General features: G+C 25.6%; 2 protein-coding genes across 3 annotated transcripts; both read left to right on the forward strand.

The window, feature by feature from the left end:
* The first annotated feature begins 1,597 nt into the window (after positions 1–1,597).
* LOC122512383 lies at positions 1,598–30,806 on the forward strand. Of its 2 annotated transcripts, none has more exons than XM_043628173.1 (2): positions 1,598–1,728; positions 28,730–30,806. In XM_043628173.1, the coding sequence occupies exon 2, from the start codon at positions 28,741–28,743 to the stop codon at positions 30,754–30,756; it is 2,016 nt and encodes a 671-aa protein (XP_043484108.1). In that variant the 5' UTR covers positions 1,598–1,728; positions 28,730–28,740; the 3' UTR covers positions 30,757–30,806. The 2 variants fall into 2 exon arrangements, with proteins under 2 accessions (XP_043484108.1, XP_043484107.1); XM_043628172.1 differs by lacking the exon at positions 1,598–1,728 and adding an exon at positions 27,186–27,667.
* A 952-nt stretch (positions 30,807–31,758) lies between these two features.
* LOC122512384 lies at positions 31,759–37,742 on the forward strand. The gene is made up of 8 exons (XM_043628174.1): positions 31,759–32,178; positions 32,510–32,789; positions 32,902–33,408; positions 34,171–34,257; positions 35,449–35,547; positions 35,644–35,867; positions 36,972–37,140; positions 37,266–37,742. The coding sequence occupies exons 2-8, from the start codon at positions 32,519–32,521 to the stop codon at positions 37,412–37,414; spliced, it is 1,506 nt and encodes a 501-aa protein (XP_043484109.1). The 5' UTR covers positions 31,759–32,178; positions 32,510–32,518; the 3' UTR covers positions 37,415–37,742.
* Positions 37,743–72,089: the final 34,347 nt, after the last annotated feature.

Here is a 72,089-nt window from a genome sequence, read left to right on the forward strand (position 1 = left end):
AATCACTAATAGTTTCGAACAGTAACAATTTTAATCAGAAGAAGCTTCAATCACAGTAGTTTGAATCCGTTATAGTTTCAATCAGTAGTAATATCAATTAATTTTAGGTTCAATCCGTTACAGTTACAATCAGTAGTAATTTCAATCAATTGCAGGTTCAATCCATTATTTTTTCAATCAGTAGCAATTTCAATTAATTGCAGGTTCAATCCGTTATTTTTTCAATCAGCAGTACTTCCAATCACTATTACGTTAAATCCCTATTAGTGTCAATCAGTAGTAGTTTCAATCCATTATTCTTACAATCAGTAGTATTTTTAATCATAATAGTTTCGATCCCTAATGGTCTTAATAAGAAGAAGTTTCAATCACCAGCACTTACAATCCGTTGCAGTTTCAATCAGTAGTAATTTCAATCAATTGCAGTTTCAATCCGTTATTTTTTCAATCAGCATTACTTCTAATCACTATTAGGTTAAATCCTTATTAGTGTCAATCAGTAAAAATTTCAATCATCAGTAGTTTTAATCCATTATTCTTGCAATTAGTACTAGTTTCAATTTGTTATAATTCAATCCCTAATAGTTTAAAGTCAGTTGCAGTTTCAATCCCTAAAAATTTAAAGTCAGTAGTAGTTTTAATATCTAATAGTTTTAATCAGTAATACTTTGAATCCGTATATTTTCAATCAGTAATAGTTTTTATCAGAAAAAATATCAATCACAGTAGTTTCAATCCGTAATAGTTTCAATCACTAGTAGTTACAATCCGTACTAGTTTCAATCACTAATAGTTTGAATCAGTAATAATTTGAATCAGAAGAAGCTTTCATCACAGTAGTTTCAATCCGTAGCAGGTTCAATCAGTAGTAATTTCAATCAATTGCAGGTTCAATCCGTTATTTTTTCAATCAGCAGTAATTCTAATCACTATTAGGTTAAATCCCTATTAGTGTCAATCAGTAGAAATTTCAATCAGTAGTAGTTTCAATCTGTTATAGTTCAATCCCTGATAGTCTAAAGTCAGTTGTAGTTTCAATCCCTAAATGTTTAAAGTCAGTAGTAATGTTAATCCAAAACCCTGATGTGGATTCTCAAAAAAGTACCAAATTTGAAAAAAAAATAAAATAAAAGTTACTGTTTAACAAAAAAAACATAAATTCCCCCTGCGTGAGTTGTTTACATTTCACTTATTTACAGATTCCACAAATGTAATTTAATACACCATACGATAGATGTTATATAGAATATAAGAATGTAATTATCCTATATATTCTTTTTCTCCTCTTCATTTTGAAAAGTTAATGTTGCAAGAGAGAACAAAATAGCCGATGGCATATACACTTGAAGGTGAATTTTTTTTTTTTATTTATTTATTTTTCTTTCTTTCTTTTTTTTAAGCGCTGCGCGTATTATTTCCGTGGCTCGCACACGGGATGTTGCCATACATTTCGAACATTCGCGGTGATTTTCCCAAGCTGCGAAACTTGTAGGATTTAACACCTCTCTCACAAACACATTTATATATATAAACACACTTACATTCAAGGAGTTAATGACGTTTCTTTCTCTCTTTCTGTTTCAGGTACGTGAGTAATATATACGATCACTTTCCGCAAAGGCTAAAATTGTTTCAAAGATCCTCCACGTCTGTGTAAAAAAGGCATAAACCTCCGCGAGAGAGAAGTATATAATACAGTGCGATGGATTCCAAACTGGACTTTACTGTGTAAGACAATATATATATATATATATTTCTCTCCATATTTTTGCACAGCGAGTAAACAATTGTTTTGTCATTCAGAACGACATTGAGAGAAAAATGTTTTTTCCAAATTTTTTCGGCGCAATTAAATTTTATTTGCAAAACAAAATAATTAGTTTTTTTTTTTTAAATTAAAAAAAAAAAATAAAATAAAATTAGAAAACAAAAAATAAGGATAATTTTCGTTTTAAAAAAAATGGAAAAACTGTCAAAATGTCAATATTTAAATGAAGTCCTTTTGAGAATCATGTTCGTCGATCGCGTATAAATCGTGAAAGGAGTGATAGCCATCGAGTGACCTCTAGACAACTTCAAGGTCACAAAGGAGCAAGAGCTTTCGATATATATGTATATTCGTTTCAGGAAGAAACAGTAAACAGGAAGCATTGCAATCGGTATAGAGAGTGGGTTCGGAAACGAGTAGTTTGAAGAGATGAAAAGAGTTGACTGCAAAAGAAGTTCTTGCGAAATAGATATATCTCTCTTGAATCGTGGGAGTTTTGTTGAACGATTTATAGTTCGACGAGCCACCATACAAAAGATCAACATTTCCCGCCTTTTATACATATAGAGATCCCATCATATCATGCATACCTGATATTTTACAAATCTACAAAGCGAAAGTCTTTATTGAATCAAGAAATGTCTTTTGAATTAAATTTTTTTGTTTTTTTTTTTGTTTTTGTGTATGCTTTTGTTTTTTTTTTCTTTAAAAAATATTGTTTTGACAATTCGAAAATAAGGTATTTTTTCATGATTGTATTTTTCGATAGAGATTGAGTGAGAAAAAAAGAGGTGGGAGGTTAGAGAAAAGGAGTGGGGAGCGGAAGTATAATCTAACGTGCATTTGGCACGAAGTGCGAGAAATAACAACACTGTATGAGTAACGATCAGTGACTGGTCCACGAATGCTGGTGGTGTTAATGCGATACTCTGAGTTTCAAATTTCCATGGGTATTCGAAGGACGAGAGTCCGAGAGAATGAAGAATTGAGAATTTATGGAACGATGGATCCCAAAGGTACGAACGCACGCCGGATAATGTACCTCATTACTCGCGCATAACAATAATTCCCAACTCACTCTGTAATTCCTATATATACTTTTTCTTCGTTGTCGTCGTCTTGGTCTTGGTCTGTTTCGTCGTATAGTCGTTTTCTTATTTCACTGACAGGTGTCCGACGTGAACACATCGTTTCTCGCACCAAAATTGCAAATGCAACATTGCTAAGCTAATTATTAAGTTCCCTTCTTTCCAGTTTATCCCAACGGTAAATCTTTTGTGTTGCTATACATTTTCAAAATTCTTCTCCTTTCGTTATCTCACGTTCTTTTGAAAAGGTGGTCCAACCTTGACTATTTCGAATATAATTAGAATAATTTCTAATTATATTCGAAATAGTTTTTAATTTAGATTAGAATTTAGTTTTAGATTCAAAATCTTAGATTCATTCGAAACTAACAGCAAAAAGTGAATTTGTCAAAATTTACAGTACACACACTTGAAAATTATCAAAAAAAGAGCGACACAATTTTATGACAGGGTGCGCGGGACCTATTCAGATTTATTACACCGCACTCGTCTTCGTCGCGAGAGGGTATATAAGAATTAAGCAAGAAGAAAAAAAAAGAAAGAAAAGAAAAAAAAAACGTCCACGACTATGTGTGTTTGTTATGGCTATATAAAATGGAAGGCGTGCTCTCCTTTCGATTTTAATGGGCGCACCCTACTTGAGACTTGCGTTCATGAAACTTTGAAAAGCTCTGTAAAGCAAGCACACGACGTGAACCCTAAATTTGCGAGAGAGGGGGAGATTTCTTTTTCTTCTTTTTTTTCTCCTCTTCTTTCTTTTTTCTCTCTTCACCCAAAGGTCACACAAGTGTTTTCCCTTCAAATGAAAAAAACACTTCTTGCCTAACTACCGCCAAGACCAAATTAGAGAGAAATTATGATTTCTTGAATACACTGTGAAAGCTAATCATAAAGAGCACTTTAAACCACTTCACAACTACCTCATTATTTCGTCACTGTGATTTATTGTCTGACGGGAGGAGACTGCTCTATATTTAAATTTTTTTTAAAGAGAGAGAGAGAGAGGAAATTAACAATATTTGTTATGCATTTATTTACCTTTGAGCAATTTATTACAAAATTGTTTCTCATGATACGTAGAGATACTATTAATAACAAATTTTTTTAATTGATTAAAACTACTACTGACTGCAATAGTTACGAATTAAAACTACTAGTATTGAAGCTTCTTCTGGTTAAAATGACTTTGAAAGGGTTGGCTTTTTCCGCCATAATAGATCCACCATTTTAAATTTTGAAAATCTGACGAATAATTTTGCAATTAAAGAAAATTGGTCAATAAATGTAAAAGAACATTTTTTTGAGTAAACTTTTTTCCTTTATTTTCTAAAAATTCAAAAATTTTCATTTTTAATTCAAACAATATTTTTTAAAGAAAAAAAAAACAAAAGCATCCAATATGAATTGGAATATGTAGTTTTAATATTATTATAATTATAATAATCATATATTCTGATATAGGGATTTCTGGGAAAAGTTATGAATTTTTATTAAAAGTGCTGAAAAAAAATAAATTTTTAGAAGTCATAAGAAAATTCTAAATTTTTGTGCCTTTTTTGTTTGGTTAAACTATAAAATTACCACGAATACTAATACAAAACCTTCAATTTTTTCAATTTCTTTTTAAATAACTTAAATCTAATACAATGATTAAAACTTCTTCTTATTGAACTTTTAGTTACTTCTGCATTTTTTTAACATCCTTAAAAAAACTGTCTACTAATTAGCAATTACTGCAGATTTACTTCTCTCTATTTTTACTCTAACATTAAATCGAGTCAATTTTCGAACAAAAAAAAAATGAAAAAATAGAAATAAATGCATAATTAAAAAACAAATATCCCTGTTTAGCTGACTGTTCAGAAATTCAAGCACATTAATGCTCAGAGCATATACACTGGAATCTGGAATATTTTCATCGTTAAGGTGCGTGCATATCGTGTGCTTCCGTAAATTTATGCGCGTATGCATTTTGCCGCATGAAATGTTTATATACATACAGTCAAAGCATATAATGCAAGCGTACAACTTGCGCCTGCAAAAATCAATGTATATGGATGCAATGTGTTCACGGTAACTCGGATCTAAGAGTAGTACGCAGATAAAAAGAAAAGTTGGGTGTGGGGGGAGAAGTGGAAAAAAAACAAAGTTCTTTGGAGAATTGGAGGAAACTGTGCGAAAAAGGGGGGTTTTTGTGAAGTATAGATTTTTTAGACAGGTCATTAGTCGACGTCGGAAAAAAAATCGGGTCAAGTACCCGGATATATACACATATACATATATACACAGTCAATTTTTCTCGAGGAAAAAATTCTTGTGCTGTCAAAAAATACAAGTTCATTCAAGTGAACAAAAATCGTTTCCCTACTTTATTCATAGAATTTTCTTTTTCCTTCCTTCTTTCTATTTTTTTCTCTCTCTCTTCTTTGCTTGCTTGCGCGCATTCCAGCTAAATTATTACATCCAATTTGCCTAGCTGTGGGTCATGAGAATATATTCTCTGGACTCAAACAAGTTTCCTTATTGACCTGCTTTTAAAGTTGTAGGGAAAATTTTTTCAAATTATTGAAAGTTTTGAAAAAATAAAATTCTTTGTTTAAAATTTTTCCAATTAGAAATATTTTTGAAAACATTTTTCTAATTAAAAATATTTTTGAAAATGTTTTTCAAATTAAAAATATTTTTGAAAACATTTTTCAAATTAAAAATATTTTTGAAAAAATTTTTTCGGGAAATACTTTCTTGTTATTCAATTTTTGGGGTAAATTTCTATTATACTTTTAGGGTTCTATCAGGAGGCTAAAAATTAATTTTTTTATAACATTATTTTTACTTCTGTAAAAATATCAAAATAAATTAAGAATTGAAATTAGGAAGAGTTTTAGATCGAAAAAGAATTTGAATAGTGTTTAAAAAATTAGTTGAGAAATTTCATACTGAAAATGTTAAAATGTTATCATAAGGCAATGAACGAACGTGAAGCATCAGAATTTCGACTAATATTTCAGAAGTAAGTAAGATAGTTTGAAAGTCACATTACGGAAACAAGACACCTAACATGACGCTTTTCTCTGATGAATGTTGTCATCACGAGCAAGCAATTGGTCTCACGTCTTACTTAATGCAGTTAATGCACAAAAACACGTGTCACTCATTTGCCACTAATCTCATTTTCACCCATTTTCTTTCCCACGTCAAAAAATTCCATGGAAGTACCCATAAAGTTTCCATGAAAATTCTTTCAGTTTTTTATTTTAAAAATATTTTAACATTTTCAGGGTTTCCACAATTCAGGAAAATCAGGGAATTCAGGAAAAAGTAGAATCGGTCAGGAAAAAGTCAGGGATTTTTTATTAAAGTACTAGAAAAAAATTGAATTTAGAAGAAGTTACAAATGATTGCAGAAATTGAATTATTTTCAAAAGTAATAAAATTCTTTGCAAAATTTTAATTATTTTCAAAAAATTTCCTCAATTCAATCATTTTCAGTATCTACTATTTTAATAAAATTTTTTAAAAGATTTCAATTATTTAAAAAAACGTGTTGGTAAAATTCTAAGCAAACATAAAATTATTTTCATAAATAATTAAAATTTCACAGGTATTGAATTATTTCAAAGTTTAAAACACAATTTTCATAAAATTCTTCTTAAGAATTCAATCACTTATAAAAAAATTTAAATAAAGTTCTTCGTACGAACTCAATTATTTTTATAAATAATAAATAATTCCTCTCAGTGATTCAATTATTTTTAAAAGTAAGAAAATTCTTCGCAACATTTCAATTATTTTCAAAAATTTTTCTCAATTTAATGATTTTTAATATCTACTATTTTAATAAAATTTTTCAAAAGATTTCAATTATTTAAAAAAAGTGTTGATAAAATTTTAAGCACTAAATTATTTAATTAACACTAAATTATTTTCTTGAATAATGAAAATTCACAGGAATTCAACTATTTACAATTATTTTTATAAATTTCTTGTCAATAATTCAATTATTAGCAAAAATAATAAAATTTTTTACCGAGATTCATTTATTTTCATTAATAAAAAAAATCATCACAATTTCAATTATTTTTAATACAATTTTAATCGAATTCCTCGAAAAATGTAATTGAAAATTTTATTAAAATTCGTCGAAAAAATTCAATTATTTAAACATTTGTTGATAAGATTCTTTATGAGGATTAAATTTTGATAAACATTCATTTATTCAAGAAATTATTACATTTTTTTTAGAAAAGAATTGAATTCATTTAAGAAATTTGAATAAAATAGTAGATTTCGAAAATATTTGAATTTCAGCGAAGAATATTTCATTATTTGTGAAATGTAATTGAATTCTTGCAAGTTTTTGAAAATAATTACATTTTTCGAGAAATTTATTTAAAATTGTATTATTAAAAATAATTGAATTCATATGAGAATATGATAATTATTATTTACGAAAATAATTGAATTAGATTAAGACAAAAAAATTTATTTCATTGGTCAAAAAAAAAACAATGGAAAAAATATTTGAAAATTTGTATTTTCAGAACGAAATTTGTAAAAAGGAAATAAAAGAGAAGAAAAATTTACTCGAAATTCATGTAAAATCGTTATCTTACGTTCTTTAGAGTTAATTACACGTTTAAAAGTAAACTCGAAACATTAACAAAACTAAAAAAAAATCTCTAATTTTGTGCTCCATTGACTGTAAGACTTTTTAAAGAACTAAAGTACGGCTCATTTTTTTCACCCTTGAAAAAAGGGATGCAAAATGAGAATAATAAAATACGATAATTAAGAATTGACATTAAAAGTAGTAATAAAAATAATAATAGTTTACTGAAAGTAACAATAATAAAATAATATAAAAAATATAAAAATATTTGTCTCTTAGACAGATATTTATTTTCACTTTCACTTTTTTATTTTAACTTTTATAGGATTATATTTTCGTTTTATGCATTTACTGCCATTTCCACTTTAACAGATTTTTGTATTTTGTTTTTGTTTTCACTTTAATTTATTTTTACTTTTGTTTTCATTTAAAAAAAAATTTGTATTTTCACTTTTATCATTTTCACTTTGATGGAATTTTTTTCAATTCCATTTTTACTCTTATTTCCAATTTCCACTTTGACAGTTTTTTATTTTCTTTTTCTATCATAGGAAAAGCGAAAATAAAAATCTTTCACAGTAATAGAAGGATAAATAGAATAAAAGGAAAATAACATTTTATTAAAGTGAATGTGAAAATAAGTTATGCATTTTTACTTCGATTTTCATTTTCACGTTCACTTTAATAGATTTCTATTTTCACTTTCATTTTTACTGTCCAACAAAAACTTGTTAATGTGAAAATAAAAAACAGCCAAAGTGAAAGAAAGTAAAATGAAAGTAAAAATAAAAATCCACCAAAGTTAAAATTTGTTAAAGTGAAAATGAAAATAAAAATCCACCAAAGTAAAAATCTGTTAAAGTGAAAATGAAAATAAAAATCCACCAAAGTAAATATCTGTTAAAGTGAAAGTGAAAATAAAAATCCACCAAAGTAAAAATCTGTTTAGGTGAAAGTGATAATAAAAATCAATCAACGTGAAAGCGAAAATGTAAGTGAAAGTTAAAATTAAATTATATAATCGACTCCCTGTTCTCTCAGTGAACAAAGAATAAAATGAGATGATTGTAGAAAAATAAATCTTGCCAGTGGGAAAAAAACTATTGCATATTTGTCCCAAATAGGGTGATTTGAAGTTTTCGATAGACCATATAGCAAACAAAGTCAAGTATTCATACATCTTTTTGGGAATGTAGTTAGGTTATCGACTTTCGATTTGGTGGAGAGATTAATGTGGAGTGAACATCGTTATGAAGTAGAAGCTATTTGGATTCTGAGTGCAGTGAGATCGCCATTAGCTGCATTTCGGAGTAATTTCGTGCATACGGCACAAGTTTCCCGCATACTTTGCAGAAATTATACCCCGTCGCAAATAAATGCGCAATACTCTTGCTTATACACATCCTCGTAAAGTTTGTCCCGTTCAATGTCAATGTACATATACACAAACGTACATACGTATATATGTATATATAGAATATTGTGAGTAGAAATGAATACACGTTACGTAATTTGCCTTTCTGAAATCTTAGTAGACCAAACCACTGAATGGAATTTTGTCGTTGAATAGGATTTAAATTCTTGACATATGGTTATATCGACTTTGGTGATTTGGTCATTCTTATCGTTTCATTACAGTGATATAATAAAAGTTTCGCAATATTTTTCGCAAAAGTTTTTGTTAAATTTAAATTTTGCAATTTATAGACAGTTGCGCAGTAGTTTTATTTGACATTCACGATTGCGCAGTTTGGGAATAATTCTCTTTGTTTTTACTTGGGAGTTTTATTACTACTATTTTTGTGAAGATAAGATCAGAGTTGAAACTATAAAATGTTTGATAAATATAGAAACTGAAACTAGCACTATGACAAAAATTAATTCTACAATTTGTTGTAAGACAATTATTACGTATTTCCTACTGATAAAAGTTAATTTTACAATTTCTTTTAAAAGATTACTAGCAACAATTAACTAACTAACTTCTTACTACCTTTTTTAAATAGCAATTTTAAGAATAATAGAATTTAAAAATTTTCTAATTTAAATTTTTGTTGAAAACACTACAAAAAATTCAATTTTGGAGAAATTACAAATAATTTTAAAAATTCAATTATTTTCAAAAAAAATAAAATTCATCTTATAAAATTCAACTATGTTTAAAATTTAAAAAAAATTCTCATAAAAATCCCAATTATCTTTATAAATAACAAAATTCTTCTCCAAAGTTCAATTATTTTCATGAATGTCAAAAAAATTCTTGTCCTAATTTCAATTATTTTCAAAAATAAAATGCATTTTTCTAATTTCAATGATTTTCAATATCTACTATTTTAATAAAATTTCCCAAAAAGAATCCAATTATTTAAAAAAAATTTTTAATAAAATTGTACGCAAAAATTTAATTATTTTCATAAATAATAAAAATTTTAGAGAAATTCAATTATTTTCATAAATAAAATTTTTTCTAAGGAATTCAATTATTGTTTTCATAAAAAATAATTTAAAATTCTAGAAAATAATAATTGAATTAAAATGATGAAAATAATTTTGATGAAGTTACAGTGACAACATTTAACAAAATTTTAGTCTTTTAATCAGGAAAGAAGTAAAAAAAATTCTGATGATTTCCATTTGTCATTACAATTTTGAATTAATTATAAAATAAAAATAATTATAATATAATAATATAATATACAATCTATCTAAAGATAACAATAAACAAAAGTATAAACAAAAGACAACTTCAGAGTGTGAGGAACAAAAAAAGAACATTTAAATTATTATAGTTAATTAGGTTTTTATTATTATAGTTTTGAATAACATTATCAATAGCTATGAAGAAACGGAAAACTAATATTAATTATGTCTGACTAAATTGGGGATTTTCTACTGAAAAACACAATTGTCTGACCAAAAATTGACTTTTCTACTGAAAAACAATTTTTCTTAATTAAAAAGAAATTTCATTAATTTTCATTTTTAATAAATTAGATCAAGGATAATTTTGAATGTCTGACCAATAGATGAATTTTCTACTCAAAAACGAATTAATTCCTATGTCCCTAAAACGTTTGAACTTTCAAATGACCGACGATATTTTTATTTTCAAATTTATTACTTTCTTTAGTTTGAATTTTATTTACAAAATATTTTTTTTCATAACTGCAAAAAAATTGAGTTTTTAACTAAATTAATATTCAATTACAATATTCTTTTATTTAAGATTTCAGTTTAACAATTTTTAGAAATATTGGAGCATAACAAAAAATTTTTCGTTCATTTGAACGTTCAATTTTTGAGAAAAAGTAATTAATTAATTACTAATCAAGGGAGAGGCTACAATAATATTTTTAACGATATCAAGAAAATAATTTAAATATTCCATAAAATTGTTTAATTGTAATTTTTTGAGAGTAATTCAATGGTCGTAAATTATAGGAGAACGGAAAATACTTTGACACTTTTTGAACTTTAATTTTTCATCTTAATAATTGGTAGATTTCTAGTTTTTGAAATACACGCATAATTTTGTCGAAAATATGTTTTTGAATCTAGAAAAAATTGTCAATTTTTACAATTTTTTAAGCAGTTTTTTGAAAAAAAATATTTTTAGGATAAAAATTTTAAAAACTAAAATTGTTGTTCAATTTTTTTATTTGAAAATTCACTTATTTCTCTAACTAATTTCAGATCATAATTTTATAATTTTTGCATTTTTTATTTTTTATACATAAAAATTATGACCTCTGAAATTATTTAGAAAAATAAGTGAATTTTTAAATAAAAAAATTGAATAACAATTTAATAAAAAGAAGTATTTAAAAAAAAATTCTTCAAAATATGTAAAAATTAATTTTCTCATTCAACAATTTTTTTGGTGAACATTAAATAAAAACATATTTTCAACAAAATTATGAACGGATTTCTAAATCTACCAATTTTTAAGAAAAATAAATACTTAAAAAGTATCAAAAAAATTTTTTAAGCAATTTTATTTTATGACCATTGAATTTCTCATAAAAATTACTATATAAACAATTTTATGGAATATTTAAATTACTTTCTTGATAAAATTAAAAATATCAGTCTTTCCTTAATATTCAACTAATTAATTACTAATCAATATTCAAATAATCACTAATTAATATTCAAGTAATTGATTAATTATTAATATTGATTATTAATTAATATTCAAGTAATTAATTATTGATATTGAACTATAATTATAACCACCAATTAATACTCAATTTATTAAAAAATAAATAAAAGTCAACTAAGTAATTAAAAATTAATAATTAACATTTTTATAACTAATTAATAATTAAGCTGTTTTTTTCTCTCTCTTTGTGTTTACAATTATTTCCTCACATTTTTTTGGTGCCATTTTTGTTCTTTTTCTTGTTCCCAACTTTTTCTCCTCACTTTTTTCTTGTTCTTGTTCTTCATCTTCATCTTCTTCTATTTTTTGGTTTAAATTGGAATTTCGCTCGGTAATCAATGAAATGCGGAAAATTACTGTCGATTCAGGGGCAAAAATATATAAAACCCCAATGAAATAGAGCTTGTCTAACTAACTCTCGTTTCTAATTAAAGTGTCTTTCCACCTTCTTAGTTTTAAGGAAATCGAAGTCTGGTGACGAATGATTGCATTTGCAGGAGTTTAATTCCAAGTGTAATTAAACCAGCGACCGATATCGACTATTTTACCGACAACTCTCTCTCTCTCTCTCACTTTAGTCGTTTTTTATATATATATAACTTCCTCTCAATTTCTTCCTCACCGTTGTTCTATTATATAAAGTCACTGTGTTGTCCTTTAATATCAAAACTGGATCAAATTAAATAGAATTAAAAAGAAAAGTGCGCAAGAAAAATAGTTTTCAATCGAAATAGAAAAAACACTCGCAATTAACTCTTGAAACAAGAAAGAAAGGAAGATGGAAAATATTTATTGTAGAGAAAATAGTTATTAGGTTTGGAATAAATTTATAAATAATAAATAGTATATTAAAATAATTTATTATTATAAAAATTATTACAAAAATATTTTATTATTATAAAAATTATTATAAATATTTTTTATTATTATAAAAATTATTATAAATATTTTTTATTATTATAAAAATTATTATAAATATTTTTTATTTAATTATTATTTTCAGTACTTGTAAATAGGAATGAAAGTAAAAACAAAGTAAATATGTAAAAATATACCTATCGTTAATGGAAATAATTTTTTAAAACTAAATTCGAAAAAGAAAAGAAAGTTAACTGTCAACAACAAAGTGAGGCACTCAATACGTAAATGGAAATGGTCATTTTTTGATGGTCCCCAAAGAGAGTTAACGCTTTAGAAAAAGTCTTTTCTTGCATTCACTATTTGGGTATATTTCCGTTGCATTACGGTTGCACGACAAACGTAAATAGAAATGCAAGCCTAGGTAGAGAAGTGGACAAAGGCATTGACGGAGTGAACGAACAAAGCCGACACAGACTTTTATTATAATAATCCGGCATATGCACCTATGTGTATGTGTACATGCGAAAAAAAATATACATATATACATATTTTTTGTATGTATATACATTTCGTATATACACATATATTTTTAAAATACATTCGTGAAGATAGTTTTTGACTATAGTTTACATACTGTGGTCTCACTTTATTCCAAGTGAGACTCACCTTCCCCCACCACTCTTCACTTTTTTGTAAGCCTACCGCATCAAAAAAAAAAAAAAAAAAAAAAAAAAAATCTGTATCATATATATATGAGAATGCAAAAGGTGAAAGCTACGTAACTTGAAACGCGTGCGCTTTTCGAAACAGAATCAGAATGTACATTGTACATAGGATGAGCTTTCGTCGAAAAAGCTTTACTCTTTTACACAATGATTACTTTGATATGCATATGTACAATATAGTGTCAACCTGAGTGTTCTAAATGTCAATATACTTATACTCTAAAAAGTGTAGAATTATTTTATTAATAAAAGTTACTACTGAATTTTTCTTCTTTTTTTTTGACTTTCGAATTACGAAACTTAAAACGTTGAAAAACAAATTTAGTGGTAGAAACACTGAAATAGTAACTAATTAACACTAACAAATTGAAACACTAAAAATTTCCAATTGCGGTGAAATCCCAGCTGAAAAAGTTCTATAGAATTTCACTAGAATCATTCTATATGAATTCTAATGAATATTCTGCAGAATTTCACTAGATTGATTCTATAGAATTTCTACATGAATTCCAGTAAATTTTAGTGATTTCTAATTAGAAAGAATTTAAATTCGTGAAATAATATTTTTCAACTTTATATTCTTGTGTAATTAAATTTTACATTTGATTTCTATGACAAATTTTAGGCAAAAATAGTTTATATTTTACTTTAAAGTTTAAACTATAAACTTTAAAGTTTATTATTTATTTATTAAACTTTAAAATATAAATTAAATTTTTTCATAACTATAAAACATAAAATTATCTTCATTATCATTATTTTTTCATGTTTTATAATAATTAAAGATGGCAAATTGATAAAACCATTAATTTATATTATAGGAATATTTTATTTCTTAAAAATTATTTTCATCATTTCAATTCAACTATTATTTGTAAGAATTTTTTACTAAAATTTTTCTTTAAATCAATTAATTTTCGAAAAAGTTCTTCGACAATTTTCAAAATCCATTTATTTACATTATTCAATTTTACAAATTTCAATTGTTCGTAAATTCTTCAATTAAATAAATATTAGAAAATAAAAACTTTAAATAATATTAAAAGAATTCAATTACACATTTTAAAAAAAATTAATGTCAAAATTTAATTATTTTTAAAAATTCACGCTATAAATTGCTTTTAATATTCAATTATTATCTAAAATTTTAACTGAAATTTATTTTCATATCAATTTTTATTAAAAAATTCTACAAGAATTCAATTATTTAAATAGGTACAAAAATAAATAATTTATTAAATAATTGAATATTTTTTAAAATTCAATTCTCATAAAGAATTTTATCAACATACTTTTGAATAATTGAATTCTTTCGACGATTTTTAATAACATTTTTAAGAATAATTACATTTTCCGAGAAATTTGATTAAAATTCTATTAAAAGTAATTAAAATTCTGCATTGAGTTATATTATTTATAAAAATAATTGAATTCCCAAGAATTTTATTATTTATGAAAATAATTGAATTCCTCAGAAGAATTTTATTACCTATTTTTGAACATATAATTAAATTACTGCGCAGGATTTTATTAATCTTAAAAACAATTGAATTTTTGCAACAATTTGTAACTTCACAAAAATTAATTTTTTTTTTAGTGTTTAATTAAAATTTTACTATAAATCCATTACCTATTTTTAATAATTTAAAAAAAATTTTTTAAAATTTTCTAATTCATTTGTTTTTAACTGAAATTCATTTTATATCAATTTTTATTAGAAAATAGTACTGAATTCAATTATTAAAATACAAAAATAAATAATCTATTGAACAATTGAAGTTTTCTTAAAATTAAATTCTCATAAAGAATTTTATCAACATATTTTTGAATAATTGAATTTTTTCGAAGAATTTTAAATAAAATTTTTAAGAATAATTGAAATTCTGCAATTAGTTCGACTATTTATGAAATTAATTAAATTCCTAAAAAGAATTTTATTATTTAGAAAAATAATTGAATCCCTGTAAAAATTTTATTATTTATAAAAATAATTAAATTATATTGCGAAGAAATTTATAGAAAATTTGTAAATAATTGAATTTCTGTGAAATTTTTATTATTTTATAAAAATAATCAAATGTTTGCGTAGAATTATATTACAATTTTTTTAAACAATTGAATTCTTTTGGAAAATTTTATTAATATAATAGATATTAAAAATAATTGAATCAAAAAATTTTTTTGAAAGTAATTAAAATTTTACGAAGAATTTTATTCTAATTTTTGAAAATAATTGAATTTGGGATAAGAATTTTAATAATTTATAGAATTTATTGAAATTTCGACGAGAATTAAAAAAAATTTTTGAACATAATTAAATTTCTTCGAAGTATTTTATTACTTTTGGAAATAATTAAATTTCTTCAATCATTTGTAATTTCTCTAAAATTCTCCAAATTATATCGTACAATTTACGAACTTTTCGTCCTTTTTTAATCAAATTACGGACTTTACGGACCTTTTTTCAAAAAATCTGACTTTTACTGATTTGAAGCCAAATACCAAAAACATTAGAATCAAAGTACTTGGTAGAAATTCCCAATGACTAGTTATTTCTTTCTAATTTTTATTTTATTATTTTATTGTATTAAAAAAAAAATTTTTTATATTTGAAAACAGAAAATTACTGTTTTTCTGCGACTATCAAATTGAGACAAAAAACAAATCAAAACACTTTTGATTCGTTTTTTGTCTCAATTTAATTAATCAAAATATAAAGAAAATTAATTTTATTTTTATTTATATTAAAATATAAAATAATGAAAAAAAACAAGAAAGAGATAAAAAAAATAGGGGCAAAGGAATAAATTATCAGTATTTATTTTGTAAACTAAAAAACATGTTTAAAAAAAAGTCATTATATTATATATACTTCGTTATCGTGTTTTGTTTCTTCTTTCTCTCTCTCTCTCTCTCTCTCTCTCTCTCTCTCTCTCTCTCTCTCTCTCTCTCTCTCTCTCTCTCTCTCTCTCTCTCTCTCTCAAGCTTTCTGAAAATGGAGATTAGAACTCATTAATAAGTCAGCTTAGAAGACACAGAGTTTTAACAAGAACTGTGCCAAATTAGCGGCACCAGCAAGATTGTAGCGGAATTTCTCCTTTTTACCACGACTGCTTAAGGTATTATCTACTGCTTAGTGAAGTCTCGCTGTATATATGTATACAGTACACTCTGAAGAATACATACGAGCTTTTTTAGACGACAAAACTGTGCATAGACTCGACATTATTATTTCATACAAGTGTTCATTGTTTTACTATTTGTGAATCAATTACATTGTGCTAAATTTCTATTCCCAGTCTTTCTCCTATATTTAACTGTATTTATTTTCACATTTATTTTTCTCATTTTGTTTTAAAAGTTTCTTTAGATTTAACAGTTTAAAAATAAAAAAAAAGATATTTAATTTTTTCCAAAATAAATAAAAAAAGTAAATTTACTTTTAAATTAATTTTAAATAAATAAATAAAAAAATCAATTTATTTTTCTCTTTTCCAGTTTTCTTAGAATTCAATTATTTAAACAATTCTGTAAATCGTTTGAAAAAAAAGTAGTAAAATACAAGTTTGGTCAGACCTGTAATTCTATTTTCCGTTGAAACAGAAAAAAAATTCTTCTTATATTTTTGGAATAAACATCAATATTATAGAAAAGGAAGAAGGAGAGATTCTTGTTTATTGGGAGGCAAAAAAAAAATGATATCCTATATATGGATGCGAGAAACGAGTTGTTGGTTTCTTCGCTTTGAAATCCTAACGTGGTATCAGAAGAAGAGTCGAGAACGACGCCTCAATTGTCGTTGGAAGAAATCAGAGAAATGAAAAGTGCTGCTAGTCCCTAGTCGACTGTCTTTGCAACACGTATTTACAGTCCATTTCGAGCTCAGCAATTTATTCTTTACTAACTTGACAAGTAACTAATTATTCCAACATTTCTACCTTCGGAAAAACAACACTAATATTTCTTAATTATTTCACCTTGTCCTTTCTTTCTCTATGTTTTCTTTCCTCTATTTTATTATGGGAACATTGTCAGGGTTGGACCACCTTTTGATCTCTGTTTATTGTATTTTTTTTCTTCCAAATTAATAAATATATTTTAATTTAAAACAATTTAAAAAAAATCATTTATCCCTCTGTTTTTCATGAAACAAAATAATAATTTCCAACTACTAATTAATTAACTTTCTTTCCATGTCAAAAGTATCCATAAATATAATTAATAACACAAATCATTATGTAATGAGAATGTACTCAGTGACAATAGAAAAAAATTCTTTATCAACGATAAAAAGTCCACACTGTTTGAAAATTATTATTATTAATCTCTTAAAAACTCCTGTTTCCTTGTTTTTAATTTCATTTTTGTATTTTTCATTTATTACCATCCATTATTCATTATTGGAAAGCTCTTTACAAAACAGTGGATATATTTGAATTGTCACATATATATATACATAGTATATAAAATAGGGGTCTCGTGAAATTCATTTAATTTCGTTTATTAAAATACGCGAGTATGAATAATATTGTCACTTTTTTCTCCATTTCCTTTCTTTTTTTGTATAACTGGACGCTAGACAGTAAAACATCAAACAGAGTAGAGAAAGAGGGAGACAAAAAAACAAGCTTTACAGTCGCATATCCAACTCGGGGGTTTTTGTTGTAATTTCGTAATGGCTGGCTACCACAAAAGCGGGACTCGCGGTGAGTAAATTGGAGCAAGTGAAACAATTACCGTGATTGCAAAGCGAATATTAAAATAAGCCTACGATTGTTGGCTTTTAATGTAACCACCACGGTTGTAATATGATGAGATAAAAAAAATTATATTATTTCTGTGTGTCGCCTTTTTGACAAAAAAAAAAAAAAAAGAAAAAGAAAGAAAGAAAAATTGTCATTACCAAGGGCACGTTGACTTATCCCTTTTAATTAAAATTACTCTCGTTTTTACATTTTTTTTGGCATTTTTTCTGTATTCTCTTCAATTAATTTTTTTTGCACTTTTTCTGTTTTTTCTAAAAAAAAAATTTCTTTTTAATTTTATTTGTTTTTTCTATAAAATTTTATAAATTTTACTCATTCTCATTTTCATTTTTAGTTAAACCGAATTTTTTGGCGTTAGTAGAAAAATACTGTATTAGTCAGACTAAATTTTTAAAGTAATTTTTGATTTTTTTATTTCAATTTATTACATTTTTTTTAAATTATATTTTAATAACAGATAATGGCAATTCATGGAAATTTTTTATTTTCAAAACTCATAGAAATTGTTCGCGTCTGATTAAATACGACTTTTACTACTGAAATTTAAGTAACTCCAATTTAGAAGCATTGTCCGACTAAAATGGACTTTTACTACTGAATCTAAAATTTCAGAAATTGTTCGTAAATGATAACTGCAAAACTTGAAGAAATAGAATGTTTCTAGTCTGACTGTAAGTGATTTTTACTACTGAAAAAAAATTGCAAGAATTCAAAAAAATAGTCTGACTTTGGTTGACATTTACTACTTATTTTAAAAAGTAGGTAAAAAAAAAATTTTTTTTTATCGATAAACGATAAAAATGTAAGAAATTGAAAATATCTAGTCTGACTATAACTGTGTTTTACTACTGACAAAGGTAATAGTAATAATTTGAAAAAATAGTCTGACTTTTACTACTAAAAGTAATACGAATTACTACAAAATTAATTTACCACGAGTCGTAGTGGAAGCATCAGCAAAGTAGTACAACAAATTTTAAGTCAGACTGAAATTATTATTAATATTATAAATTACTAATTATTAAAATAGAATTTAATAAAAACCTTTTAAAAAAATTAAAAGTAATTTAAATCTTTTCGTCTGACTATATTCGTCATTCCCTACTAAAAATTCCCCGCCTAAAAATCTGGTTTACCTAAAATTGACCATTACTTCCAGATACAAAAAATATCCCCCATACACAGAGGAAAAAAAAATAAAAGAGAAAAACACCACGAGTATTTAATTAATTAGACAAAAAGTCTCGTATTCCATCTACAAATGTATAAAATCCGCTTTAAAAATTGAGCGGAAAAAAAAATATTGGAATTCTTCTAATGAAAAATTAAAATGATTGAAACATAACGACCTGTTTGTTTGTTATAAAAACGCAGCAGACAGGTCTGACCAAATCACTCTTTTACTACTTGTCAAAAGTCAAAATCCTTTCAAAAGAAATATTTACGTTCTTTTACGATAGAGCGACTGGGCTTTTATGCTTATAATCTGATGATCCATTTTAATCCGCTTTCAAATATGAAATAAAAAAAAATTTTTTCTTTGTTTTTTTAGTAATTATTATTATACTTTGACAGGAAAATTGAAATTAAAAAAGAATTACGAATATATGTGATTGTTTGATATGCGCACCCGTCTGTCTGGCTAAACATTGGTTTTACTACTTGTTAAAATTGTACGATGAAAATTGCATTCATCTTCCCATCAATGTTGGGGTTTTTTTGTTTTTGAATAGTGAAAAAGAATTTTTTTTTTTTGTAAATTCTAGAAATTTTTATATACAGTTCTATGAGTCCTTTGAAATTCTATGAGTTCGCTATAGAACTTTTTGAGTTCTTTGGTAGTCATATCAGTTAATATTTATCAGTTAATTTATCAGTTAATATTTTATGAGTGTTTTAAAAGCTTTAACTTTTTTAAATTCTGTCTTTAAGAGTAGAAAGTTTTATAAAAATTTATGAGTTTAATCTATGAGTTTTTTTAATTCTTTAAGAACTTGAAGAAGTTTAAGTTTCTGAATACTGTAATAATTCTTGTGGATGCTTATGACTTTGGTAAAATATCATCACCATAAATCTTTCTAAATTCTATGAGTTCTTTATGAGTCCTCTGTAATTTTATGAGATTTAAGAAATTTGTTAAATTCGTTGGGATATTCAATTTTTAAAGCAAGATGAGATTTGTAAAGCTTTATGAGTTCTTTAAATTACTACAAAATCTTAAAAATTTTATGAGTTTTGAAAATTCTATGAGTTTTTTAAATTAATATAGTTTTAAGAAATTTTAGGAGTTCTTTGGTTTTTATTAGTTTTACTCTTCATTAATTCTTTAATTTTTTAGGTCTTCGCTCTTTTATGAGATTTTTTTAAATTCTATGAGTTTTCAATATTGTATGAGTCCTTCAAATTAATAAAGTTTTAAGAAACTTTTTGTGAGTTCTTTGGTTTTTATTAGGTTTAGTTTTTTTTAGTCCTTTTTTTATTAGGTCTTTATTTTTATCAGATCTTTTAAATTCTATGAGTTTAATAAAATTACTGACTATGTAATTCAATATTCTCGAGTCTCTTTGAAATTTAAATATTTCTTTCAATAAAATTCTATTATTTTTTAAAATATTTTAAAATATTTTAATTTAAAATTTTTTTTTACAAAATTGGATAATTTTTGTAAAATTTTATAACTTCTGTAAAATTATCATAAATTCTATAAAGTTTTACAGTTTTAAACAATAATTCCACTTGACTTGTAATTTTCTACAAATTCCATTTTTTATAGAAATAAAATATCCGAATAAAAAATCAGCAACTGCAAAGGCAACAAATGTATTCGTATATAATCATATCAAATCAAAATCTGTCCCTAAAATGATCTCTGTTGATTCTTGCCTCATTCAAAAAAAAAAAAAAAATCCCTACACAACGAGTTTTGTTACAAATTCGATTTCAGGTAGCCCGAGTGCGTGGGCTTATATCTTTTAATACCAAAAGGGACAATGTTTGAGGTGCGGTTTTAAAAGCAGAAAAAAAAGGAAAAGAAAAAAACACAACTCAACATCGCCTACGTGCTCTCTCCTCATGCTAAATTTATATATTCAAGTATATTGACTCGGAATGTATCTTCAATGCTCTTCCTCTTAACCTTCCGCCCTCAGACAACCATTCTACCCTTCCTCGTTTAATTCTCGATATGCAGATGTTGCCTATCGATACGGGAAATTGGAAATCCTCGCAGTTGGACGTCCAAACGTTGATGTTGCTTATCCTTTCCCTCATTTTATTTCCTCCACTCAACAAAAAAAAGGAAAAAAATTATCCACTAAACAAAAATTTACCAAATTTCCAATTATTTAAAAACTACTCAAATGCGCCGAGCTACTAATCAGAAATTAATAGTTTAATTTAAAAATTAATAATTTAATTTAAAAATTATTAATTTAATTTAAAAGTTAGTAATTTAATTTAAAAACTAATAATTTAATTTAAAAATTAATAATTTAATTTAAAAATTAATAATTTAATTTAAAAATTAATAATTTAATTTAAAAATTAATAATTTAATTTAAAAATAAAAATAAAAAAAATGATACAATGTTTCGAAAAATGATATGACCTAAATTTGAGAAGCGCGTGAAGCAACTACCCTTGTTATCGAGAAAAAAAATGTAGATTCATTAAGGGTAACTTTTTTAACAATTATTTTTTTCTTTTTGAAAAAGAAAAAGGAGGCGATAAGAAAGTAAGTAATAAAGAGTTCTTATTGCCCAGGGAGCAAGAGAGCATTCCAATAAAGATTACGGAAGTACTTGATATTTTTTCCTGGCCCAGCATGGTTTCCTGGATTGGTGCCAGATCGCTATATCACTCTCATGTTCAACTTCTTTGTGAATTGCTGCAGAATTACTGGGCGTGTAGTCGTTTTGGTTCCTTGTCAGACTAGCCGTGTACAAAATACACTTATATGAGAGAAATATCGGTAATCATACTGAAAAGCATTATAAGCTATATACATTTTTGAATCATATATAGAAGAAGTCATAAAGTAGATGACGATGATGAAGAAAACGCGCAATTTTTCCAGTAGATTTATATTGTATTTCTTGATTTTTTTTTTTTTTACTATTTTTTTATATATTAAAAGAATTAACGAACAATTAGAGAATATATGTTCAAAAAAAAAAAAAAATAATAATAAATGCAGAATTAAAAAAATTTAGAGAAGTACTTAATACATAATAGGAAATTCGAAAAAGGTTTATACAATAATCGAGTCTGGCTATAAATTACTTTTACTACTAATGGAAAAATTTGGATAAATTTAATTGAAAATTATTATTTCTACTGAAACTATTATTAAAGAATAGATAATTGTTAAGTATTAGAATTTAATATAAAAAGACGTAATAAAAAAATTATAAGTTATTTTATAAAATTTTAGGCTGACTAAAACTGTATTTTTCTACTGACGCTAAAAATCAAGTACAACTAAAATTAAGAATTAAAAAATTAGGAAAGTTTCAAGAAAAAAATTCAGAAAAGTACTTAATACGTAGTAGGAAATTCGAAAAAGGTTTATAGAATAATCGAGTCTGGCTATAAATGACTTTTACTACTGAAAAAAAAATTTGGACAAATTTTATTCAAAATTAATATTTTTATTTAAATTAGTATTAAAAAATAAATAATTGTTAAGGGCATTTGAACCTTGATGACGTCACACATGCTTTGCACAAAGTGTAACGTCATCAAGGTTCAAATGCCCTTAAGTATTGAAATTGAATTTAAAAAGACGCTTAAGAAAATTTAAAGTTTTTTTTTTAACTTTAGGCTGACTAAAACTGTATTTTTCTACTGAGGCCAAAAAATCTGGTAAATCTTGTAAAAATAATACAATACAATTATTTTTAACAAAATTTTAATAAAATTTCACAAAAGAATTCTAAAATTTTCTAAAATTTTAATAAATCCTTCTAAACAATTCAATTATTTATAATAAAATTTGGCGAAAGAATTTAATTTTTTTCTTAATTCGTTATAAAAAGTTTCAAAAGAATTAAATTATTTTCTAAAATTTAAATAAATATTTCGCAAAAATTTATTAATTTTTATAAATAGTAAAACCCTCCGCAGGAATTCAATTATTTTCAAAACAATTTTAATTGAATTCCTGGAAAGAATTCAAATATTTTCTAATATTTTCATAAAATTCAATTATTTCCTAAATTTTTAATAAATTCTTCGAAACAATGCAACTAATTTTATAGATACTTAAAATTCTTTGCAGGAATGAAATTATTTTTAATCCAATGTAATTAAAATTATAAGAAAGAATTTAATTAAAATTTTCAAAAATTTCCATAAAATTCAAGTTCAACAAGAATTTAAAATTCTCTAAAAATAATTCAATTATTCTTAAAATTAAAAAAAAATATTCTACATGAAAATTAAATTACTTTCAATGCAATTTTTAAATATATTATTCAAAAAAATTGAAAGAATTCAATTATTATTTTCAAGAACTAATAAAAATTCTTCTGATGAATTCAGTTATTGTAAATATACTTAATTTCAATAAAATTCTTTACAGAAATTCAATTATTTTCGAAAAAAATGTAATTGAATTTCTCGAAAGAATCTAATTATTTTCATAAATAAGAAAATTCTTCAAAGGAATTCAATTCTTCTCTTCAAATTTTTTGTCAAGATTCTTTGCAAGAATTCAATAATGATTTTTAATACATTAATTTTAAAATTAAAAATATTTAAATAGAAAAATTATTTAAAAAAAGTTAGAAAACAAAAAATCAAACAACAACTAATTTCAAACTGCGAACAAATTACCAGAATAGAACGATTATTATTATTATAAATGTTTTTCAAAATTACCAGTACAAATGAAGTGGGAAAAAACTTATTTTTCTATCGAAATCGGTTAATTAATTTTATGAATTAATTCCCTATTATTCTAGTCTCCTTTTCTCTCGATTTTATTAACTTTTGTTAATTCTTCTTTCAAATTTAGAATCATAAAAAAAAGAAATAAAAAATAAAATACATAGAAACTGAGAAAACAATCACAAATTTCGTGAATGTAATTTAATATTAATTAAAAAAGGGACGTTCTATACACATGAGTGACAAAAATATCACAAAACATATCTTTTAAAAGGAACGCGTGTTCAAGAATGTTACCTGTGACATCCTGTTTTTGCATTATCATGATTGCCCCATGCTATATAATAATAATCGCACCGAAGACGTGTCAAGTGACAATTTGCATTATACACATTTAAGCATTTCACGACATACTCACTCACTCACAAATACATAAAAATTAAAGCGCGCGTGAGTGTTTGTGTGTGACATGGTAGCAATAATTACTGCGCAACAATTTTCACCGCCCATCGTTACGCTAATTAGTTAGCATGACTTTCATGCCTCTAAATGAATCAGAAATCGTCCATAATACATGACTCAGTGTTTGTGCATTTGTTAACATGCATATAAGAAAAAGGGCTTCAGTATACGTATACATATATACTTCAGTACATGTATATATTCTTTAGTTTATTTATATATACTTCAGTATATTTATATATACATGTATACTGGAACTATTTTTCTTTTTATATATAAATATATAACTCATGCAAAGTCTTCTGTATAACACACGCGTCTTCATTTTCTCTCCTTCTCTTTCTCATTCTCTAGAGGTTTCAAAATCTACCTGCGTCCTCATCAAGTGAATTTTGTGCCGAGTTATCTATTTTCCATTGATGCATCTCAGTGAAAATGTGCATTGCACGTAATACCATTTCATTGAAGCGTTTCCGACCTGATATTTCGTCAACTATATATATGCATAACATTGGTATATTTATGCGTATGTGTGTGTGTGTGTGTGTGTGTGTGTGTGTGTGTGACTGTCTGTGTGAAAACTCATAGAAGCTAAATTTCGTGCGATATTTCCAGCGAATTGAAACGTTACCACGGTTAAATGCATATCCGCCACCTTGATTTTCAACTGTGGCTTTCGTGAGTTTAAAGCTGCGTCGATGGCATACAGACACATATACATATTATTTTATATATATGTATACATATAAATGCGCTGACACACGTTTTCAATGAATGCGTTTATACGATGTGCATGGAATACACGCTAATAAGGGTTGGAAAATGTACCATCTAAATTACTTTAAATATATTTTATTTTTGCCAGCACGTTAACCTAAACTCTCTTTTTTAATTACTTTTTTTCTCTTTACGTATTTACAAAATGACTCCATTCTCAAAATGAAAAAATTTTTCTATACATAGATAATTTAAAAGAAACATAATATGTTCGAAAAATTATTTTTTAAGAAAGCAAAGAGAAATTATAAAAAAAAATATAAGAAATAATAATTATAGTAATATAATGTAAGAAATTTTTTGTTTTGTTCGGAAATTTGTAGAATTTAAATTCAATTTAAGTAGTAAGGGTCAATTTTTAGTCGGACTGAAAGTAGCAGAATTTTTAGTTTTATAAATTTATTCTAGTTTATAATGCTAAGTTGCCGAAGACAATAATTTTCAGACATAAAGTTTTGCAGTACTTTCGTTTTTTTAGTTTCTGGAATTTTTTCCCTCAGTAGTAAAAGACACTTATAGTCAGACTATGAATAGAGTACATATTTTAGGAAAATTTTAAGTAGTAGCAAAGGAAATTTTATTCAGTTTACCGATTTTCGACTCAGCAGGAAAGATTTAATTTAGTCAGAAGATACATTTACAACTTATTTCAATTTTTTGGTGTTAGTAGTAAAATACTTTTTTAGCCAGACTGTCTGATTAAAAATGATATTTACTACTGAGAAAAAATTTTAGTCATTAATTCACGTACAAAATTACTTTTTGACTAAAATCGTCATTTACTACTGATAAAATATTTTAGTAATTTATTCAAGTGGAAACTACCGTCTGACTAAAACTAATTTTTACTACTGAAATAGAATTTCGATTTTTTCTCAAATTGAAAAACTTCCTTCTTACTAAAATTGACCTTTACTACTGAGATAGAATTCTAATTTTTTCTCAGTAGGTAGTGAAAAAATTATTTCTGTCTGACTAACAATGCCTTTTACTACAGATAAGTTAATTATAAAGCAAAACGAGGGTTTTCTAACTGAAATTAAAAAAAATAATGATAATTTTCTGAGTTTTTTTGTAATTTTGATATAAGTAGTATAAAACAAGTAGAAAATGACATTTTTACTCACTCAGACGATAATTTCTCGGACTATTTCATTTGTTGGTGTCAAATAGTAATGACCAGTTAGCCAGACAAAATTTTTCGACTTGGAGGAAGAACTGAAATTTTCTCTGAGTAGAAAAAATCAATTTATTTCCGACAGAAGTTTTTCACCTTAAAGGAAAAATTAGAACTCTATCTCAGTAGTAAAGTTTAATTTTAGTGAGACAAGTTTTTAAATTTAAGAAAAAATAAAAATTCTATCTCAGTAGTAAAGGGCAATTTTAGTCAGACAAGTTTTTAAATTTAAGGAAAACTAAAAATTCTATTTCAGTAGTAAAAATTAGTTTTAGTCAGACGGTAGTTTTCCACTTTAATGAATTACTAAATAAAATTATCAGTAGTAAATAACGATTTTAGTCAGACAGTAATTTTCCACTTGAATAACTGACTAAAGTTTTCTATCAGTAGTGAAAATAATTTTTAACCAGACGTTAGTTTGTCACTTGATTAAATAGGAAAGCAAACATTCTCAAAGTAGTAAATGTTAATTTTGGTCAGACGGTATTTTTCCAATTTAATGCAATTGTTTGTAGTAAAAAGTAATAAATAATAAAGTAGTAAAAATAAAATTTAGTCAGACTGAAGTTATAGAAGAAATAACTAAAATTTTGGCTCAGCAATAAAAATCAATTTTAGCCAGACATAAATTGTTTCTAGAGAGAAAAAATTTTTCTCAGTAGAAAAAGTCAATTTTAGTCAGACAGTCGGTTTACACTTAGATGAAAATCTAAAATTTTTCTTAATGTCTATTTTGTCCTGACGGCATGTTTTCTAATTACAATGCAATTGTTTGTATCAGTACCCATGTAGAAATTTCCCCATTTCTCCCTACTTTAAGTTGGGCTTTTGTTAGATCCTAGTCAGAAAACTTAGACTAGTAAATACTGATCAGATACAAGTAGGGCTTTGAATAGTTTTACCCTATTTTATATCTAGATAATCTTGATTCTACCTAGTTACTTTCTGATCATAAATTCTACTTAGGGCCTAATCGGATCCCGATTTGGAAATGAACATCAAATTATCCTACTTGAAAACTAGTCAGGTTCTAGTTAGCTTAAACTGTTTTAAGGATTGTGCACATGATTTTGCGCATGCGCCTTTTTATTACTAAAAGTGAAAGTGACGTTTGTATACCTACAATGTTGTTGACAGTATAAAAAGAATAGCTGCTTTTATTGCATTTATATATAAAAATGGATATCAGAGGAAATAAAAGATCTCGTAATCAAGGACGAATACGAGGTAAAAAATTTCGGTCGAGAAAGAAATTATTAAGCGACGAATCCAGAGCAGAGGGTGAATCCAGTGAGCCGACCAATAATCATAGTGATGGAAATGATGAGGTTATGTATGTGTCCGAACAATCTGAAAATGAAAACTTGGACAATTTCAGAGGTAATTATTTAATAATACGTACTAAATTAAGACTGCTTGTTAGAAGTGAAGACTTGCTTTTAGATAATAAATAATTTCTATAGACTGAGAGGTGTTTAAATTTTTGTTCTATGCACTTCAAAAAAAAGTGAACAATTTTTTTTTTTAATAAAAATACATAGTTCTTTAAAGTAAAATGTAACTTTATTTAATTTAATGAAATGTAATTAGAATAGGTATGTAGATTTTATTAAATCAGGGTGGCCACATGTCAGTAAAGTCAGGGAAAAATTGTTTGTCAGGGAAATTTAGAAAACTGAGACTTTTTTCGAATTATTTTAAAAAATTGAAAAATTTTAATTGCAAATTTTAAAAATAATTGAATTTTTAAAAATTCAAGTACATCCAAATAACAATAATTTTTAACATTTTGGAGAAAAAAATCATGATCAACATTTTAATTAAAATTTAATTATTTTCGAAAAATTACATTAAAATATTTTTAAAAACTAATTTTTAGAATTGGTTTTTCATACTTCTTTAAGATTCCTTGTTCTTCGGACAAAGTAAATAGAAATTTATGAAAATTTACTTTTTAAGACTTATTAAAATTTTTGAAAAATCATGGTCATATTTATTATTAAAATTCTTCAAAAATTTGATTATTTTTATTTATATTTCTCAAAAATTCAATTATTTTTAAAAGATTTTACCAAAATTTCAATTGTTTGGAAACTTTTCCATTGTGTATAATTGAATTCAAAAAGGGTTATAATTGTAATTTTTAGAAATTATTAAATTTCATTTTTTTTACGTATCTTTCGTAAACTTTCATATTTTCCTGTAGAATGAATTTTGTCAGGGGAAATTGATAAACTGAAACTTGTGAGAACCCTGTAAATATATCCTGAAATAAATACATGAAATTACAAAACCTGACAAACTCTAGATAAAAGTAAATTTTAATAATAGTAGTGAGTTATAAGTATAAATGATTTTCTTTAATATTTTGGGATTTTGTAATTATATATAATAATTGAAAATTTTTAATTATTTGTTCAATTGATAATTTTATAATTATAGATGTCGAAGAAATGAGTCAAAATAACGAAGCCGAAGAGAGAAGGGAAGAAATCTCGGTAGAAAACGAAGAGTTTATCAGTGATGTTGACGATTATGACCGGAGAAGGGAGGAAATCTCTGTAGAAAGCGAAGAGGTTATTAGTGATGATGACGATTATGACGGCGACAACTTAGCGAGGACTTATTATGCTGTTCATGGTGATACTTCGGACGATTCTTCCAATGATGAATTTGGCGATGATAATTTAGGAAACGTTGAAGAGGAAGAGCATGTACCGGAAAATCCTCCTTCAGTAGTAGAAAGATTGCGTGAGTGGAGTCTACGACTCAATCAAAAGGATCTTGATGATTTACTGAAAATTCTGAGAGATCTGCTTCCAACTCTGCCCAAAACTGCAAAAACATTTCTTCACACAAACGATGCTCGGTATACTATAATTAATATGGAAGACTGTAAAGGAAAGATGGGTCAATTTGTATATTTTAAAATGCAAAATAATTTAGAAATGTGCATAAATCCTGCATTACATATTGATAATTTTATCGAACTTCAAGTCAGTTGTGATGGCTTACCCTTACATAAATCTGGAGATGGTCAGTTTTGGGTAGTATCAGGAAAAGTTCACTTCAACCCTGATGTGTACAAAGTATTTCCGATTTGCATATTTTTTGGGCAAGCTAAACCTAATAGTGTGGAAGATTTCTTAGCTCCATTCGTTGAAGAATTTAATCGATTAAATATTGATGGTATCATGATAGAAGGGCAACATTTCGGAATAAAGTTAAAATGTATAATTTGTGATACACCTGCTCGATCTTTTTTAAAACGCACATTAGGACATGGGGGTATTCAGGCATGTGAAAGGTGTGAAGTTGTTGGCGAAAGAGTTGAACGAAGAACAGTTTATCCGACTACTGATGCAGTAGAGAGAACGAATGAATCGTTCAGAAATTTTCGCCAACCTGAGTATCATCATGGACCTTCACCTTTATTAGACATTATTCCTCACATAGACATGGTGTCTATCTTTATGTTGGATTCGATGCATCTTTTCTTCTGTGGAATCATGAAGAAATTAATGGATTATTGGTTGAATGGCAAATTAAATTGCAAATTAAGTGTCAGAAGCAGAGCTGAATTGTCCAGACGATTAGAATTTCTAAAAACGCAGATTCCAATTGAATTCCAACGAAAAACCAGATCGACTTCTTTTTTCGCAAAGTGGAAAGCTACGGAACTGCGTTTTTTTTTATTATATTGTGGACCAATAATCTTAAAAGACCTTTTGCCGCAAAATTTGTATGATCATTTTCTTCTGTTACATGTTGCTGCCAGGATTTTACATTCAGATTCTTTTTGTCGAACTTATAATGATCATGCAAAACTGTATTTAACAAGTTTTTTTACGGCTATGAAAGATTATTATGGAGCTACGTCCCAAATTCTAAATGCACATCATCTCACCCACGTTGCCGATGACGTTATAACTGCAGACTGTAACCTCAGTTTAATAAGTGCTTTCTCATTCGAAAATTTTCTTGGAAAATTGAAAAAAAAACTTCGCACTCCAAATAAAACCCTGCAACAAGTTTGTCGTAGATTATTTGAAGAACAAACACTCGTTTCTAAGAATAAAACAACAATACCTCCTCCAATTACAATTTTAAAAACAAATAAGGATGGTAGTATTGTACAAGTTAAGTACAAAGAAATGGTAATTTCTTCATTACCTCCTAATAATATTGTTGTTTTGAATAACAATAAAATTGTGAGTATAAAAAAGATTTTCAATGACAATGAAAATGAAAATTTAAAAGTGGAATGTCAAATTTGGAGGAAAGATAAACCATTGTACACATATCCGACGAATTCAGAAATTTTTAATATTTGGAAATTGAATCACCTTCCAATGAGAGACATTAAAATTTATTCAATTGCAGCAATATCTCAAAAAGTTGTAAAGCTGCAATTATCATTCACAGAAAATGGGCCACAAAAAGTGTATGTTGTTCCTTTACTTCATTGAATTCAATAATGCAAAATAAATATACAAATATATTATATTAAACACGCCTTCCGATCTGGATATATTTGTATTTTTCACTTCTTACGGTTGTAATAAATTATTGATGCGTTTAAATTATAAATATTGGTTCATAGAATTGTAGGTTTCTTTTTAAAAATATAATAAATTGTTATTTTGCATTATTATTAAAAATGTATTTAACAAATATTTAAAATCTACAAGGGAATTATACTAAACTAAAACCTCTAAAGTAAATTAAGAAATACTTTCAATTATGGTTAAAAGAATAATTGTATAAACTGCATCAAGGGACAAAAACATCGACGAAAATGTAATTCATAAAATGTATTAGTATTCGTAATTTTGAGTAAGTGCGGTTAAAATTATTGAGTAATAGTTACATTCCTACACAATAATCAGTTAATGAATTCGATTTATAAAATTTTTTATGTTTAGTATATTATCTAAAGTTGAGCACACAATTTTTTAGAAATATTAAATCAAAATATTTGTAATACAGATATTCTTTAAAAAGTGTGATATTTAAAAAAAATCTATTTGAAAAGCAACGTGAAGAGTAAAGAAAATTCTCTGAATAATACCAAATCGTTTGACTTATACGATATAAAATAAGTTTTTACCAACAATTTATAACATAAATGTCAATTTTCCATTTTTTATATCATTTAAAAATACTTTTATTTTTTTTACCATAAATTCGAAAATCGTCATTTTTAAATCATTCTTCTTTTACGAAAAAGGTTTTAATTGAAAAACGATTCGATTGATATAAAGTCATATTTCGCAACATATTTGTAAAATTATTATTATTTGATTTTTAAATATTTAATTTTCCTTTTATTAATTGGTTAATTATAATTGATAGATTTAAAAGTTTTTCTTAAATTTTACCTATATGAGGAAGTGAAATTCTCTATAAAATGAACATAATTTTTAACTTGTTTTTATTTCTCATCATTGTTCTGAACAGTAAAAGCACCTTTAACTTTAAAAAATAAAAATTCAAACTTTTTAATTTTTAATAAATTTGAATCTAAGCGCCATATCACGTGTTCCTTTATTTATTAAAACTGATGCTAAGAATTTGAAAATATTGAACTGCTCATGCGCTTGTCTACTAATGTGATTGGCTGTTATTTCTGTTCCATGCCTTAAATCCAACTCAGTCTTTGTTTTAAGTGTTTCTCTATCCAAGCGTCAGCCATATTTATTTTTTTACGTGTGCATCATTTCTGTGAAACGACGATTAACGAAAATAGATTGCAATTTATAAATATCAATATAAAATTCATTATTATTAAAGTGATCGGGTTTTCTTTAAGAGAAGACAAGTGTAAATATTCATACGAAAAGTATATTAATAGGCCCATAATTGTAGTTTGAAAACTAAAACTCATTGAGGTTAGAATTGTTGAATTTTTAAGATCATAAAGTTCTGAACGTTCAAATGAACGAAATTTATTTATTTCCTCAATAAATTAAATTTTTATTGCAATTATTTTGCGTCTCTATCCAATAAAATTAATTATTAAGTTTCTAAACGTAAAATTTCAGTTTGTAAATTTTTTTGTGTTTAGTAATTCATAAAAATATTTTCAACAAAAAATATTTCGTTCATTTGAACGTTCAAAACTTGAGGATCATACTTTTTTTAAATACAACTAAAAATGTTTTCTAATTCATTTACTTCGTAGTTTATGAATTAACTGAAAATAAATGTTATTATTTGTAGAATTGAAAAATGACACCGAGAAAAGGGAAAATAATCAAAAAATACTTGCTTTTTGAATTCATATATCCTGATAAAAACAGTGTAAATAGTGTTAAGGATATCGACTTCGCATGCAAGGATTGGATTTTCTTCGACGATGAAGAAAATGAGCTTCTGTGCCAATTTATGCCACCACCATATACTAATGAAAATCATAGATTATTGACTGATTTATTGAAGGCTGATGCACCAGCACCTGCAGATTGGCCAGCTTATCCAATCACCTTGAAAGGTCATGCAGGTAAATAATTAATTTTTTTAAATATTGAGTAATTTTTTTAATGTGAGAGTGTGTTTGTTTATTTTATTTGTACAATAATTGACTATTTCTAATAATGGTTAAATTTTTCCAGCAACCTATGAAGAAGCTCTTCAGAAGTTAAGAGTTTTAGAAACAGAAAAATTTGCTTATACTACAGGAGTTGACAGTGCTGGTGAAGAAAAATCTATAGAAATAACTAGACGCATTCGTTCTAAGCAAACTAAAATTTCGACTAAAACAAAAAGTGCACTGGTAGTTCCTAGTTTGGCTGACCCTATTCCCGAGAAAAGATCTAAAACTCAGGAAATTATTGATTCGGATTCGACTACAAAAAAAAGAGCACTGGAAGTTCCTAGTTTGGCAGACCCTATTCCCAAGAAAAGATCTAAAACTCAGGAAATTATTGATTCGGATTCGACTACGAAAAAAAGAGCACTGGAAGTTCCTAGTTTGGCTGACCCTATTCCAGAGAAAAGATCTAAAACTCGGGAAATTATTGATTCAGATAATAGTTCTGATTTCGAGGATGTCCACTTTCGTCAAACGTCAGGATTGAATACTCAATATTATCCAAGTACATCACGCGGCAATATAACTGGTGAGTGTAAATTAAATATTATGTACAATCTGGATTCATAGGGTTAGAAAAAATAAATTTTATACTAAAGCGAATCCTAAGTGAAAAATATTCAAAAATAAGTATTTCTGATGTAATTTTTTTGTCTATTGATTATTATTACTATCATATTATTATCATAATTATTATTCAATTCAAATTTCATAAATCTTGTAAAATGAAAGTAAAGTAAAGTTCGATCAATATTATAAAAATTGTTAGACAATTTTTGAATTGTTATTATTTTTATTGACATTTTTATTATTATTTACATTAATAGAGTTTAATTTAAACTAAAGAAAAAAATGAAAGAAATTTTTTTATAGATTTTGTTACAAATTCACAATATGAATAAAAAAATAAATAAATTCTCCACTACTTCTAATATATTATTTAACTCTTTGATTGTTTGCCAATTATTAATATTTTGTAACGTCTGTTAATAATGCTTTAAAGTTTCTTAAAAAGTAGTTAATAAGTAAAAATCATCAATATTTATCATTTAACACATTTGCTACTTTTATCAAAGCTATTACTCTTTCTTTAATTCATTATTATTTTTATTATCATTATTATTAACATTCAGTTAAAAATATGTCCTAAATTTTAAATTAGAAAATTAATTGTAATTTTTTGCTTTTTAAAAACAGTATTTGTCGAACCTTCTGAAACTATTATAATTTCTTAGCTTTTTATTTATCCTATAAAACTAGAATTACATTCTTTGAAAACATATTTTCACAGCATTGGAATCGAGAGGACAACAAAACTCGATATCTTCAAAACTTTCTCAAAACAAGAATTTGAATAATATTAAAAAAACTACTAATGGTAAGAGTGAAAAATCTAGATAAAATTAGCATTCTGTTTTATTTATTGTTATATTCTAAAAGAATTTCATTGAGTGTTACCAGGGTGTCTAGCGAACCGGGAGAAACCGGGAATTTTTTTTTAAATCCGGGAATTTTTTTTATTAAGTACATTATTATGTTGTTGCAAAAAATAGTTACATTTTTTCAACGCTTAACACCTGTTTTTGGTTTTAAACATAAAATTACTTCGACTCGGAGTTATCGCTTTCTTCATGTTTTATAATAATTAAAACTTGCTACTTTGTTACTGTAACTTCTTCAAAAATTATTTTCATCATTTCGATTATTCATTTCTACAATTTTCAACTAAAATTCTTCTTTAAGTCAATTGTTTTTTAATAATTTTTTAAAAAGTTTTTTGAGAATTTTCAAATCCTTTTGTTTACAATTTAATTTTACGAAATTTCGATTACTCTGACATTCTTCAATTAAATATACCTATAAGAAATTTAAAACTTCAAATATTTACAAAAAATTCAATTAAACTTTAAAAAAAAATTAATTCCGCAGAATTCTTAATTAAAAGTATGAAAAGTTCAAGTTTTCAAAGATTTTAATTCGAAATCTTTTCAAAATTCAATAATCTCTAAAAATTTACGATATGCTTTCAATATTCAATTATAATCTAAAATTTTAACTGAAATTCATTTTTAAATATTTATTAGAAAATTCTACGAGAATTCAATTATTTAAATACAAAAATAAACAATTTATTAAATAAATAATTCTCTTCACAAAATTAAATAATTTTTTTTTAATTTCTTTTTTCGAGAAATTTGATGAAAATAGTATTAAAAATAATTGAAATTCTACCAACGATTTTATTAAAATTTTTGAAAATAATTGAAATTCTACCAACGATTTTATTAAAATTTTTGCAAATAATTGAAATTCTACCAACAATTTTATTAAAATTTTTGAAAATAATTGAATTTCGGAGAAAAATTTGATTATTTATAAAGTAACATTTTAGTTTTCAATTATCCGGGAAAATTATTTACATACCGAGAAAAAACTGGAAAAAACCCGGGAATTTTATATTTCTAAATTACTAGACACTCTGGTTACTTATTACTTACTTTATCAGTATTCAATTATTACTATTTGTAATTATTTTTTATTTTATTTAATTAATTTTGCATGTTTTTAGCGGCACCACAATTGCCGAAGCATCAAACTTTGCCAAGCAGCATACCTTATTCGTACAGGGAGGACAATAATATTTTAACAAGAATCAAAAAGCAGAATGGTATGAACAATCAACTGTTACAATAATATTCATTCAATTCATTGTATCAGTTTATAGAAAAGAATTTTAAATTATTTTAATATTTATTTTTTTCAGATGCGATTTTATCTGGCATTTCCGATATTAAAACTGATGTTCGCGAATCCGCTGAAAATTTCAGGCTTTTACATGCACATTTAAATGTTGGAGGTCAAGTACCCAGTTTATCAAATTTTACATTTATAAACGATAATAAATTGGATGTGCCTTTCAAGGAGCTTGAGGATTTTCAAAAATTTGACAATGATTTAGAAACCAAAGAAGAGTTTAAAAATCAGTTTGTAAGTACAACAAATCTTTTAACAATTTAACATTCTAACACAAGTAAGGCTTTCTTTCGATTAGGATCATTATAAATTAATTTAAATTTAAGTATATTACATTTTCGAAAATTGGCACTACCCAAAATTCTCTAATAGTTTAAATAAAACAATTATTCTCAAAAATGTAAATGTAATTCATAGAGATGATTATAAAAAAATTTAATAAAATTCTTATAAATAATTTTAAAAGAAATTATTTTACATTTCTCAAAAATTCTATTATCTTTATTAATAAGAAAACTTTTTCAATAATTTAATGATTTGAAATACCATTTTCATAATTTCTGAATGAAATTAATTATTTAAAACAATTTTTATAATACTTTTTAAAAAGAGAACAATTATTTTGAACGATTTTGATAAAATTTATTTATAAAAATTAATTTATTTTTTATACAATATAATTGAAATTAAATTAATTGAAAAAATTTTACAAAAATCCTTGCAAAAATTAAATTATTTTCACAAATAATAAAATTCTTCACAGCAATTCAATTATTTGAAACAATTTTAACAATAGTCATTGAAAGATTCAATTATTTTTGTAAATAACAAAATTCTTAGCAGGTTTTTTGTTATTTTTAATTAAATTTTAAATAACTATTTTGAAAAGCAAATTATTCTTAAAAATGTTATAAACTTTTTCGAAAGAATTTAATTATTTTTAAGAATTTTGTAAAAATTCTTTATAAAGGTTCAATTTGAAGAAATAATTAAATAATGCATTTTTTTCAATTTTAGATAATATAATTGAATATTTTGTTACTAACAGGATAAGAAAAATACTCTCTAAATTTGAATCAGCGAAAATTCGCTGATTCATAAGCCCAGAGCATACAAAGTCAGAAAGATAATCAAATTTTTGTAAATTGACTAAAATGAATTTTTTTAGATGCCAAATTTTTTTTTCAATTTTGTAACCATTTTTTGATACTTTTTTAAAATTTGTTATCTGCTAAGTCTGATATAGGAATCACTGTATTAAAAATATTTATTTTTTTTAATTTCTATAGTTTATACATAATTTATAATTAATAGTTAATTTTTATTAATTTATTTTAGATTGCTTCACTACCTCAACTCTTCGATCCCTCTTTAAAAATTCGAAAAACAATTACGAACATTCTTCGTACATATTTATCAAAAAACGTGGCTCTTCAGTACGTTGCCATGAAGAAAACAAAAGATAAATTAATATTCAAGAAAACATCTATGATAACTTGTATTATAGGTAAAAAAGACTTTCATAAAAATTTACTTTTCTATTGAAATGATCAATCAATCTTATTTTTGTTTTATATTATTATTGTGATTTAATAAAATTTATAGTTTAATAATCTTCAAATATCATTACAGCTGCAATGTCAACTTGCCATAAAGATCCTCTATCAGGATTGTTTTTAAATGAACAAACTTTCTTGGCTGAGTTGAAAGCCGTATTGCCAAATGCCAAGGATTGGGAAGGTGGACGCAAGGCTAGGGCAGTAGATGAGACAGATCAGTAAATTCATTTTCATTTCTTATTTCTATGTTAACAAAATTATTTCTAAACTAATAATAACTAATATTACTTTTGTATTACAATTTATAAATAAATATGATTAAAACTAATATAATTGTCATTTAAATGTAGTTTACAATTAATACTAATAAAAATCTAAAAGGGTACGCTTTTTTACACTAGTGGGGTATCAGCTAGTTTTACTTGCTAGTTTCTGACTAGATATACTAGATCAGTACCCGATCTAATGACCGTTATGAAAGTAGTTGGGTTCCAACTATTTTCCCTAATCAGTGCCCCACTACAGATAGGGACTTCTGACTAGAACCCCATCAAACTCCAATCTTAATTTCTGCATGGGTAGTGAAGATAGATTTTAGTCAGACGGTAATTTTCCAAATTTCTTACATTTCATGTTTCAGTTTCAAAAAAAAAAATTTACCAGGATGTCTGCTTTATAGAATCATTGTGTTTTAATTTTATTTAATTTTTTCTTATCAGTAGTAAAAGGTATTTTTAGTGAGACACACCTAATAATATATAATTATCTATTTTTTCTCAACTTTCTCCAGTAGAAAATTGCATTTTCATAATATTTCTATCGGATATTCTGCGACGAGAACTCATCCCAAATACGTCTTTCTAAGATTATATTAGATAAGACACTTTCTCTACGGAAACGTTTATTATCTTCGTCAAAAAATTTTTTTTTCTTCTTTAAATGAGTCAATTACTTGATTATTGATATAACTATCATCGATAGCTTCGTTAAGTTTATATGAAAATTCAGTGGGTGTGATCAAAACAGCTGACATGACAAAATATGGTCTTCATGACAAGTTACCGACAGCCACTCATCTCCTTTTCTCCTCTCTCTCTTTTTTCTCTTTATCTCTCTTGGTCTCTGTTTCCCTTTTCTTTTTTCTCTCTGTTTTTTCTCTTTTCTCCCTGTTTCTCTCTCTTTCTATTTTTTTTTCTCTCTTTCAGTCTCTATTCTTACGCTTTCTCTCTTTCTCTTTTTTTCTCTTTCTTTATTCTCTCTTTTGCCTTTCTCTTTCCCTGTCTATTTCTCTCTCTCTCTCTCTCTCTCTCTTTTATTATCTATTCTTTCTTTTCTCTCTCTCTCTCTCTCTGTCTTTTTTCTCTCTTATCTCTCTTCTTTTCTCTTACCCTGATCACTTTTATTCGAGCGATACGTCGCGATAAAATTAACTTCGTGTGAGAAGAACCTCATCTCTGGACACCGCTGAACTATATCCATTCGAATCGGTACTTAAATTCCACTCCAACACTTTAGCCAATCGTGTCTCATCGTCAATTTTTGCGTCTGTATTTTATATACAGCAAACTGCCATTTAAAAAAAGAAATAGAATTGCGAGTGATCTTAATGGTAATTACAGTAATAATAACAGTAATAAAAATTATGATACAAATTAAAAAGATAATAAAAATAGTAGTAATATTTGGGTAAGACTCCGTCAGAAAAAAAGCGATTTGCAAGTGGTCTTCCGATTTCTTCGAAACCTTGGGAAATAGAAGTCTTATATGAATTAAATTTAACCCTAAAAGGATTTTAAAAAATTTTCAAAATGGCGGCCGCTACGCCATATTGAAAATGAGTGTTGCGTTTTTTTCAAAAATTAATAACTCTGAAACTTTTTGATCGATTTTAATAAAATTTACAGGCGATATAGTTAAAAATACGTAGTTTAATTTGATATTATGAACAAAAAAAAATTTCCAAAATTTGTCAAAAAAAAAGTCAAAAAAATTTTTTGAATTAATTTTTAGTTCAGTTGGCCTAATTTTTGTATTTTCTAATAAGTAAATATCGATTCCTTGTAATTTCACCTTTCATTTCATAAAAAAAAATTTATGGAGACTCCAATAGTTCTCGAGATATTGCGACTTTAGTGGGAGCGCGTACCGCGGAATTAAACTTCGTAGCGAGGCGGAATATGAAGCGAGCGTACAAACGTGCACAATAGGGTGTCCGTAACAATGCGACTTTCGAATTTTGTTTACGCCACCCCCCAGTTTAGTTCCAATAAAATAAAAAAAAATTTTCTAAAATTTGAAGCCGATTGATTAATATTAACACGTGCCAGAGATCCATCGAAATTTCCCATTAAAAATACATAGGAAAAATGCACTTTTTAAAAAAAAATTCATAACTTTTTTAATATTCATGCAAAAAATTCTCCAGGTCACATTTGCCTTCATTTTTAGCTGCACTATAAGATAGCACTTTGCCAAAAATTTAATTTTGAAAAATTTTTAAAATGGCGGATGATTAAAGTGGGTCATAAAAATGCACCACAATATATCCAAGGTTTTAACACATAAGTGTTGTCAAAAATTCAAAAAAATTTCTTACTCGGGGCTATTTTCGATCGTTCATCATGAATCTGATATCTGAAATTAATTTTTCCAAATTTTCGATCCAATATGGCGGGTTCAAAATTTTGATTTTCTACATTTTTAAAGTAAAAATTCTAAAATTTGTTTGATTCAACCAAATCATTTTATTTGAGTCAAACAAACATATTTGCTTGTCTTAAAAAGTACATGTGTGAATTTAAAAATGGCGATCTCACTTGTCTACAGTCCGCGTTCGCGTCAAATTTATTTGTTAAATCGGTAAATCAAAGAAAAAAAATTATAAGTGTCGGTTAAATAAATATTAAATACATTGTGTTCATTGACTTACTGCATATTTAATTTGTACCAGTGAGAAGAATATTTACAAAAAGGTTTTGTGAAGTTTTCAGTTTGTTGTTTCGAAAAAACTTTTTCCTGAGTGCACGTATAAAAATCATAATTATAATATGTTTAATGTAATATTTCAAATGTTTTTTATAATTAAGTAATTTTGTTTATATGAAGAAATACATATATAATATTTTACTTAATTGTTATTTATTTTCCTCTAATAATGTTTGAGTTTCCTAATTTAATATTTTCTAGTATACATATTATTGGTTAATTTATAATTTATTATATGTATAATTTTAAAATATCAATAATTATATAATAAATTATAAATTAACCAATAATACGTACTAGAAAATATTAAATTAGGAAATTCAAATATTATTAGAGGAAAATAAATAACAAAATTAAGTAAACAAAAATATTTATTTAAATGAACCAAATACGTTTACTAAAACTATTTATTTGAATCAAACAAATCTTTTCTCTTGAAATAAACAAATTCTTTAGTTATATTAAATAAAATTTTTTGGTTAAGTGTAATAAGCATTTGGTTAATACAAATAAACGTATTGGAAGAAATTTTTTGGTTGAATCAAACAAACGTTTGGTTGACTGTATAGCAATGCATTTATTTGGTTGATTTAACCAAAATTTGGTTGATTCGAACAAATTTTTTTCTGAGTGTACGAATCTAATGTTAAAATTTTATTTTTCAAATTATTCGATCCACTATGACGGATTTAAAATTATGATTTTCTACATTTTTAAGTAAATAGTCTAAATATTAATTTATAGATTAATATTTACAAAAAATAATTATTGGGATGTTTTAGAAACTCTTTTATAGAAATTTAACTTTTTATACCTCTGCTCTTAAAAATCGATTATTAAAGGAATATTTTTAAAAAAATTTTGAATCCGCCATGCCATATTAGATTCGGTAATTTAAAAAATAAATTTTTAAGATTAGATTCGTAAATAGCGCTTCCAAATATCGCCCTTGACGTTGTTTTAGAATGTTTACTTCGAAAATGTAGATAATCAAAATTTTGAACCTGCCATATTGGATCCAAAATTTTGAAAATTAATTTCTAATATCAGATTCATGATAAACGATCGAAAATAGCCCCGAGTAAGAAATTTTTTTGAATTTTTGACAACACTTATGTGTTAAAACCTTGGATATATTGTGGTTCATTTTTATGACCCACTTTAATCATCCGCCATTTTAAAAATTTTTCAAAATTAAATTTTTGGCAAAGTGCTATCTTATAGTGCAGCTAAAAATAAAGGCAAATGTGACCTGGAGATTTTTTGCATGAAAATTAAAAAAGTTATGAATTTTTTTTTAAAAAGTGCATTTTTCCTATGTATTTTTAATGGGAAATTTCGATGGATCTCTGGCACGTGTTAATATTAATCAATCGGCTTCAAATTTTGGGAAATTTTTTTTTATTTTATTGGAACTAAACTGGGGGGTGGCGTAAACAAAATTCGAAAGTCGCATTGTTACGGACACCCTATTGTGCACGTTTGTACGCTCGCTTCATATTCCGCCTCGCTACGGAGTTTAATTCCGCGGTACGCGCTTCCACTAAAGTCGCAATATCTCGAGAACTATTAGAGTCTCCATAAATTTTTTTTTATGAAATGAAAGGTGAAATTACAAGGAATCGATATTTACTTATTAGAAAATTCAAAAATTAGGCCAACTGAACTAAAAATTAATTCAAAAAATTTTTTTGACTTTTTTTTTGACAAATTTTGGAAATTTTTTTTTGTTCATAATATCAAATTAAACTACGTATTTTTAACTATATCGCCTGTAAATTTTATTAAAATCGATCAAAAAGTTTCAGAGTTATTAATTTTTGAAAAAAACGCAACACTCATTTTCAATATGGCGTAGCGGCCGCCATTTTGAAAATGTTTCAAAATACTTTTAGGGTTAAATTTAATTCATATAAGACTTCTATTTCCCAAGGTTTCGAAGAAATCGGAAGACCACTTGCAAATCGCTTTTTTTCTGACGGAGTCTTACCCATTTGTAATAACAAGAATATTCTCAATAATAATAATTATCATAACAATTATGGAAATAATGGTTAATAAAGAATTTAAAAGTACTAACAATAAAATTTGACTTGCTTTAAATTTACACTTTGTCGTTTAAAGTGGGAGTCAAATTAAAGGTCAAATTTTAATATTATATCTCAGTAGTAAAGGTCAATTTTAGTCAGACAGAAGGTTTTCAATTTGAGGAAGAATAAAAATTCGAATTCAGTAGTATAAAAATCACTTTTGGTCAAACGGTACTTTCTCCACTTGAATAAATTACCTACTAAAAATTATATTTCAGTAGTAATTGACGATTTTAGTCAGAAATGTCAGAAATGTTTTTTTCAAAAATCGAAAAAGGGGTCTAAAACAATATTTTTTGATCATATTAAAAAAGAAACAACAATATTTTTTGTCTCTTGAAAACCATTTATTCTATAAAAATGAAAAAAAAAATTAATGACATATTCGTTATGTAAACAAATGAAAAAAAACATCAATTAAAATATGATCTTGTTTCACATTACATTCCATATGAATAATATAGGGGAACATAGTCTAGGTCGGCCACCTTTTTGACTTTTGTTTATAACTTTTTTTTAAAAATGAATTTGGACAATTGAAGTATATGGTTTGAAAGTCCTGTTTAATAGGAACATTTTTTCTGTACAAAGTAAATTGACAGGTTTAAAAATGAAAAAGTTATAAAGATTTAAAAAAAAAAAAATTTGTAGTCCAGGTTGGCCATTACAGTCAAGGTCGGCCATGTTTAAAATTCAAAGGGCATTAATCGTTAAAAAATAAAATAACATGTTTGGAGTTACGGAAAATTGATTCTTTATTGTTTACAGTTTGTAACTTAATGAAATAACAAAATAATAACAATAAACAATATAAAAAAATAAATATAAATAAAAAAAAGTTTTGCACTAAAATATTAATAAAATTAAATAAAAATATTAATAAGATGATCAATTATATTATGAGTTATACAGAATTGCAGTTTTTGCAAATGAAGTAGCTCGTCCTCAACTTTGCGCATTTTAAACACATAGTGGCCGACCTTGACAGTAAGTAACATTACCGAATTGTTGTAACCATAAAGAAATACGTTTCGGGATTCGATTTTTTACTTTGTTTTCCTTTCAACCATGAGTCCCACAAATTTTCTGCATACTTGCCTTGACGATTCAATTTGTTTTTTATCTTTTATTCATGGTTTTTCACATTATGCACAAAACTTTTTTTGAGCTTTTTTTGTACCGACGTCACAGAAAACACAATTTTCGATTTTCCGAAAATGTAATTGAACAAAAAGTTAGGTTTCACTAAGACAAGCTTCGACAAAAATGCGCGTAGGTGGCGCTAGTGAACTTGACAAAAAAACGCGAGTGGCCTACCTAGACAGTAGGCCAACCTTGACTACATTCCCCTACAAATGTATAATATTTAAAAAAATTAAATTACTCCAAATTAGTTTTTTCAATATTTTCATTTCGTTATTTTATAATTTAATATTGAAAATGGCATTCTTCCTCATACACATCTCTTTTTTTTTGTACATTTATTTATTTACGCTTAAAAGGCATGAATAAAATTTCATAATGGAATCATTGACGTAACTCGATACTATGATATTAATTTTCACTATAAACGAAGATAATTTTATTTTCATCACGTTGGGCAGTATTAACAAAATCTTTGTCTCTCTCATGGTCTCTTTTTTTCTGGAAAACGAATTCTGGACATTTTAAAAACGAATGACCTGAAATACAAGAGCCACTTAGATAAAAATAGATCGTTCGAAACAAAAAAAAAAAAAAAAATGAAAAAATGAAAAAAAAGAGAGATTGAAAGCGTAAATAAATCTAATGGCAGATCATATTGCCGGAGGCTATACCGCCAAATAAATGAGGGTAAATGATCGTTTCGAGTATACCCAGTGCAGGAAGGATGGATGAAGTACGTGAACACATTGTGATCCCTCTGACATCTCCCATCACGATTATATTATTTTCCAATGCGGCTAAAAAAATTGTTTAGTACTTTTTCACATACTTTTTTGTTTGTTTTATTTTTTCAATTTATTTTATGAACTAAAAATCATTTCATTTCTTTATATCAAATATAATAATAAATAATAATATAATAATTATAATTATAAATTATTACAACTCGATTATATGTTATTTAATTAATTTATAACTATATACATACCTATTTAATAATTGACTTATACAAAGTTTGTAAATTTTACACTTAGTTGTAAAAGTAAATTTTTGACAGACTATTCTTCCGAATTCTTGTTATATTTATGCTAGTAGTAAAAGTTATGTTTAAACAGACAAACAATTTTCCATTTTTTAAAAATTTTTCCTGGCAGTTTTTACAAAGAATTTAAAAATTTTGAAAATAAGTGGTAAAAACCGATTTTAGTCAGACTTTTTCTAAGAATTTATATTCGTTCGTATCAGTAGTAAAAGTCATTTTCAGTCAGACTAAAATTTATAATTTCTTCAACTTTTTCGTTTCCTATTTAATACTGAGTTTTAAAATTTTACAATTAGTAGTAATGGTCAATACTATTGACTATTGACTATTGTCTATTTTTATTATTATTAATTATTTACTTTATTTATTTTTTATATGTTCCACATTTTTTTCATTTCCTCAAATTTCATCAAAAACCAATAAAAATCACTATTAAAGAAAAGCAAATTTATTTTTACCTTCGTTGCAATATCTTTATAAAGTCAATTTTCCCCGGCTTTTTTTCACGACAAATAGAAAAATTTGTATTGCATTCAAATAATAATAATATTACTGCAATGTGAGAAAAGCGGTTGACAAAAGCAAAATATTGAAAAATAGCTGTGCAATCGAAAAATACGTTTTGCTGCGAATTTTGTCAAATAAAAAATATTTTATTTCTGCAAAACTACAAGTGAATTTCAAGAAAATAATTTTGTTATTTTATATTTGTTGCTCGCTTTGTTTATTTATTTTTTATTCTATTTTATTACTCATTTACTTTATTACTTTTTTCTCTCAAATACATTTTATTATTTATTATATATTTACATTATTATTTTTTACTTTTGAATTCATTTTAATAACTGTTTTATTATTTATTTACTTTATCACTTTTTTCTCTTGAATACATTTTATTATTTATTTACTCTATTACTTTTTACTCTAGAATTCATATTATTATTTATTTACTTTATTATTTTTTAATCTTGAATTTATTTTATTATTTATTTACTTTAGATATTATTTTTAACTATTGAATTTACTAATAATAGTCAAACTGAAGTAATCGAAAATTGGGAAATTAAAAAGGAAAAATTATTTTAATGAAAAATGAAAAATGATTTAAAGAATATAATTGAAAAGGTAGAGAAAATAGTATTGAACAAAATAAAAAAGAGGATGCGGAGAGAAACAGAAAAGAAGAGAAAGAAAGAAAACGAAATCGAAAAAATAGCAAAATATAAAAGGAGAAGGAAGGAGAGAGAAAAGAAAAATAAAAGAGAAATTAAGAAAAGAAAGAAGTTGAAAAAAATATTTGGGAAAAGAAAGTTTAAGAACCTAAGAAAAAATAAAAACAACGAGAAACGTAAACAATCAAAGAAAAGGAATACATTTTTATAAAAGGGTAGAAAAGATGAAAAAGACTCAAAAAGAAAGAAAATATAAAAGAATCACATTCAATTGGAGGATTTAACAAGAATAATGATAATGGAAATTAAAAAATAATATTCCTCGAACAAAGCTTTTAAAAAACTGAAGATGTCTCCAATTTTACTATAGAACTTCTCTCTTATACACATAAAAAGTAACTTCTTTCGTCAATTTCTTTTTTTTTTGTATATAAAAATTTCACTCCATTAATCGTTACATTTTGTATTAAAATTCAAAAAAAAAGAAAAATCCATTCATATAATACTTATGTCTCGTCTTCATCTCTGTTCATTCAACTAAAAACAGAAAAGAATTTCATCGTTCCATTTACACTCACCAAAGGATCATTCATTTTGCAATCGGACTTTTTTTCCTTTTCTTTTTCCTATTTGAATGGGAAAAAAAGTATATATATATATATATATTAAATGAGAAAGTCCGGAATGAATTGTGAATAAAAAAAGTGAAAATGAAAATGAAGAAAAAGAAGAGGAAACGAAAGACAAAGTCGAGAATCGTTTGCCTTTTAAAAAGACATTTTTAATAAATAATTCCTGGTCAAACGATCTGGAAAATTTAAGTACTCTTTGTTATATTATATTATATGAGAATTTGCGAATAAGTTTTTATGTCTCATTCATTTCTGCGCCAAGTTTTATAATGCAATTCTTATTATCATGCGCTTGAAAAGCGACAATTTTTTATTTTATTCACTCCCTCTTTCTCTCTATCTGTCGCTCTTTCTCTTCTTAAATTAAAAAACTTTTTTACTTAAAAGTCAATATAGAAAATGGAAATATTTTTTATTAATGAAAAAAAAAACACTCGAATTTTTCAAAAAATAATTAAAAAAACTTTTTTTTAATAGTAAAAATGCATCTTGTTTTCAACAAGGAACGAAATATTTTTGATGAAAAACATTTTTTTCATAAACTGAAATAAAAAATTGATTTTCACTGTAATTGCTCAAAAATTTTGAGAGTTAGTTTTTTCACTATTCACTAAAAACAAAAAATAAAAAAAAGATACAAACAATTTTTTTTTAATTATTAATTATAATTTAAAAATTTTTGAAGTTAATTAAAATGACAAATTAATTTTTCATTAAATTTTTTCATTATTTTTCATTAAATTAATTAATGACACGTTTATTTGTTAAATGAATAAAAAATTTAAATTAAATGTAAAAAATTAGAATTAATTTATTAAATGAATAAAAATTAGGTAAATCTTAAAAAAAATTAAATAAATGTTAAAATAAAATTTTTAATTTCATAAATATTATTACATTTACGAAAATTGTCTCTATTAAATTTTCATCTTTTTTTTCTTGCGGTAATTGATGAAAATTAAAAAGAATAATAATAATTAGGGGGGTAATTCAAAAAACTGTTAGTTTAAATATATTATACTAAAAATGAATGATAGTTGAGATGAAATTTTCTCGGTCAAAACTAGCACATGTGGAGATGAAATCCACGCTTATAGCTGTCACGAAGTATAACCGCATTCTTTAATGTTATTAACGACGTTTTTCTCATTTTGCAATATAACTAGACGTGGTCCAGAAAGGAGACGCGCGCGCGACTTGCCCATCATCCTCGGAATAATGTTTAACTTTAACGAGAGGACGTAAATATTCTTTTACTAGTGGTAAATTATATAAATTATATATATATATATATATACCTACTTTTACTCTTTTTTTATTTTAATTTTTTTTTATACATTTTTGACTCAGTTTTAAATATTTTTTACCTATTTGTTCATATTTTGTGTTATTTTTCATTAATTTTCATTTAATTTATTTTCTAAAATTTTTATTTACTTGTTTTATATATTTTTAATATTTATTTATTTGTTTTATTTATTTTTAATTTCTATTTATTTGTTTATTTATTTTCAATTTGTATTTATTATTATTTTTAATTTACTTATTAATTCGTTTTATTCATTTTATGTTCATTTATTACTATTGTTTATTGTATATTTATTATTTATTATATAATTTAGTTATATTTAGTTGAATAAAGAACATTTAAATATTTGATATTAAAACAGTTGTACACTGGTCGTGATGGCTAAGGCGCTTAAAAAGACGAGTTGGATTATACGTCGAGCGTTCGAATCCGCCTAGCGTTAAATAATTTTTTATTTTACATTAACCTAATTTAAATTCGTTAAATTTCAAAAATAATAAATTTAATAAATAAACATAAATTCTATAAGTCTATTAATATTTAATATTATTAACTTTTCTTATTTACTGATTTCCATTTTTAGTTTTACTTCTTTGTTGTTGTTATTTTGACTCTTATTTCTGTTTTTACTTTTATTTTTATTTTCAGTTTTGTTTTTACTATTATTTTCGATTTTACTGTAAATTTTACTTTTATTTTTAATTTTATTTTTTACTTTTTTTTTAAATTTTTAATATTTCATTTAGCTTTTCAAATTTATGGACTTTATTTACTATCTTCTACTAGAATAAATGCAATGAACGCGCACTGGGGATCATCATCATTATCATCATCAATATTACATTTAAAAGAATCATCAAATAAGCGTTGCGAGAGAGATCACGACTATTAGCACGAACGGAAGATCATTCTCTTGGATAGAATAATACTTAATTATATTGAATTTACCTAATTGACAGGCAAGGCTATCGTGAAAAGTTATCTCTGACCACGTCTCTATTCTATATATAATAGACAAGATGACCTTAACTTCCCGTTTTGTTGCAGCATCGCGGCACAAATTTCTCCAAAGTTTGAAATTGAAATCGGTCCTGGAGACTATTACTGCATTGCAGAACTTGAATTAACTCTCGGTAATTACTCGTCGTATATATCGTTTTCCGCTAAATAATCCAATAATCGCGTGTATTTCGATGGAAATATCCTCTGCATTTATATGTGTATAGTAGTTTAAAACAAAAATAACCATTTCAAGAGTTTTTAAAGCCGAATTTCAGTTTAGAGTAATTTTATCTATTTACACGATTCTTTAGGTCTTAGTTTTTTTAAGTAAAGATTTAAGTAAATATTTAATTTATTTCTTTATTATTATTATTTATTTTTATTTAATTTTTCGAATTTTCATTTGCCCACAATTTTTCTTTCACCGATTTAAAAAGACAATTAATTAGTTCATTCCTTTTCCCATTTTAACAGCTAGAAAGTTCAAATTCAACGATTCAGGAAAAAAAAAGTAAAATAACATGAAAGTAAATAATAAAATCTCACTCAACATTTATTTTGTAATATCAATTGTTGATTTTCAATTAACTTTCAATATTGTATATATATGTATATAAATATAAAGGTACGATCTAAGAAACGAATAGAGATAATCTCGTAATTATGAGTTAACAACAAACATTTGCAGCTTCAATTATCCACAATTCGAAACGAACTGTAATATCAGTATTGGAATCGATAAATCGCGATAAGAGTCGAAGAACATAGTTGAAATGTTCTAGAGAAAGAGAGAGGGAGAGAGATGCGAGTGAATAAAAATTTCGAAGGTTTCGATCGACAGAAAAACATTAAAATTAATCTGACCGAGTGTATCAAAGATTGCGATAAATAAAATAAATATAACAAGTGTATATTGTTAGTACACGATAGAGAAAACAGGCGGGGAATTAAATTAAATGTCTTGTAGAATAGGAAAATGTTGAGGTTGGTTATTGGAAGAATATTGACCTATTTTTTATCGCCAGGATTGGCCCAAGTCGAAGCCATGACTGGAATTTAAATTCGAGTCGGCAATATTGACCTGGACCTAATCCAAATCAATAAAAGACTAAAATTTAATTATTGGTCTGTTTCGTAATTTGCGGTCAAATGACAAGAGAAGTTTACCTTGGCTCCATATTGGCTCTATCTTGGCAATAAGTAAAAAATAAATATAACTAAGATTATAAGAATGGGAAGTTTAAAAGTGGAACGACCTCGAAAAATTGAATAAACATTAAACAGTCAAAATTATTACTAAAAAAGGCAAATTCGAATATATGCTGACGATGATGATGATGATGATAATTATTTTTTTTCTAGTGTGTCAGACACTCTTCTATAGTCCATTTGCAATACAATATATAAGTCATTGGAAGTCCATATAAAGCCCTGTGTACATCTCCTCTCGTCATAGTGACCCGTTTGGATTTTAATAATTCCGCAAGTATGCACGTGAGTGAAAGAGAGGGACGCGCCGAGCAATTGGCTATCCGTTATATTCAAGTGTGTCCGCGTTTCGCAATATCCATGCAAGCCACTAGAAAAAAAATCCCCTTTTTCATGATTAATAAATAATTCATCCGTACGTTGATTTTATCAAAGAGCGTAATAGCAGGGAAAGAGGGAGGGGAAAATATCATTTAGGGGAAAAAGTAAAAACACAAAATCCAGAAAATATCGCAAGAAATTTTGTATAATATGCAGGCTTCGCACTCATCTACTGAAACCTACTATTTACTACTATTTTTACGTTATGCTACTATTTTGGTACTTTTTTTAGATTTCAGTAACTAAAAGCTACTATTTCTTTCTTTCTTTTTTTTTGAGTATTTCCACTACTTTAAATTCACTAATACTAGAAATCAGAAGACTATTTTCAAAAATTATAACCAAATTCTTTAAAACGATTCAATTATTTTCAAAAAATATTCGAAATTTAATTACTTTTATAAAATTTCGCAAAAGAATTCAATTATTTTAAAAAAATTGATAAAATAACAAAATTCTTTAAAACGATTCAATTATTTTCAAAAAATATTCGAAATTCAATTATTTAAAAAAAATTATAATAAAATTCTAAGTAAAAATTCAAATATTTTCATAAATAATAAAACTCATCGCAGAATTTCAATTATTTTTAATATTATTTTAAATTAATTAATCAAAAAATACAATTATTTTCACAAATAAATGAGTTTTCCACAAGATTTCAATTAGGTATTTAAAATAAAATTTTCATAATATTCATTATATTTCAAAAAAATTAATTATTTAAAAGAATGTTTATAAAATTCTTATAAAGAATTTAATTATTTTCAAAAATAACAAATTTTTTCAGAAAATCAATTTTTTTTAAAGATTTTAATAAAATTCTTTGCTATAATTCAATTATTTTCATAAATAATAAAATTCTTCTCAGGAATTCAATTATTTTTTTAAATTTTAATAAAATTCTTTGTAACTATTCAATTATTTTCACAAATAATAAAATTCATCTCAAGATTTTATTTATTTTTAATACAATTTTACATGAATTGGTAAAAAAAATGTAATTATTCTTAAAAATTGAATTTCAATTCCTCGAAAAAATCATTTATTTCAAAATTTTTTTAAAAAATTCTTTGAAAGAATTCAATTATTTACAAAAGTATTAGAATTTTTTACAGGAATTCAATTATTTTCAACTATTTTATTAAATTGTTCAAAACAAATCAATTATTTTAATTACAATTTTAATTCCATTTTTTTAAATAATTCAATTATTCATTCAGATTTAAAATAAAATTCTTCCCAAGAATTCAATTACACACATGAATAATTCTTTAAAAGAATTCAATTAAATGTAAATAGCAAAATTATTCCCGAAAATTCAATTATTTTGAGGCATTTTAATAAAATTCTTTGCAAAATTCAATTATTTTCATAAATAACAATATTTATTACAAGATTTTAATTATTTTCAAAAGTAATGGATTATTTCTTAGAAATTCAATTATTTTAAAAAGTTCTAATAAAATCGTTTGCAAGAATTAAATTATTTTCATAAATAATAAAATGCTTTTTAGGAATTTAATTATTTTCAAAAAAAAATTAAATAAAATGCCACACAGACATTCAATTATTGTCCAAAAAGGTTAATAGAATTCATTGTAAAATTGAATTATTCTTAAAAACTTTTCGCAATTCAATGATTTTCAATATCTACTATTTTCATAAAATTTCCAAACAGAATTCAATTATTTAACAAATTTTTTGTAAAAATCTTCGTAAGAATTCAATTCTTTTTATAAATAATGAAAATTTCTCAGGAATTCAATTATTTAAATTAGAATTTGCATGAAATTAGTCAAAAGAAATCAATTATTTAACAATTTTTCTGAAATTCTGGTCAAGAATTAAATTTTTTAAAATTAATTATCGAGTGCGAAGTATGAATATGATTGTGAATAGTTTTTGCGAAAGTTGACCTATTTTAACCTAAATGAAATAGATTTATGTCCAACGCCTAGAATTAATTTCTGAAAATTTCCCACAAATCGGTTTTTGTTTTAAAATAAACAAAAATTGATTTGTAGGAAAAATTACAGAAATTAACCTATATAAAATAGACCTGCGGTTAGTTTTTTGATTTTGAATCAAATTATGAATAAATTTTCAAAATTTGGCAAAATTAGACATATTGAATAATAAATATAGAACTCCCATTTTCCACAAGAAAATTTCATATAAATTATGAAAATTTATAAGTAAAAAAGTGCATATTTTGCCTTTTCAAACAAAAATGACAATTTTTCCAAAAAGATTGTCTTCCCTTGGCAAAAGGTAATATAGGAAAATATCTCTTAAAGATACGAATAAGAATCTTCGTATCTCGTAAATTTCCATCTATGATACGGTCCTCAGCGTCAGTCGGGATTCTTTTTTTTTTAAATAACTTCAGTCGATGGTAAATCTTCATTCCTGTATAATCGTCTCTGTATAATAATATATGACCAAAAGCTGAGATGTTTCTTTATATATATATATATTTATAAACACATGCGAGTACCGCACGGAGAAATATTCCTCAAAGCAAAACCCGGCGTTGTCGGCGATAACCCTGCACTGACTTCGCTTCCGGTACTCGACGAAAAGAAAAGAAATGAATAAAAAAAAAGGAGAAAGAAATAAATAAAAAAAGTACCACTCGATCTTATATACGAACTCTCAACAGAACCTGGAAGAAATTGCATGTATCAAGTTCCACCCGGACATTTGAGAATTTTACTTTTCCATTCTCGTTTTTCAAAAATAACTGCAATTATAACTCGCTCTTTTTTTTTTTGTTCACTGTTCACAATGGTGCTGTGTGTTTATTTGAAATTCTCTTTCTGTGGGGATTCCATTGTTTTATATTCGAAAAATTCCCATCGCGATGATCTGTAGTTACGTATTGTGTTTCAGAGTTGAAAAATAAGAGGAAAGTAAAAATGAAATAATAGTAATAATGTGATCTTTTTGGTTTTTTGGGCGAAAATAATTGTTTTATCGAAACGAAAATTTTGTATCAATGGAAAATAGATTCATGGTTGAAAAAAATTTATTATTGGTTGAAAATCTTCTGATAAACAATGTAGAAAAATTTTCTGACTAACATACGGTTATAAATATAAAATATGCAACTACAAAAAAAATTTATATTTCTATTTTGCAAAAATTTTCTCATACAAAAAAATTGTTTTTTTCCTTCATCCATATTTTATTATTTAGAACAAATATTGTTATAGACGAGTACTCTATAAATCAATAAATATTAATGTATACATAGATAATATACGTAAATATACCGGATGTGAAAGAGATATTGAAGTTTGTTGCACCTGGACGATAAACCAATGGTGTGAGTGTATACATATATATATATATATATATATATATATATATATATATATATATATATATAAAAATACAAACGATGGAAATTTCATTAAGGACCGGTTCTTTCCGCCCTCGGGATCACTTTATCCGTGCGTTATCTATCTGACGAGCTACCCCACCTACGAGGCGACATCGCGAACTGTTGACACATTATATACACGCCCTGTGTATCACTAGCATACATATATATGTATTATATACCCTTTTAGGGTCGTTTTATCAAAACTGCGTTGGATTCTCATGACACTCAAACAGATTGACACAATTTTTACTCTGCCCGCGAACCTCGAGTTCATATTTCATCAGAATAAATCAAATGAAAAATAAGTGTATTAGAAAATTTTATTTTTTGAGAATTAATACTAGTAGTACCACTAGTAATACTGATATTACTACTACTAGTGCTACTTCTACTATTGGCACTACTAGTGCTAACACTATTACTATTACTACTATTACTATTAAAATTTGTTATTATTTCTAAAATTACTTCTAACAAGAATATTTAAAATACTATTATTATTACTAAAACTACTAGTAGCAACAATAATAATAGTAGTAGTCAACGAATTAATATTAGTAGCACTTAAGAAGTAATACTATTACAACTACCATTACCACTACTGTCACTACTATATTACTGATACTACTACTACTATTACTACTATTGACAGTAGTAGTAGAAATAATACTACAATACTTCTTCTACTTCTAAAACTAATAGTACTACTACTACTATTTATGTCATAATTGCTGTAATTACTTCTAACAATTATATTAGAAATACTATTATTATTACTACTACAGCTAGTAGTAGCTGCAATATCAGTTGTGCTAGTAGTAGTCAAAATGGTAATAATAATAATAATAATAATAATAATAATAATAATAATAATAATAATAATAATAATAATATAATAGTTGTATGATTATTCTTAATAGTAATAGGTCTTGTATAGTAACACACTGAAAATTAATTTATTTCATTCAAATAATCGTTTACTTGACTATTATCAAATAAATATATACTTAAATCAAATAATTTTTATTTGAGTCAATTAAATGGTATTTACTTTTCAAATACTGAAATTATTGGTTCAAATACCATTTAATTGACTCAAATAAAAATTATTTGATTCAAGTAAATACTATGTTTATTAATATCATTACTGTAACCACTACTATCTATTAATATTATGTAAAACTATTACTATTTAAAACTACAAATATGTAATTTTAATACTATTTTCCCTAGTAATACCTTTATTAATACTACTAGTAACATATAACACTATAAATTTATAATGCTAGTAGTAGTAATAGCAGTATACTTGTTCTAAAAGTAGTAGTAGTGGTAGTAGCAGTTGAAGTTGTTAAAATATTATTATTATTATTATTATTTCTACCACTACTAGGAGTAGCAACAATAGTATTACCAATAGTACTATTAGTAATGATAGTAGTTTTAGTAGTGGTGTATTAGTAGTAGTAGTCCAGTAGTAGTTTTAGTAGTGGTAATAGTATTTAGTACTAATAGTACTATTAGTAATGATATTAGTTATAGTACTATTAGTAATGATATTAGTTATAGTACTATTAGTAATGATATTAGTTATAGTACTATTAGTAATTATAGTAGTTTTTGTAGTGGTGTAGTAGTAGTAGTAGTAGTAGTAGTTTTAGTAATGTAAATAGTAATTGCAGCAAAAATAGTTGCAATAATAGTATCAGTTTCTGTAATAGTAGTAGCAGTAGTAGTAATAGTAGAAGTAGTAGTACTAGCAGTCATTGCAAAAAAGGGGCATTAAGACAGTATTAGTTCATCGCATTCAGAGATTGATCGAAGACATTGACTGGAAAGACTGGTCACTAACGAGGTGAAAAACTGGCTCGATATCGCGCGTCAAGGATACACAATAATAAAAAGAAGAGAAAACAAAAACAACACAACTCCTCGATTAGCGAATGGTTATCGCCCTTAGAAGTGCGGCGAAAAAGGTTTACCTACCACTTATATTCTTGCTTTATATACTATATATGAAACATAATACTCAATTGGCCAGCGGAAATTCTCAATTTGACCTGAGGTCTATATATACTGACTCTTCAAATCGTCCACGGCACAAAAGCTGTTCCATAAAACTATTTTTTTCTCCCTTGTTTTATATACAGTAATCTACTCACCATCTTATCACCAAGCAGTTTGTTATTAATTTCTTTTTTTAGAACAGAAAGAATTTTTTTTTATCATTATTATAGGAGACAAGAGAAAGAAAAATTCGATTACAGTCGTTTTTTGACCTATTTTTATCGATTTATTGTAGGGCTGTCTAGCGCCTGGCTAGTTTTTTATTGATTAGTAAAGTTATGGTTTTTTTATTTTGATCTCAATTGGTAATAAATTTATTGTTCACTGGTAGTTGACGAAAAAAGTTGATCTATTATGTAGCTATTTATAAAAAGGGCTCAGACTAGCGCCAAGCTAGTTTTTTAAATTTTATACTAAATTGATAGTTTCTTTTTTATTTTAATCTCAATTGTAAATAAATATATTGTTGACTAAAGAGTTGACTTGTTTTGTATTTATTTCAAACAGGGCTCAGACTAGCATCAAGCTAGTTTCTTATTTTATACTAGATTGCTAGTTTTTTTTTAAATTTAGATCTCAATTGTGAATAAATTTATTGTTGACTAAAACGATAAAAAAATAAGATAATAAAAATTAAGATATTTTGTACCTATTTTAAATAGGGCTCAGACTAGGGTCAAGCTAGTTTCTTATTTTGTACTAGATTGCTTTTTTTAATTTGATTTTATTTCTAAGTGCTGGAAAAAAAATAAATTTTGAAAATTATGGTTAGGGAAAAAATTAAAATTTTGTCTGGAAATCAGGGAATAATAAAATTTTTGTCGCAACCCTGAAGTAATAATTACAATTTTTAATATTAAGGAAGAAAAATTACTATAATTTTCGGTAATATAATTAAAAACTAAAAAAGAAGGGAAAGAAAAATTCCAGGTGGTTGTTCTGTCTGGATTAGAATACAAAGCAGAAATTTTACTAATGACTGTAATCTCTTTCATTTTAGTCTACATCTTTCTTGGACACGTAATCAATCAAGCAGCTGAGAGATAAGAGAAATTCTCCTCCTAAACAAAATGATAAATTAGCGCGCGAGGTCTTGCGAATGTTGAACTCGATCATTAGTTTTGCGCTACAGATGTTTCCGATATCGTTTATATATATATATATACACACAAAATGTGATCAAAATCTTTTTCATTAAGAAATTTTTTTTTCTTGTATTGATAATACAGAAGCTAGTAATTTTTTACGAACTTCGTGGGTGGTCCTTTTTGCATAACATTATATTTTTCTTCATCGATACTATGAGTTAATTTCACAGACTTAATATTTTGACAAGACTTAAAAAAAAAATATTTACTTGGATGCAGGATTAATCAAGGTGACCCGGTTTGATGTAGAATAAAATTTCTACACGGTTCTAATACACTTTATGTGTATTAGGTAAGCGTCAGCTGGAGGATTCTAAGATTCTGACAAATGATCTGCTCTGACGAAATCTTATCCGAAAGATAAATCCCAGCCTTTTACTTTTGTTCCAGTCAGTGAATATTTATTTTCTACTGAAATGACTTCATTAGAAAAATGTCAGTGAACATATTTTTTTCTACTCAAATGACTTCATTAGAAAAATGCCAATTTGTTTCAATGCAAATTTTTTCTTATTCACAATTAGCAAAAAAATTTTTATAAAAATTGTTTATTTTTATAAAATACTAATTTATAAAAATAAATAAATAAATAAATAATATAATTAAAAATAAATAAATATAAATTATATAAAAGTAAATAAATAATATAATTAAAAATAAATAAATATAAATTAAATAGAAGTAAATAAACAATTTATAAATTAGATAAAAATAAATAATTAATAAATTAAATAAAAAAAGGAACCACTGTTTTCAAAAGAGTCGCTAAAGAATCGTTTTGCCAGACAATTTCTTTTTTTTCCCCACAAAACATTTAAAGTGGCAAGTAGAATTGACCTGCGAATGTATCGGGTCACTTTCCGAGTAGTCACGTCCGCGTATCGATAATCGAGGGGGAGGATAACGCGATAACAACCGCGAGCGATTCGATAACGTTTCAAAAAAAAAAAAAAAAAAATCACCTTTCGCCGTCTGTATTCCGTGGGAAACTATTATACACATGTTCTATCGTGCGAGAAAGGAGAAGAACGGATTTTTTTTCTCCTCCTCTCTCTCTCTCTCTCTCTCTCTCTCTCTCTCTCTCTCTCTTTCTCCTTTACTCTTTTCTTCTAACTTGCTCCTCGACAACAACAGTGTATATATACACACCCAGATCGTGAATCTCTCTTAGATCTTAGATCGTTGTCGAGATGTGTCGAATGATCGATCTTTGAAACCAAAAAATGTGATAAAACGTAAAAGAGAGATGACTCGACTTTTCTCAATTTTATCCTCTATTTCACGCTTATGGACATTATTATTCAGCTATCATGTCAATCTGGCATTTTATTCATTGTTGAGTGAAAAAAAGAAAAGAAAAAAGAAAATATGTATACGTAGAGTCGGTGAAAAATTTATTGAACAAATCCAATTGAAATAGTTCCGTCAGAATAATGTTTACGAGAGATATTTATATTGAGATTATAGTGGTCTAAATTTTTTCGGAAAAAATTCTTCCAGATATAGAATATAAAAGGAGTTTATAAATTCTAAAAATTTAAATAACGAAAGTCATGGTAATCTAATTCAATTAAAATTAATGAATAATTACATTTTTCTCTGTAAAAAAATATTTATTTTACAATGAAAATTCGAAAAATTTAATTCGAAAATTCTGAAAAAATTAGGTTTTTGATATACAGTCGAACCTGTAGGAATGCAACGCTATTTAACAATTTTTTTTCGAATCAATAATTTTCAACAAGCATTTATTTTCACTAACTTCCAAAATAGTGTAAAAATTTTACTAAAATTAAATTAAATAACGATTTGTTAAGACTTGTTTATTGCAATAAAAATTTAAAAATTCAGTTGCATTCCAACAGGTTTTACTGTATCGTAATTAAATTTTTTTTCGGATACTTCAATTACCGAAAATAATTTACCTATTAATATAATATTTTTCCATAAAAATTAATTATAATTTTTGAATGATTTTATTCAAAAACAATTTTCCAAGAACTGCAATTATAATTTTTAGAAATAATTAAATTTCAAAAAGTTTTTTATTCAAATTATAAAAAATTTTAATTATTTTTTAAACATTAGGTAAATAAATAAAAATTAATGAAGTTTTAAAAAATTTTATTTAGAAAATTTCAATTTTTTATTTTGAAATATAATTTTATATTTTTAAAGAATTCTAACAGAATTTTTGGAAATTAATGGAATTTTACAAAAGTATATATTTAAATAATTCAATTCTCCAAGTTGAATTCTGATATAAATTGATTAAAAAAACAATTTCAGTTAAAATTTTAGAAAATAATTTATTACATTTGAAGCATTTATAAAAGGAATGATTTTATTCACAAATTCTAAAAAATAAAAATTTTTCGAAAAATTGCGGTTATTATTTTTAAAAATAATTAAATTTCAAAAAGTTTTCCATTGAAAATATTAAAAATTTTAATTCCTGTAGAATTTTTTACATTTTGCTTTCTAAATATAAGATTAATCAAAAATGATTGAAAGTTTGATTAATTTAATTTAGAATTTGAGAAAATTTTATTTTTTTACTTCTAAACATTATTTTGAAATCTTATATTTTTGAAAAATTCGAACTGAAAATTCATAAAATAGTTGGAAAAAGAATTGAATTTTAAAAAATAATTGAACTTATTACCAGGATAAAGAAAGAAGTTAATATTCTTTCTGGAAAATTTAAGAAATAAAGAATTTTCATTGAATTAAATATTATTAATTAAATATAACTTAATCAAATTTTTTCAGAAATTTTAATTTTGTTCGGACATTTTTTTTTTGTTACAAAAACTTTTTTTTACCTGACTGTGAAGATGTTAAACTCAACTGTAAATAAATACTAACTGACCTATTTAAATTGACCTATTAAAAAATAATAATAAATACGTATTTTTTGTGGCAGATAATTCTTCTTATAAAATCTATTTATAGCACTAAGTAGAGATAAAATTGAAGACTATTGTCTTATCTAATTAATTGTTGTGGATTAGAATTGTCTATGTATGTCTATGTGTGTGTATTTTTTTATCTGCGCAAGCGTAAAATAATAGAATTAGACAATCGTGTGTTTGTTCTTTTTTTCCTGCAAAAGATGTTATCTTCACTTCCTTCTAGCTTCACAGGAATCAGAATCTCCTTGCCCATTGCATTAAACGCATTCAATTCGATTAGCCTAGCGTGGCCTTTACAATAGAATCACGCCTGGCTGATCACCATCGTTTTACCTGGAACTTTGTAAAGGTTTCCTTCATTTCCGCAAGTGCTTGGGATGTTCGTCAAAAGAAAAGGATATATAAAGGGAGAAAGAGGAGAGAGAGAGAGAGGGAGAGAGAAACGTCTGTCTCGACTTTATACACGGATCTCAGATTATATACACTCTCGTTTGTCTTTCAATTAATTGAAATCCGCTTCTTGCTTTTTTTCTCCCTCCCTCACTCACTCACTTACTAGCTCTCCTTTCATTCTTCCCTGAAACAGGAAAAAAAATACTCCAAATAACAAATTTCAAAGGTACTTTGATCCTAGTTCTTCCTCTTATTCTTTATTATTATCCGCTATATTGAATTATTCTTTTTAATTTAATTCTTTTTTCTTTATTATTTTCTAATTTTTTCTTTGTTTACAATGTTCTTTGAAAGGGGAAAATATTTTTAAGGCGTTTTAATTATTTGTTTCATGTCGATTTTCCTTTTCTTTCTATTCGACCAGCTTGAAAAGTTCTATAGAATTTCACTAGAAATTACAAATGATTGCAAAATTCAATTATTTTCAAAAATAATAAAAATCTTTAGCAGAAATTCAATTATGTTTAAAATTTTCTTTAAATTCTTGTCAAAATTTTAATTATCCTTATAAATAATAAAATTCCTCTCCGAAATTCAATTATTTTTAAAAACTTTAATAAAAAATTCTTAGCAAAATTTCAATTATTTTCAAAAATTTTCCTCAATTGAATGATTTTCAATATCTATTATTTTCATAAAATAATAAAAATTTCACAGAAATTCAATTTTTTATAAACTTTTTCGCAATATAATTCAATTATTTTTTGTATTTAAATAATTGAAGTCTAGTAAAATTTTATAATAAAAATGAATTTAAAAATGAATTCGTATAAATGAATAGTTAAAAACAAATGAATTTGAAAATTCTCAAAAAACTATTTCAAAAATTATTAAAAATAATGGTTTTTATAGAACAATTTTAGTAAACACTAAAAAAATTAATTTTGGAGACATTACAAATTATTATTGATGAAATTCAATTATTTTTTATACAATTTTAATCGAATTTCTCGGAAAATGTAATTATTCTTACAAATTTTATTAAAATTCATCAAAAGAATTCAATTATTTAAAAACTTATTCATAAAATTCTTTATGAGAATTTGAATTTTAACAAACATTCAACTGTTCAATAAATTATTTACTTTTGTATTTAAATAATTGAATTCTAGTAGAATTTTCCAATAAAAATTGATTTTCATTTCATAAAAATGAATTTCAGTTTTAAAATTTTAGATAATAATTAAATATTAAAAGCAATATAGCTTAAATTTTTAGAAATAATTGAATTTTGAAATTAATTTTTTTTGTAAAAGTGTAATTGAATTTTTTTTAAATATTATTTGAAGTTTTTATTTTCGAATATTATATTTAATTGAAGAATTTACGAATAATTGAAATTTGTAAAATTGAATATTGTAAATAACTGAATTTAATAAATTGTAGACAAACTTTTTTGAAAATTAATTGATTTAAAGAAAAATTTGGTTAAAAAATTCTTTAAAAAATAATTTGATTCGATTCAATTATAACGAATTGTGTCCTATTATATATTCAATTTCATTGAATTCTATTTAATCTTATTTAATTTTATTTAATCATATTCAATTCCAGTGAATTCTATTTACTTTTATTCAATTTTATTGGATCATTTTCAATTCTATTGAATTGAATTGAATTGAATTTTAATTCCATTTTAATTCCCATTTTAATTCCCTTTGCGTCTATTTAATCATATTCAATTCTATTGAATAAAATCTATATTTTTAATTACATGTATTCAATTTCATTAAATTCTATTTACTCCTATTTAATGCTTACAAATTATACTCTATCTTTTTAATATCATCAATTATTTAATTTTATTTATATAATGATATTCAATTTCATTGAATACTATTTAATTTAATTTTATCCTATTCAATCTATTTCAATTCTATTTAGTTTTATTTAATTCTATGAATAAAATCTATATTTCTATTTATTCGTCAATTTTATTAAATTCTATTTTATCCTATTTAATTTGTAACAGTTTTAATAATTCTAATTTAATTCTTACGAATTATATTCTATCTTTTTAGTTCAATTTATTCAATTTAACTTAATTCTAATTAATTGTGTTCAATTCTATTTAAATGTATTCAATTTCACTGAATTATATTCAATTTCACTGAATTATATTCAATTTCATTGAACTCTATTCAATTTTACTGAATTTTATTCAATTTCATTGAATCCTATTTAATTAATTATTAAATATAATAATTTGAATGTTCTTTCATTCACTTTTTCTGTCCCTCACACTCTGAAGTTGTCTTTTGTTTATACTTTTGTTTTTTGTTAACTTCAGATAGATTATATATTATATTATTATGTTATGATTATTTTGGAACCACAGGAATTAAGATATTCAAAAATTTAAAATTCAAACTTTTTTTTAAATTAAACAACTTATAAAAGTATTGTTATAAAACATGAAGATATCGATTGCTCCGAGTCGAAGACTCGGAGTGATCGATTTCTTCATGTTTTATAATAATGTAAAGACGACCAAGTAATAAAATCATTATTTTATATTATAAGAATGTTGTTAACTGTAACTTCATCAAAATTATTTTCATATAATTTTAATTCAATTCTTTTTTTCTAGAATTTTAAATTATTTTTTATGAAAATAAATAAATAAAAGCTCTACTTTATTCTACTCGAATCTTTTGTATTTTAAAAATTTTTCAGCCACCATTTGCATATTTCTTATGGCTTGGGGAAAAAATGCAATATCTTTCGGTAATGTGAGTAACGTTATCAGCAAATTGCCGCAAAGCTCCTCGCGGGTAGAATAGAATTTTTCCTGAATGTTTAGAAGCGAGGTTCGCAATACTAGAATCTTGAAGTGACTGAAGCTGAATACCGGTCTGTTACACGGAAGTGTATGCACGATTCGTAGAAGTAGTCTCTCCTAGACAACGGATCTGCTGTCTGCGACCGATGACACTAATACGGGTTAACGACTCCCGGACAAGATTTTTCTTCTTCCGTATGAATAGAGAGAAAAAGGAGAGAGGGGAGAAAAAATTGAGAAAAAAGGAGAGAAAAAAAAGAGAGAATGAATATTACTCGTGAGAGAAACGAAACTACGCGACACATTTTTTAGTAGCACATACTTGTACGATAGTTACGTTGTGTTTGATTCAAATGTACGATTTCACAAATATGAAACGACTTTCTCATTAAAATGACAATAGACAACTATTTCTCTATACCTTTTCGAATCGTGAATCTGTTTATGAATAACTTCTCGTTACACTGCTTTGTTCAACTTCTAGCCAATGAAAACATCTCACCGTTTTTGTATGTAAAATTCTACATAGTCACAGAGCAAAAAACAAAAAAGGCAAAAAAGTTTTTCCTATTAATTAACAATTTTTCTCTTCCACCCACGTTTTTTTTTTTGTGGTGCAAACAAAATAATACAAATCCAATATTAATTAATCCCCACGTGTTTTAAGTTTATTTTACTGAAAAATTAAAACATTACACTGGGAAACTTATATTCGAATCAAATAATGTAATTTATGGTAAAACACATTTTTTTGTTATTTTAAACAAAGTTTGTTTAGACTAAACAAAAATTTACTTGTTTTAAATAAACTTTTGTTTCAGTCAACAATTTTCCACTGAATATTTTTATTTTGTTTATTCTTTTATAGTAGGTACATGAAATAAAATGAATTAAAAATTTATGTAATCGTGGAAATTTTCCCCTTTCAATGCAAGAATACTTTGTTAATAAGTTAATATTAATAAACAAATAAATTAGTAAATTATTAAATTGGTAAATTGATAAACAAAATTAGTAAGCTAGTAAATTGATAAAATAATAAAGTAGTGCATGAACAAATTTTTAAGTAAGTAAATAAATCAGTAAATTAATAAATTAGTAAAATAATAAACTAATAAAATAATAAATTAGTAAATGAATAAACTAATAAAGTAATAAATTAATAAACTACGAGAAAAAAATTAATAAAATTAGTAATTGGTAAATATATGAATGTGTGTATAATGTTTGTACAAAAAGAGTGTACATTACTATACACGATTCATATAAAAATGTGTGGATAATAAATGTACTCGAGATGAATGTACACACGCAATATAACGTGAACAGTAAACGGTACGATAGAAAATTGTGTAGACATAGTAAATGTACACTAAATATACACATCGTAAATGTTGGCAGTAAAGTTGCAAAAGTAATGAAGTGGTAGTAAATCGTAACAAGAAAAGGTTTGGATAAAAAAACCATTCTTTTTCTCAAAAACAATATTTCTTTCTGTTGGAGAAAAAAAAATTAAATTCCATTTTTAATTACATTAAATTCCACAGGAAAAAAAATTTTATTTTTATTTCCCATTAAATTCAACAGCAAAAAAAAATTTTACTTTTATTTTCCATTAAATTCCACAGCAAAAAAAATTTTTACTTTTATTTTCCCATTTTACGGCAAAAAAAGAAATTGATGAATAAAAATTAATTTTTATTCCATTAATCGGATTTTTTACATTCTTTTAATAGAATTTGAATTATAATTTAATAAAATCCACAATGAATATTAATATATATTCATATATTACATGAAATACTTTATGAATGTATGAATTTATGAATGAATAAATTAATTTATTTATATATAACATGAAATACTTTATGAAAGTTTCAGCGTAAATTTTTATGAAGTAGAAAAATTATATTTTCGGTCAGAAATTGTTTATTTTTATGAAAAAAAAATTATGAAAATAATTTTCTGTCGGCAGAAAATGTTTTTCTCACGTAAAAAATGTTGTTTTATGGAAAAATTAGCGACTTTAGTATAATTATAATAGTTCTCTACGGAAGACTTCATTTTTAAGTAGTAAGAAATAAGTAGAGTCAGACAGATAGTGTTTATTTTAAGTAGAAAAAAGTTGTCTTGGCAAACGTAACATTAATCTTTTCATTTTCCTAAGAAGACTTTCCTTTTCGAAGAAAATATTTTATAGTGAAAGAGTTCGAATTAAGAAATCCCACTAAACAATTTTTGGAGGAAATAACAATTGCGGGTCGATTATTTAATTGCATTTCTACTTTGAGTTTTATTTTTTATTTCTTTTATTTTTACATATTTCTTTGTTTACCAAAATGTTTTCTCAATCAAAGCGCGTGACTATTTTGCAAATCGAATAAATAACAGTTAATTTTTATATCAATTACAATATTTTTTTTTCAATTTCTTTTTATGGTGCATACCCTTCTAATATAATACTTTCAGTGCATAAATAATAAAATAAAAAAATAAATAATTTGTCCGGGTATTGTAGGAAAAAATGAGTGGTTTGAAAAATGTGAAGGAAGAGCGAGAGGCGGCTATAATTCATTTCGATTTTGTACGAAGCAGTTGCTGAGCGCGCGCGTAAGAGTGAGAGCGAAAAAAAAATTATGTGTATGTGAGAGAAAAAGAGAGAGAGAGAGAGAGAGACTGGTATTAATATCTTTTTGTGCGAATTTTGATCTCCAGGTGCAGCGCACAAGCAGGCAGAGAATAATAGTCGCGTCGCAGTAATTTTTGCCGACAGCGGCGAGTGCGATGATTCACACGATCATATATATATTTATATATATATAAACCGTTTTGTATATATACACTGCATGTGCATGTATGTGTGTCCGTATGTATGTACGAAACCCCATGAGCGTTGCTGACGATCAACGATTAGGATATCCCAGCGTGCGCGCACCTACGGTGTAATAACAATGACTACTTTCAGGGTGCTATATATCTCCGTCGCTTGGCCCGCCATATTGACGGGAACCGCGAGCCAAAGTGGTACGTCTTCCGCACTTTATTGCATCTGCCCCGCGTGTGCAATCATCTTTCCCTACTTTCACCCTCTCACTCCGTCCAATTTCTGTAATTATGTCCGCGAATCGCGCCCCCATTCTACGCGTGAACTCCGTTATTCATTCTGTGCGATCCTTTATATATAGGGCGTACACTATTAATGATAATAACAATTTTAATATTATTTAGAGAGTCAGAAAATTTCCTTTCAAATTTTTTTTATTGACAGGAAACAAATTCGATCCTCGGAAGCAGAAATTCAATTGTTTTCAAGAGTAATAAAATCCTTCGCAGAAATTTAATTATTTCATTATTATTATGTTATTTTATTATTATTTTTTCTTTATAATCGAGATCCAAGTGTACCATAAATACTATAAACAATTTTGAATCAGTAATTCGGGTCCTAGTGTTTTAAAAATGCTATCTCAAACATTTCTTTCTCAATAATTAAGGTCCTAGGTTCCAAACATACTCTAGATTGATATTTGTCTCAATTATCGAGGTTCTAATGTAGCTAAACTACTCTAGACAGCTTTTTGTCTCAATAATCGAGGTCCTAGTGTCTCAAAAATACACTAAATAATTTTTTATCTCAATAATCAAAGTCCTTAAGTTAAAAAAAAAACTCTAGACAACTTTGTGTGTAGTGTTTGGAAAAATCTAATGAAAGCCTCCTCTCTCCAGAATCGTGATTCTGGTCTTGGTAAAAATATTCTATAAAGAAAAGTTTCACTCATAATGATGTCTAAAACACATGAGACAATAAAAATTTGTTTTCCCTTTCACCTATCACGGCAAATTATTTTTTCGAATTCCAAAAGAATTCTTAAATTAAGAAAAGAATGAAAAAATACATTAAATAACAGAATACTTGCGGTGCATGTTGCAAAGGCGTTTCTTAATTTTCTTAAAGACATTTTGAACAGGGGAATCTGTTTTCTCGAGTCGTAAATTTAAACATAAATCGAGTTCACGACTAGAGAAGTTCCATCATTTTTCAGTGTTGTAAATAAGCGCAGTAATGTAAGTATGGTAAGTGAGCCGGAGGCTATTCATTAAGCGAAAACGATATATTGACTATCCAGTTTCGATTTACACTATTGCGAATGCCACGCGAGCGACCGCGTGTGCAATATAGTCAAGAGAGAGAGAGAGAGAGAGACCTGCAATACATATCGTGAGCAAAACCTCGGAACTGTTTTGTATGTATAATGAATATTCTCCCATTCAGTGCTTACGTGTGAATTGGAGCGAGTATACAATCGAAAATTTAATTAACTAAAATTCAACGATTCCTTATGAGCGCACCCTCAAGACAACTATATAAATATACATACACACAGGGAAAATATATTCAAAATTTTAAATAGATTTCTGATTTATTTCCCAGCAAACAATAAACATTAATGTGGCAATTAAATTTGTGTTGGATTTATTAATCTGTAAATCATGTACAGTTTTATTGATTTTTACCTCGAGCTTTTTGACGGGTAAACATTTTCGTTTAATTAGAAATTGTTGGATTTTTTTTGGGAAATTTAATTAATGGCAACTTTAACAATTTTTAGCATTTTTATTAATTAACTTTATTGAATAAACAAGTTAGTAATTCTTAGGGCTATTTTCATCAAATCCGATTAAAAGTTAATCTATGATCAATGTCAGTATAACCGCTTATGATTTAATGAAGTTAAATACTTTTTTTATAACTTTATAATTTTCTTAATTTGTGCTTTTTGTTAATAATGTTAATTAACTATAATAATCTTCGTATTTCAATGTTTCATTCATTCTGTCCGTCCACACATTGAAGTTAGTTTTTGTTTATGCTTTTATTTTTCTTTCATTAGAAAATATTGTTTGATAAATCGAAAATATGCAGGTATTTTTTATGATTTATAATAATTTTTGTAAAAAATGTTCAATTTTTATAAGAAAATAATTTGCATCATTTCTATTTCTTAATTACAATTGGTTAAATAAAAGTTTAAGTTTTTTAAAAATAAAGGAAAAAATTGTTTATAATATATTCTATTAGTCAATTGAAAATTTTAATTGAAAATGAAATTGAAAATTTTTAAATTTTTAGAAAATAAAGGAAAAAATTTTACTGAAAAAAATGTTTTGTTACATTTTAATACGAATTTCTTTAATTATAAAATTATTTAAAAACATTAATAACTTCATTTTTAAATAAATATTTAATATTATTATTATTTTTTTCACGAGAATTAAAATAATTTCAAAACTTTCAAATTCTAACCTTTTTGAAATTAAACAACTTATAAAAGTATTATCATTATTTTATATTAAAAATATTGTTACTGTAACTAATTTTAATAATTTTTGAAAAAGTTATTTGAGAATTTTCAAATAAATTTGTCTAAAATTCAATTTTATGAAATTTCGATTATTCGGAAATTTTTCAATTAAATATACATACATTAGAAAATAAAAACTTCAAATTATTTTTAAAAGAAACTGAATTAAACTTTTTAAAAAACAAAATAAACCAAAGTTAAGTCATTCTTCAGAATTGCCAGTTAAAAGTATAGAAAATTCAAATTTTCAAATATTTTAATTTCAAACCTTTTCAAAATTATTCAATTATTTAAATACAAAAGTAAATAATGTATTGAATAATTAAATGCTTTTTAAATTTTAGTTCTTATATAGAATTTTATCAACAAATTTTTAAATAATTGAATTCTTTTGACAAATTTTAATCAAATTTTCAAGAATAATTACATTTTTCAAGGAATTCGATTAAAATTGCAGTAAAAATAATTAAAAATTCTGCGATGAGCTTTATTTATATCTATGAAAATAATTCAATTTCGAAAACAAATTTATTAATAAAAATAATTCAATTCATAAAAAAATTTAAATTTTATGAAAATAATTAAATGTTTACGTACAATTTTTTAAAAAATTTTTTTTAAATAATTGAATTCTTTTGAAAAATTTATTAAAATAATAGATATTCAAAATCATTGAAATGAGAAAAATTTTTGAAAATAATTGAATTTTGAAGTAGAATTTTGTTATTTATAAAGATAATTGTGATTTTAACGAAAAATTTTTTTTTAAATTTAAATATAATTGATTTTTGTGAGATGAATTATATTAATTTGAAAATAAATGAATTTCTACAATTATTTCTAATTTCTCCAAAATTTAATATGAATAAAATGTTTTTAACTAAAATTCTTCTATAAATCCATTATTTTTAATAATTAATTAAATATTTTTTGACAAATTTAACTAATTTTAGAAGAATTTAAATTATTAACATTATTAATAATTGAATTCATTCAAAATTGAAATTTTCCAAAATTTCAAATTGAAACCGGTTGAAGTTCATTTATTTATGAAAATTAATTTATTAAACAATTGAATGTTTCTTAAAATACAATTCTTATAAAGAATTTTATCATCATTTTTTTTTAACAATTGAATTCTTTCGACGATGTTTAATAACATTTTTAAGAATAATTACGTTTTTCGAGAAATTCGATTAAAATTGTATTAAAATTAATTGAAATTCTGCATTGAGTTTTATTATTTATGAAAATAATATAGTTATAATTATATAGTTTATAATATAGTTATTATAGTTATGTAGTACCTGAAGTAGTGTGGGTACACTAAGACCTCGATTATTGAGACGAATAACAAGAATTTGAATAACTGAGAATTCAGTGCAATAGAATAAAATTTCCTCTCCTAAAAACCAAATAGTACAATTTTAAAATATCGAAAGAAATTTAAGTGTAAAGAATAAAAGACATAATTGTGTAGGGAGAAAATAAAAATTTACAAATTTTTTGTGAATCAAACAATATTTTTAATACTACTCTCCTTTTTTGGCGAAGCAAGAAATGGGGATATAATTCGACGATGAAAGCGAGAATCCTACCGAGAAATCGAGCGAAGAATTGAGCAAGTGACTGAATGACTTACAATGGTGATAGGATCTCCCTAATGATCGGTCTCGAAACTCCCACGCGTGGAGAGAGAGAGAGAGAGCCAAACAGCAAATCTTCCCAATCCCCTTCAATCCGAAAACCGAACCCTTCGATGCTTTGAACGAGAGACGTTATCAGCCGGACGTTCTCGAATGCTGATCCTCCTAATTGTTGACACGTCACTCTACATTCAAACTTACCACATGTGCATACACATACAAACTTGTGACCCTCTACAAATGTTCGTGCGAGTAAATCCTTCAGTGAAGAGAGGAATTGAGAGAGAAAGAGAGAGAGAAGCTGGTATGTAAACACGTACAACGTGTCAAAACCGGAATATGTTATTAAACAACCACCTTTCTGGCCAATGGCCCATCTTGTGATGAATGACTTGGTCAAGTCCCGAGAAACGAGTGAATTTCGCGAGATATTTTTTACCCTGTTACTTCCTTATAACGTTGTCGAAACTTGTCTTGTAATCCTCATCTGCACCGTGACGTTTCTTTTTCTTCTTTTTTTTAACAGCAACGGATTTTTTTTCTCTTCTTCTACAACCACAATTGAGATTTACTGTCAGATTTTAATTATTTGTTTGTTGAACTTTGAAATTTAAGAGAAAAAATATTTAAAATTTTTGTCAGAGAATTTATTTTATACGCTCAAGATTTTATAGTAGTAGATTTCAAAAAAATGCAAGAAGAGAAAATTCAAATTTTCGCGCTCCTTGTACTACAGAGTTCAGATGGCGCGCGAGTTGCAATAGGCCAAGCAGACGACAAAGAAAAAATATTTTTCCCGAAAGAATAATAATTATTCCAAACGATGAAATAAAAACGCAGATAATAAAAATTGATTTACCGCAAGCATATAAAAAATTATTTTACTTTTACGATATTTTAATTTTTACGATAAAGAAAAATTGAAATTAATTATTCCTTGAAAAGAAAGTTACTAGTAATTTACATCAAAAAATATAAAAAAAAAGTTAAGAATAAGTTCTTTTTTTTCAAAGAAGAAACATCAGCAGTATTTCATAAGTTTTATGAAGCTACTTCCGTTTTCTTTGAGAAAACTTGGCCCCCGTTATAACTTCTTTTTCCCGAAGAAATGGGAGTCTATAAAAAGGGTATAAGTTCTCTTTTTTTTTCTCTTGACGACAATATAAGAAGGGTTCGCACCCCGCGACAATGCGAATCTCTTATAGGCGATATCCTGTGCATTCATCGTCGCACAGCATCTCCACAGATTGTCGTTTCGTGTTTCGAGAGAGATTACAGGGGGGCAGAGAGAGAGAGAGAGAGAAGTCGATGCTCTTTGTTGTGAAAAGGTATGACGAATCGTTCGCAATTATATAAATGCGGATCATTGGTTTTTTAGGGACCATTTTTTTTCCTTTCTTGACAACATTGAATTTTCTTTGCCAAAACTGTCATAAATATTCTTTTTTTAAAAGGTAATTAATCATATTTCCAGCATTGCTCAAAGTTTCTTTGTTCAATTAATTTTTTCAAACATAATCGAATGTTTGTATAAAAAAAAGAATAATTTTGTTTTTCGTGAACTTAAGAGTCGTCTGCTGGGTCAACCGCCTCGCGCGCCTTCTGAACATTGCGATATAAGAGACGCGCGAATATTTGAATGCGTTTTTTTGATTTAATACATTAAAAAATTGTATTTCAAATAAAAAGGAAAAATAAATTAATATTAATAAAAATTACAATAATTGTAATAGAAATAATGTTAAAAACAATAATAATAATCATAGTCATAGTAACAATAATAAAAAGTAAATAAAGCGCTAAAGACTTATTTTCAAATGAAAGAAAAAAATAACTAAAAACCAATTTTTGGTGAAAATTATTTTATTTTCATTTGACTTGTTGAAAATCAAATTTCACGGTGGATCAAATATCAAGAAGAAATTCTCTGGTTACTGAATAATCAAAACACCATTATTTCCATTTGAGAAGGAAATTGAGAAAAAAAATGTTAGACTGATGGATATTAATATTTGTCCTTATGCTCATATTTTTTCCGAACGAGACGCGGGTCACATGTTCAGGGCACGTGTCAAAGTTACCCTTCGACACGTGAGCAATAGTGTTTCGACTGCGGGATCACAAGCATCCCATGGGCCACCCGAGAGTTTCACGTGTGTTGACA

The sequence above is a fragment of the Leptopilina heterotoma genome, unplaced genomic scaffold (assembly GCF_015476425.1).
Source record: "Leptopilina heterotoma isolate Lh14 unplaced genomic scaffold, ASM1547642v1 Lhet_98, whole genome shotgun sequence".
In the NCBI taxonomy this organism is placed as follows: domain Eukaryota; kingdom Metazoa; phylum Arthropoda; class Insecta; order Hymenoptera; family Figitidae; genus Leptopilina; species Leptopilina heterotoma.

Coding starts and splice junctions, on each gene's coding strand:
- LOC122512383 (XM_043628172.1), top strand. CDS start 27,466: ATGGATATCAGAGGAAATAAAAGATCTCGTAATCAAGGACGAATACGA. Junction 27,668..28,729: donor AAACTTGGACAATTTCAGAG/GTAATTATTTAA, acceptor TTATAATTATAG/ATGTCGAAGAAATGAGTCAA.
- LOC122512384 (XM_043628174.1), top strand. CDS start 32,519: ATGACACCGAGAAAAGGGAAAATAATCAAAAAATACTTGCTTTTTGAA. Junction 35,548..35,643: donor AAGAATCAAAAAGCAGAATG/GTATGAACAATC, acceptor TATTTTTTTCAG/ATGCGATTTTATCTGGCATT. Junction 35,868..36,971: donor AAGAGTTTAAAAATCAGTTT/GTAAGTACAACA, acceptor AATTTATTTTAG/ATTGCTTCACTACCTCAACT.